The 61,026-nt window shown below is 34.8% G+C and overlaps 5 protein-coding genes across 8 annotated transcripts in view; 3 read left to right on the top strand and 2 right to left on the bottom strand.

The window, feature by feature from the left end:
* The first annotated feature begins 537 nt into the window (after positions 1-537).
* mdh1aa (malate dehydrogenase 1Aa, NAD (soluble)) lies at positions 538-12,642 on the top strand. Its single transcript, XM_073843096.1, has 9 exons — positions 538-831; positions 5,440-5,538; positions 6,976-7,072; positions 8,129-8,304; positions 9,373-9,495; positions 9,751-9,927; positions 10,079-10,192; positions 10,919-11,008; positions 12,258-12,642. The coding sequence occupies exons 1-9, from the start codon at positions 778-780 to the stop codon at positions 12,378-12,380; spliced, it is 1,053 nt and encodes a 350-aa protein (XP_073699197.1). The 5' UTR covers positions 538-777; the 3' UTR covers positions 12,381-12,642.
* A 628-nt stretch (positions 12,643-13,270) lies between these two features.
* ugp2a (UDP-glucose pyrophosphorylase 2a) lies at positions 13,271-34,681 on the top strand. Of its 2 annotated transcripts, none has more exons than XM_073843095.1 (10): positions 13,271-13,299; positions 17,668-17,795; positions 20,131-20,238; positions 24,171-24,356; positions 26,776-26,909; positions 27,050-27,347; positions 31,785-31,982; positions 32,066-32,308; positions 34,058-34,162; positions 34,239-34,681. In XM_073843095.1, the coding sequence occupies exons 2-10, from the start codon at positions 17,697-17,699 to the stop codon at positions 34,344-34,346; spliced, it is 1,479 nt and encodes a 492-aa protein (XP_073699196.1). In that variant the 5' UTR covers positions 13,271-13,299; positions 17,668-17,696; the 3' UTR covers positions 34,347-34,681. The 2 variants fall into 2 exon arrangements, with proteins under 2 accessions (XP_073699196.1, XP_073699195.1); XM_073843094.1 differs by lacking the exon at positions 13,271-13,299 and adding an exon at positions 16,827-17,244.
* A 4,163-nt stretch (positions 34,682-38,844) lies between these two features.
* Positions 38,845-53,377, bottom strand: spast (spastin). Of its 2 annotated transcripts, XM_073842187.1 has the most exons (17): positions 52,924-53,377; positions 49,390-49,473; positions 49,052-49,135; positions 47,193-47,273; positions 46,935-47,098; positions 46,431-46,576; positions 46,157-46,250; positions 45,662-45,736; positions 45,511-45,582; positions 43,994-44,069; positions 43,822-43,913; positions 43,509-43,588; positions 43,386-43,428; positions 41,837-41,916; positions 41,681-41,751; positions 41,542-41,582; positions 38,845-39,723 (listed from the first exon to the last, which is right to left on the bottom strand). In XM_073842187.1, exons 1-17 carry the CDS (start codon positions 53,249-53,251, stop codon positions 39,598-39,600), a joined length of 1,737 nt encoding a protein of 578 aa, XP_073698288.1. In that variant the 5' UTR covers positions 53,252-53,377; the 3' UTR covers positions 38,845-39,597. The 2 variants fall into 2 exon arrangements, with proteins under 2 accessions (XP_073698288.1, XP_073698289.1); XM_073842188.1 differs by lacking the exon at positions 47,193-47,273.
* A 1,421-nt stretch (positions 53,378-54,798) lies between these two features.
* Positions 54,799-57,666, top strand: dpy30 (dpy-30 histone methyltransferase complex regulatory subunit). Its single transcript, XM_073843091.1, has 5 exons — positions 54,799-54,835; positions 55,230-55,270; positions 55,350-55,397; positions 55,518-55,666; positions 57,461-57,666. The coding sequence occupies exons 1-5, from the start codon at positions 54,826-54,828 to the stop codon at positions 57,531-57,533; spliced, it is 321 nt and encodes a 106-aa protein (XP_073699192.1). The 5' UTR covers positions 54,799-54,825; the 3' UTR covers positions 57,534-57,666.
* Positions 57,667-57,793: 127 nt separating this feature from the next.
* psen2 (presenilin 2) overlaps positions 57,794-61,026 on the bottom strand; it is a 13,520-nt gene continuing 10,287 nt past the window's right edge. For both annotated transcript variants that reach the window (XM_073842828.1, XM_073842829.1), the window contains exon 11: positions 57,794-61,026. This exon is cut by the window's right edge and continues 727 nt beyond it. The gene's annotated coding sequence lies outside the window, so the exon portion shown is untranslated.

The following is a 61,026-nucleotide window of genomic DNA, read 5'->3' as shown; positions in this document are numbered from 1 at the left end:
GCCCAAAAATTTTAATTTTGTCATCTTTACGCATCCTCATGTCGTTCCAACCCTACCTACTATTTTTCTGTAAATTAAAAGTTTTTTTTTTCTTGAGGTCATACAGTGGACCTCAACTAATGATCTGTTTACCAACATTCTTCAGAACATCCTGTGTTCCACAGAAGAAAGTTACACATATTTTGGGTTAACTATTCCTTTAAGACATGATGGGGACATGAACATGTACTACTGCAAAGTAGGAATGGCCTATCTGATGGCAATCTTTCATTCAATCAAATGTAAAAAATTAATAAATAAACCAAAGAAATGCCTAGCATGCCATTGTTAGAATCTATGTTACATGTTCAAAGCACTTGTCCCTGTGAATGTGTGTCCCCTCATCTGGAAATCCGCAGCATGTCCTGCTCGAGATGTTTTTATTCACTCAGCTCCGCGTTGCAGCAGCATCTCAAACCTACACTGACGTCACCCCCGAAATTTCGCAGCTCCGATCGCTACGTCGGTTAATTTAGCCTTGTGATCAGAAATGGCGGAAAGATTACTCGATGTCGAGCTATTTTTGTCTCCCAAAGCTCATTAGGTGCGGAAGGGTGACGGTGAAAACACAGCACGCGCACGAGGGAAGCTGCTCTTGTGTATTTATCCCGCGCCTTTGAGCTCAGGTTACCGCGAACGCCGCTCTGCGTCCGAACGCGTCCCAAAACACCCACTTTTGCGTTCTGGGGGTAAAAATACAGACTCCATCGGACACTTCGAGGGACAAGCTGCTTGAAAATGTTGACCCTGCTGTCGGCTATGTACTTGGTGGTGCGCACGGCTTCGGCGCAGGTAAGACGCCTCTCCTTGACAACGGAGGCGTAAGATGCAGCATGAATGCACCAAACGTACGGTTTTTCTTTAAGAACAATCAGTACTCGTTAAATTTTCGGCGCTATATCCGAGGGTTTATCCCTACCTCGCATGCTAATGCACAATTCGCAATATATCTGATAGTTTACATTTATAAAGCAAGTAATTTCATCCTGGAAAATCCATTTTAAGATGGTTGCTGTGTTTTGGAATGTGGTATGTGTTTCATAGCTGGTCCAAGGTAGCCAAACTAGTATTTTCCTGGTTCAAGATGGTCATTAGGTTTGATCAAGCTGATCTACAAAGCATTTTGGACCAGCAACAACTATCTAGTCCAATTCTAGGCAATTAGGCTAGTTTTAGAAACTGGTAAACCAATAGTCAATAACCACCCTAGATTAGGTAAAAGCCATCTTGGACCTGCTAGAAACCAGGTAGCATATTCACAAACATAGTTACTAAACAGGGATTGGTTGAATGATTAATCTCATTCATTATGCACGCCTTGAAAACCTAGTACGCTGGAGGGCACCTCTTTGATGATTAATTTACTAAGGTTTGGCAAGCAGAGTCCAGCACCATGGATAGCACTCGCTCCAGTCTGGATCTCCACCCTTCCAACGTTGTGTAATGTTGTGTAATGTTGTGTAATGTTAACTTGGCTGAAGTGCCTCTGTCCCAAAACAGAAGCAAATATCTGCATCAGGCTGTGGCTGATCTGTAATGCTTTAGTCTAGAAGGCTTTGTTTTGAACACATACCAATGCAGTGAAATTCAGAGCCAATATGTTCTGGTGCTATATGATAGTAAAATGCATCACTTAACTTGAAGAAGAAGGGGTCGTGGAACAGATCCAAGCCTATTAGATCTTTTTAACACTTGAAAATGTTAACCCAGGGTCATTTTTTAATCCCGAGTTAGTGTAATCATGGGTTATGTGCTAGTAGAACACTTGTGTTTCATTGAATATTTCTCAGATTATGTTTATTTTTAAAGTGTTTTACGTTGACTTTTTTGTGAGAACATACTCTAAAGTTGAGGAATCTTGTCACATTATATAGACATTATCCACTGTTTTCTTTTAATGCAGAAGTAAGCCTATGGGTGAGACTTCCGTTCATAACAATGTGCAGTAAACGGCAAAACTGTTTGCTCTACAAACCACTGTGTTCATAATTAAGATAACACATTAAAATAATATGGTAAGACACTCCAATTTGCAATATCAAGCAGCAAAACAACCTGTTTTGTACAGCTGAAAATTGCTGGACGCAGATGAAACAGCCAGACCCATAAATTTTACAAATGGCCACAGGAAGAAAAAGGTGGAAGAAAATGGGCACCACAACTTGGAGTTAACACTGTATTTGCAAGGTATCATAAACTCAGGATTTAACCCTGTAAAGTCTGATATATGAAATAATAGTTAGAAAAATGTATATGTGTGCTTTTATGGCACTGAGTGTAATATAGAAAAATATGGAGCTGATACTCAAGGAGAAAAATGCAATTTGGTGCAGTTGCTGATATTTATTTGGCCAAAAAGTGAGATGTAAATCAGTGTAGATAAAATGCATTTAACTATTAGTTGTCATTCTGCATCTTCCAATAGACGGTTTGTACCTAAATCACATTTTGGTCAGTTACCCAGATGCACGGCCTTAGTGGAAATACTCTGATTTAAACAACAGCGTGGATTGCACGGTTAATGTACGAACACGAATGTTGTCAAGATTCTTGCCTTGGAAATCCTGGTTTAGTTTGGCCAACCACAAACACCTTTTGTTCCCCAGACAGTTTTTATCTCTTTGATTTGTTATAACTTTTGGCAGTCTATAGTACTCTGAATATTTTTCCTGCTCTGACCGATTAGTACAGCCCAAAACATGACAATAATTGACCGTTTTCAGCAGCAATAATAAGCAAAATATGCAAGTTTCGTTCAGTTCAGTGGCATTGTTTATGTTCTCTGCCACCAATTTGTCCGATTGATGGTGCGTCGTGAAAACACTCTATAGTAAGTTGATATTTTAATGCTTAGTTTATATGATTAAAGCTCTGTCGTTTTTATTGTGGTGCAAAACATATAATGCAATTCAATACTATGATACAATAATTCCTTATGTATAGTTAAAAAGCCTTTTATTGTGAAAAATTAACCATCAATCAGACAGCAGAAGGTATGCAGTAGGTTGTGGCCTTTATAGAAGAAAGTCATGCATCAAATATAATAAAGCAGGTTTTTAAGGGTTAAAAACATGCTGAGACACATCAAATCGCACTACAGAAGTGAAAGCACATGAGCTATTTGACCTCACTGCTCACTTTAGGAAATGCACGTGGTCTTACATGCTTCCTGTTCAGCCAGAAAGGACAATGTCAGTCAAGGACAGTGGAGTGAATAATACTTGACAAATACTTGAAGTGTGCAAATGTTTTAGTCAGAAGTGTGGCTGTGCTGACAGAAGGGGAGCTTATTTTTAGATTCACACAAAAATTCCCAGAGTATGCAGGCATGATTTCATAACTGAGCGAATATGTCAGTAAGCTTAAGTATGAGTTATTTCAATGGGATCCAAAACATGAGTCTAGTAAAAATGCTTTTATTTTGAAATGCGATACAAGAATGCTCCTTACAAGTTACAGTTGAAGTCAAAAGTTTACATACACCTTGCAAAATGTTAATTTTTACTAAAATAAGAGAGATCATACAAAATGCATTTATTTTTTTCTTTTAGTACTGATTTAAATAAGATATTTCACTAAAAGACATTTACATATAGTCCACAAGAGAAAATAATAGTTGAATTTATAAAAATGACCCTGTTCAAATGACTATGACAAAGGCTGTATGATTTTGAGATCCATCTTTTCACACTGAGGACAACTGAGGGACTATTACAGAAGGTTCAAACGCTCACTTTTGCTTCAGAAGGAAATACCATGCATTAGGAGCTGGGGGTGAAAACTTTTTTAATTTGAAGATCAGGGTAAATTTCACTTAATTTGTCTTCTGGAAAATCATGTAAGTATCTTCTGAAGGGCGGTACCAAATGAAAAAAATATGATATTTAGCCAAAATAAGCTAAATTTACACATCATAATTCTGTTCAAAGGTTTTCACCCCTGGCTCTTAATGCATGTTTTTTTCCTTCTGAAGCATCAGTGAGCGTTTGAACCTTCTGTAATAGTTGCATATGAGTCCCTCAGTGTGAAAAGATGGATCTAAAAAATCATACCATTGTTAGAAAATGTACAAATACACAAAAATGCTGAAAAACCAAAGAATTTGTGAGACCTGAAGGACTTTTCTGAAAAATAACAGACAGTTGAACTGTTCAGGACAAACAAGGGACTTATGAACAACTACCACTACAAAAAACAGCTGTGGATCATTCAGGTAACAATACAGTATTAAGAATCAAGGGTATGTACATTTGTAAGAATTCAACTAAATATGTTCTCTTGTGGACAATGTGTAAACGTCTTTATGTGAAATATCCTATTCAGGTGAGAAAAAAAATAACATGTATTTTTTTTATCATCCATCTTATTTTGCTTAAATAAACAATTTGCAGATAATGCAAGGTGTACGTAAACTTTTGACAAACTGTAGGCTAAATATTATAAAAGATGCTTATTCTGTTTGTCACTTTATTCAAATGGCATAACGTTTCCTAATTTGTTTCAGCTGGCTATTTATGTTCATAAACCCATCTTTCACCTCAATTGAATAGATGGTTCAAAACGCGATTTATGTTCCATATATGGAAGTTGAGGAGGTGTTTAGAAGAGAGAGCGTCAGCGCGGACGCTCATGGGAAATTGAGTTCTTTCAGTGAGCTGATTGGTGCAGAGCGCGGCGATATAAACTACATATCCCAGTGTACCGCATTTCAGTGCATGTGAAAGCATATGACATTTCCATACAAGAATAGAGGTGACCCCACCGTTCAGTCTGAGTGGCCGAGCAGCACATCTTTGGCGCACATCTCAACCTGCACAATCAAATCTGAAACATGGTGAGCTTCTCATCCCTCCATTTTAGCCCTGCACAGTATTTTACCATGAGTCAATTGCGCAACGTTTGTGCGGGTTAATTTAATCTGAATGCTTTTAGATAAAATGTATAACGTTACCTAAAAATATGTTTTATAGTAAAATCGGTGAGTACAAGCCACGTAGCGATTCATATGGAATATTTGAAGCAGTTTATAAATGTTTAACCGCCATTTCCGCTTTTGTGGAGTGGGTGTAACGTTAACTCGAAGAGGCATCTTTTGTACGCAGTCAAATTATAAAAAAACGTTACTTAAGGCAAATGATTATTGTAGAAGTTACAGTTTCGCGCTCATAGTGACGTTACCATCGTAACGTCGCGTCGCGTTGAGCATCAATTGCATCACCGTCTGATTCATACATTCGTTATTATTTGAGGATATACACAGAAAAGAATTCGCATTCACGCAAACAATTATGTGCAAGTTGAGTAAATCTTCTGATATAATTTGTGGCATAGACACAAACGCTAGGCCTTTGGTTCGCATAAATAGGTCATTGACGCCAATGACTTTGTGTTTCATTTCAGGCCGAACCGATCCGTGTGCTGGTGACTGGCGCAGCCGGACAGATCGCTTATTCCCTGCTCTACTCCATTGCTAAAGGAGATGTTTTCGGCAAGGACCAGGTGAGATTGACCCTGGCTGTGTTATTGCGTAATAGGACGCTGAGAGGACCGCAAGCGGAGCAAACTGGATTTTAAATCATTTTCTTGTGTTATGTAAGACAGTGTGATTAAAGTATGCGACTCTCTTTGTCACTGACTGTTTCTGCAGGGTATAATGTATGTGTATGCCGATATTTAATTATTTTTAGATTATTGTTTAAAACAGATCTTTAGAAACCGAACGATTCTGATTGTTTACTTTTTCGATAACCGTTAATACAGTACAATTGAAGCAGTGATAAACAGCCTACTACCAGATAACTGGACACGTTCTTAGAACGTTGGCTAATGTTATGTTCTAAAAAGTTACCAACAAACGTTCCAGTAATGTTAATAGAACGTTTTCTGTTCTTTAATAACATTCTTAAAACATTAACGTAGATACGTCATTCATGGAACGTTGTGTCTTCTAAAAAGTTTTGGTTGAATTTTACCAGTCAGAAGTTTTTGAACAGCAAGATTTTGAATGTTTTTTAAAGAAGTCTCTTCTGCTCACCAAGCCTGCGTTTATTTGATCTAAAGGTACAGCAAAAGCAGTGAAATTTTAAAATATTTGTAGTATTTAAAATAACTGCTTTCTATTTGAATATATTTTAACACGTAATTTATTTCTGTGATCAAAGCTACATTTTCAGCATCATTACTCTAGTCTTTAATGTCACATGGTCGTACAGAAATCATTCTAATATGCTGATTTGCTGTTTGAGAAACATTTTATTATTATTATCAATATTTAAAACAGTTAAGTAGTTTATTTCAGGATTCTTTGATGAATAGAAAGAGGGGGGAGATAAAATTAATACTTTTATTTGGCAAGGATGCTTTAACTTGCTCAAAAGTGATGATAAAGACATTTATATTGTTACTAAAGATGAGATGCATACTTTCTATTCATCAGAGAAACCTAAAAAAATTCTACTTAGCTGTTTTCAACATAACAGTATTGATAATAATAAAAAATTGAGCATCAAATTAGTATATTATAATGATTTCTGAAGGATCACGTGACTGGGGTAATGATGCTTAATTCAGGAATAAGTTACATTTTAAAATATTCAAATAGAAAACAGTTATTTTAAATAGTAGAAAAAAATTGAAAATGTTGCTGTTTTTGCTGTACTTTGAGTCAAATAATTTTCTTAATTAAATCAGCATATTAAAATTATTTCTGAAGGATGGAGTAATAAAATTCAGCTTTGCAATCACAGGAATAATATATATTCAGATAGAAAACAGTTATTTTAAATGGTAAAATATTTCTAAATTTTACTGGTTTTGTTGTTTTTTGGATCAAATAAATGCAGGCTTGGTGAGCAGAAGGGACTTCAAAAACTTTTGATTGTTATTATGGCTGTCTTGCTTCGCTAACTTGATTGGCTTGTTTGTCTTGTCTGTCAGCCTATCATCTTGGTGCTTTTGGATATCACTCCCATGCTGCCTGTGCTGGATGGAGTCGTCATGGAGCTCCAGGATTGTGCTCTTCCACTTCTGAGGGGTTAGAAGGGTTCTTTCTCTTGACCTTTATCACAGTGAATGATTATAATGGGTATTATAATCAGATAGAAGAAGATTTGAAACAGTTTTCTTTGGACTCTCAGCTGACAGCTTGGCAGCCACTGTTTCTTTGTGCTGCAACTTATAGCCAACATCTGGAATGTATTAAAATGCAGAAGAGCAAGCATGACTTTGCAGAAGAGATCTGCAGCAGAAAATAGCATGTGCTACACTGTATTTGATGAGTGGGGAGGTGTAACCGGCACGGCTGATCTTATTGGCTCATGCTGTAGGATAGTCACGGACCAATGAGAAACGTAATGGTGCCAAAACAATGGGAGGCAGAGGGGAGGAGACCAAAGAACAAGTTGTGTCATAGACACTGAGCTTCGGTTGAAGTTCATTCTGATAAATAGATCTATACTAAATCTCATTCTAAAGATTATCAAAGAAATGAGGCAATTTAGGAAACACAGACAGCCTGATAAATCATTTATGGTGATGGGAGATGAAAGTGTCAAGAGATAATGTCAGCATGTACTCATGAGAAATAATAGTCTAGGTACAAACATAAAAAGGCTGTATTTCCCAATACTGATGCTAAAATGTTTGCATGTGCCATTTACGTGAGGTTATCATTCAGTCACATGCGTTTGCTCAACTGAAATGGTCTTAAGACTTCCTTGAACACTAGAAAAAGTTGCAGTTTAAAGAACTTGTTTCAATAAGGATTTATTTTAATTCTGCAAGATATAATTTTATTTAATACTTCTAAAAAATATTAAATTAAAAAATTATAAAAATTAAATCTAAAATATAGCTGATACACAGATGAATTATAATATACAAAATTAAAATATATAATAAAAAATAAAAGACATTTTTTTTTTAAATTAGATTTTCTGTTTTAAAAAAAATAATTAGCAAAAATAGCTGGATTTTTGAGTAACAGTTCTTGCAGTGATTTAAAAAAAATAATCATGAATAATGAACTTGCTATGGAGATTTGTTGGCCTAAAAATAAGCCTTTTGTATCTTTTGTTTTACTCCTTCACAGAGGTGATTCCCACTGATAAGGTTGAGGTGGGCTTCAAGGATCTTGATGCTGCCATCTTGGTGGGCTCTATGCCCAGAAAGGAGGGCATGGAGAGGAAGGACCTACTGAAGGCTAACGTGGCCATTTTCAAAACCCAGGGTGAAGCACTGGAGAAGTATGCCAAGAAGACCGTTAAGGTACAAGATTGCAACAAATAATGCAGCTTGAATTATTTTATGTGCAATTTATTAAATGTTGAACAAGGTTTATTTGAAATCATGAACTTTCCACAGATTAGCAGCAATTTTATTGAAAGTTTAACAAAAATGTAATTTAAGGCCCTATGAAATCCATTTTTTAGACTCTGTTTTAATTGTTAAATAAAAAAAAATTAATAAAAAAACATGTCTAATTATTTGAAATCAAGAAATTTCCACAGTTTAGTAGCAACATAAAATAAATTAAGGCCCTATGATTTGTTTGTTTGTTTGTTTTATTTGAACCACATTCTGTTTTCTATTAATTTTCAGCATTCCATTTTAATGGTTTCATTAAATTTTGATAATCAGAAACATCTATAATTTTATATTTATTGTTTTATTTTAGCTTTTTTCCCCAGAAATACTGTGTATTTACATTTTTCTGGTAAATAATTTTTCTTGTAAATGTTCCTTAAAGAATAATGTTTTAATACAAATTTTAGTAGTATCATTACATTAAGTAATATATTTCTGTTACTTTTGTCAAGTTAAACCAAAGTTTTATTTAGACAGGTTGCTGTGATGAACTTAATGTTTCTGTTTGTATATGATATGACTATAGTTTTCTCACTAGAAATGGTAAAATGCTCATGAAATGACTCTCAGAGCAGTTCTAGAGATTTTATGTATTAGTGTGTTTATATTAAGGCAGCAGAGGCTAAAAACACTGCAAGCGTCAAACGTGCTTCAGTATGTGTGTAGTAAAGAGAACTGCACGTTTGCGCAGGATTCGTTTTTAAATAGTATATATTATTCACAGACAATAGTCCATGTCACGTTTTGATTTACGTGTACTGACCTACTTTTGATTTATTTATCCAAAATTTGGCAAATTCTGTGATGTTTTTTATGACTGGATTCTATAATATAATTCCATCGATGATTTTTTTTTTTTTTTTTTTTTTCTACATCACGGAAATCATTAGGGCCCTAATTTAGACATAGGTCACTGGTTAGTTTTTGGTGTTTGTCTTTCTGCCACTCACTTTTCCTTTTCTTTCATAGGTGCTAGTTGTTGGAAACCCAGCCAACACCAACTGTTTGATTGCCTCCAAATCCGCTCCGTCCATTCCTAAGGAGAACTTCTCCTGCCTGACCCGTCTGGACCACAACAGGGCTCGCTCTCAGGTCCGAACCTCACCGCCTCACTCACCTTCACTTCTTATTCCTCTTTATTGAAGTCTAACTCAATCTTTGTGCTTTCCAGAGCTGCAGGTAACCAGGCTTTTCTATTGTCCATCATCCACATAGAGCTTAGTTCTAGAGCAGCCATATATATATACTCTGGAGTAGTTCATAGACAGCACAGTGACCTAATTTTAGCTGGCACTTATTAGACATGCATGCCCTCTGCTCACCTGCAGTTTTCTTTCATGCCTATAGGTGGCGATACGTGTTGGCGTGCCCTCTGACAGTGTGAAGAATGTGATTATCTGGGGAAATCACTCCTCAACTCAGTACCCAGATGTGCACCATGCCATCGTGAACAATCATGGGAAGGAGATGGCAGCTTTTGACGCAGTGAATGACGAAAGCTGGCTGAAGGGAGACTTCATCACCGTAAGTCCCACATGAGATACTGTAGAGTTACTATATCTTTCAACCCACAGAATGTTGCTGATACTGCAATAATGTGACTGCAGCATTACACATGACCTTTTGTAGGTTAATGCTTTAATTTACCAATTCTTTTGATTTCTTTGTACACCAGACAGTGCAGCAGAGAGGTGCAGCTGTCATCAAGGCCAGGAAGCTCTCCAGTGCGATGTCTGCTGCCAAAGCCATCTGTGACCACATGAGGGACATCTGGTTTGGCACTCCAGATGTGAGTTTGCACCATGTGAACCCTTTAGAGATTCATTGAGTGTCTGGACTGTTACCTTTTGGTTTAAAGGATTAATTCGCTTCCAGAATAAAAATATCCTGATCATTTACTCAACTTCATTTCATCAAAGACGTTTGTGTCTTTTTATCTTCAGTCAAGAAATTAAGGTTTTTGAGGAAAACATTCCAGGATTTTTCTCCATGTAGTGGACTTTAATGGGAGCCAACAGGTTGAAGGTCCAAATTGCAGTTTCAGTGCAGCTTCAAAGGGCTCTACACGATCCCAGCCAAGGAATAAGGGTCTTATCTCGCAAAACAATTAGTCATTTTCTAAAAAAAAAAAAAAAATTTATTTATCTTGCACCAACTCAACTTTGAACATTAACATTACACGCAGAGCTAGAGCAAGATGAGCATTTGTGGTTATGAAGTATGTACATTTTTATTTTTTTATAAAATGACCAAGCTTTAGATAAGACCCTTATTCCTCATCTGGGATCATGTAGAGCTCTTTGAAGCTGCATTGAATCTGCAATTTGGACCCCATTGAAGTCGACTATATGGAGAAAAATCCTGGAATGTTTTCTTAAAAAACCTTAATTTCTTTTCGACTGAAGAAAGAAAGACATAAACATCTTAGATGACATGGGGTGAATTATCATGCAATTTTAATTCTGGAGTAAACTAATCCTTTAATGGTAAATAATTCTCTTTCTGTCTCTAACAGGGTGAGTGGGTGTCTATGGGCATCTACTCCACTGGCAATTCCTATGGAGTTCCTGATGACCTCATGTACTCCTTCCCTGTTATGATCAAGGTTTGTCTTCATCGCTGAAAGTTACAGTTGAGGTCAAAACTTTACACCCCCCTTTCAGAATCTGCAAAATGTTGATTATTTTAGCAAATAAAATAATAATAATAATAAAATAAGGAACATACAAAATTCATGTTCTTGTTTATTTAGAACTGACTTGAATAAGATATTTCACATAAAGACATTTTACATATAGTAAATAAAATTGTTGAATTTATAAAAAATAACCCTGTTCAACAGTTTAGTTTTTGTTTTTTAGTTGTTCATGAATCCCTTGTTTGTCCTGAACAGTTAAACTGCCCGCTGTTCTTCAGAAAAGTCCTTCAGGTTCCACAAATTCTTTGTGTTTCCAGCATTTTGTGTATTTTAACCCTTTCCAAAAATTACTATGATTTTGAGATCCATCTTTTCAGACTGAGGACAACTGAGGGACTCATATGCAACTATTACAGAAGGTTTAAACGCTCACTGATGCTTCAGAAGGAAAAACCATGCATTAAGAGCTGGGGGTGAAAAATTGAACAGAATGGAGATGTGCACATTTTTCTTATTTTCCCTAAGTATCAATTTTTTTTTTTTTTCATTTAGTACTGCTCTTCAGAAGCTACAGAAGATTAGTTTCCCAGAAGACTAAATAAGTTAAATTTACTGTGACCTCCAAATTCTGAATGCATAGTTTATCTTTCTGGAGCACCAGTGAGTATTTGAACCTTCTGTAATAGTTGCATAGAGGTCCCTCAGTTGTCCTCAGTCTGAAAAGATAGATCCCAAAATCATACAGTCAGTGTTGAAAAGGGTTCAAATACACACAAACGCTGGAAAACCAAAGAATTTGTGGGACCTGATTCAAAGATTTTTCTGAGGAACAGCAGGCAGTTTAACTGTTTAGGACGGGACTCACGGAACTATCACTAAACAAAAAAACACAGCTGTAGATCATTCAGGTAACAACAGTATTAAGAATCAAGTGGATGTAAACTTTTGAACTGCGCAATTTGTATAAATTCAACTCTTTTCTCTTGTGGACTATATGTAAACATATTTTATATGACATTCAGGTCAGTTCTAAACAAACAACATGCATTTTGTATGATCCCTCTTATTTTGGTAAAATAATTAACATTTTCCAGATTCAAAAAAAAGGGATGTAAACTTTTGACCTCAACTCTATAAGTTCCTAAAAATCACTGAAATTAAATCATGAACAAAAGAAAGATTTTGGAATTAGTACTAATAATTTCCACCCAAACAGAACAAGACCTGGAAGGTAATGGACGGACTCCCCATCAACGATTTCTCCCGCGGTAAGATGGATGCCACCGCCGCCGAGCTGGTAGAGGAAAGAGACACGGCACTCACCTTCCTTGGAGCGTGACTTGATCTCTCCACAACAACGCGACAGCCGTTAGACTCTTCAAAGCCCCCAGATTCCCGACTGTAGATTTCACGTCTCTTAAATTTTGGGTGTGTGTGTGTGTAACCTCACAAGAAACGTTTGCAATGTAACTTCCTCTGCTTGAAGTGTTCGGGACAACACCTGAAGAAGAACATTTCCAATTAAAACTGTTGCGCACATAGTTGTCCTGACCAAAATAACGATCTGTCATACAACAATAAAAGGCCATGTGAAAAATTAATGTGTTGTGTATTTGGATTTTGTTGTCATGTCCATCTCATCTCTAGTTCTGAATACACATTTTCTGTTGGTGGGAATTTATGTACCTAAAGTATTAAGATTACTTTGTAGGCCTGTTTACATGGAAGAAAAACATCAAATATCAGGGAATTTTATACTTTTTTCAAAGCTTAGAAGCCTGAATATTATAAAATATTCATTATAGCCAGTAAATATTTTAGTAATACTTACCTAATAATAAAGAAGGACTGGTAAATTAGATATTAAGTCTCTGAGATGTAAAGCCTAATTTTAAGTGTAACAAAATGCTAGAATTATGCCATTAACAAAGAAATTATTACAAGTTGTTTTGTTAATTTCGACTGTTTGTGCATTTTGACTAATTCCATCTTAAATATAACTTGATAAGTCATACTTATGAATTTTGTATGGGATATAAAAATCAAAGTATATTTGTTTACAACCACAACCAAGAGATGACGCTGTTCCACATAATTACGCAGTCGAACGCCATCGGCAAATAGAACGCAATTGGCTGGCATTTGATTGGTTGAGTCAGACTGCCTCCTGCTCTGATTGGTCCTTGAACAAACATCATACCCACACACCGATTTCATGCGACACTTCCGGCCGTGAAACGGTGTGTGCTGCAGTGGACGTAAGTATCCTCGCATGGCTTGTCAAAAATGAGCAAGCAAGCCTGTCTGCTGTCTAGATGTGCTTGAGTGTTATAGTTCCCCAACCCATCAAAACCCCTGAACTTTGGGCAGTGCGCTTGTGTTTGCTTGTAAGGAGTCAGTGACCTTGGAGTTCTTGTATGGCAAAGTTCATGACATAATCCTGGATTTCTGTGGCTTTGGGCAGACAGAATCAGTTAGTAAGATCTGTATTCAAGCAGAAATAGCTAATTCCCCCTCATTAAATATTTCTGTGCTATTTCAGTCAGACATAAGGTCATACTTGAGATATAAACAGGCGTTATTGAGTTCAAAACAGCTGGAAAAATTGCAGAGGCTAAAATGACCTTTACTGGTCAGTGGCTAACACTTGGAGGTCAACTGGTTTGCTGCTTTTCTAAAACAATGGCAGAAGTTATGCAATAAAATGCAGTAATATTTAATAAATGCTTAAACATTGGGCTGAAGACCAGGGGGTTTCATACAATAAGTTAACCAAATAAGACTTAATTTCAGTTAGTCTGATTTATTGTCACTTGATTTGGCTCAAAATAAGTCAGACTAACTAAAATAAGCCTGGCTTATTTGGTTAACTTGTGAAATACCCCCAGTTCAAACCAAGGACAAGAACAATGAAGAGTTAAGTAAAAGATACAAGAAATTTGTTCTAAATGAACAACGCCGGAATTAGATTTTAAAAAATCTAGCTAGTTAATGATTAAAATAGCATTATATTGCATTGGTGCTTTGCATCTGAATGCAACTTGGCATTGAAGAAGAGAAGAGTTTGGACATAAGTCATGATTTGGTCAGTTACCCGGATGCATTTTTGCATTCTTCTTGTTATAACTTTTGGTAGTTTGTAGTACTCCAAATGTTTTTCCAGTTCTGACCGATTAGTACAATCCAAATCATGACAATAATTGACCATTTTCAGCAGCAGTAATCAGCAAAATATGTGAGTTTTCATTTGGGTCAGTGGCATTGTTTACATATAGTGCTGACAATATGGCCAATTAATGACAAGTTTAGAAAATGTCCTAGTTGTCTGTTCTGCATTTGATTTATTGATGTTTACAAGAAGAAACGATAGCATAAAACTGAAAGACAGACAACAAAAAAATGACACAAATCTAATAATTATGAGACGTTCGGTAAAAATTTGTGTTCATTTAACCCACACAAATGGTCGTCAAACAATGCTTTTGTGAAATGATGATTTAACACACCGAAAGTTTCAGTAAACCAATCTTTTGAATGACCAAGTTTAAAAGATTCGAGTCATTAGAATAAAATTCCCACAGTTACAGCAGATGGACCCAAGAACACATACTACTATATGTGAAGCCCCCCCCCTTAAAAATTTAAGTATGTAAACTGTGTTTTTATTTAATCAGATTCACATAGCAACAATTTAATCCACAGAAAGGTACAGCAAACAAATCTTTGGAGTGAAAAAGTTTAAAATTTATGTCAATAAATCAAAATCCACATATTTACAGCATATGGACACAATAACGCATTCTACTGTATGTGAACGCCTCCTTAAAAACCTAGTATGTAAACTGTTTTTAATTAATTGGATTTACATAGCAACAATTTAACCTAATAATTATGAGACTTTCGGTGAAAAAATAGCAACAATTTAATCCACAAAAACAAAAAGGTTCAGTAAACAAATCTGTTGTCCGACAAAGTTTAAAAGATTTGAGTCATTAAATCAAAATCCCCACAGTTACAGCATATGGACCCAATAATGTGTCCTACTGTATGTGAACACCCCCTTAAAAAAGCCCAAGTATGTAAACTCTGTGTTTTTATTTAAAGGGATTCTTATTGTAACAATTTAACCCACATAAAGTTTCAGTAAACAAATATGTAAGTGACCAGATTTAAAAGATTTGAGTCAATAAATCAAAATCCCCACAATTAGCTACAGCAGATGGACCCAAAACGCGTACTGTATGTGAACACCCCCTTAAAACCGAAGTGTGTTTTTAATTAGTCGTAGTCGGATTCACATAGTGACGATTTAACCCACAGAAAGGTTCAGTAAACGAATCATTTGAGTGACAAAATTTAAAACATTTGAGTCATTAAATCAAAATCCCCAGTCACAGCAAATGGACCCAATAATGCTTTCTACACGTATGTGAACGCCCCCTTAAAAACCTGTTTTTACTTAATGGGATTCACATAGTAACATTTCAACCCACATAAAGTTTCAGTAAACAAATATGTGAGTTAGCAAACTTAAAAGATTTGAGTCAATGAATAAAAATCTCCACAATAAGCTACAGCAGATGGACCCAAAATGGGTGTGAACGCCCCCTTAAAACCGTCAGATTCACAGTAACAATTTAACCCACAAAAAGGTTCAGTGAATTAATCTTTTTAGTAACCAAGTTTAAAAGATTCTAGCAAAGACTATAGAATACCCAAGAGTCAAGACTTGTCACTCATATAGTTTCGAATGGGGAAAAATGCAACGCTCATTAGAAACAATCGGCGCTCTGAGACGTGCGCTCAGTACTGCGCATGCGCACTGGCTCATCTAGCCTGAACAAATACGCGTTTTTTAACGCTATTGGAGCACAAGGAACCATATTTATGAGGCAGTTCTTGTCAAATTTCTTTGGTGATTTAAAATATGATATTTAATCATCAGCTTGGTGAACAGTTTTGGAGAATTTGATGTTCCCCATTCAAAAAGAAAGGAGTTGCACTTGCCTGCCCGAGAGGCGTTTCAAAGATGACCGCCGCGCCGAGTGACATGACTTGCCTTAACGGGACTTTTTTTTTTTATTCTAGTAGTCATTAGATCAAATTACCCATAGTTACAGCAGATGGACCTAATAACACGTTTTACTGTATGTGAACGCCCACTTAAAACTGAACTAGGTTTTTAATTAGTCGGATTCATATAGTAACGATTTAACCCACAAAAAGGTTCAGTAAATTAATCTTTTGTGTGACCAAATTTAAAGGATTCGAGTTACTAAATCAGATCACCACAGTTACAGCATATGGACCCAATAACGTTTTACTGTATGTGAACGCCCCCTTAAAACTGAAGCAGAAACGCCTCCTTAAAACTGAAGCAGAAACGCCTCCTTAAAACTGAAGTATGTTTTTAATTAGTCGGATTCACATAGTAACGATTTAACCCACAGAAAGGTCCAGTAAATTAATCTTTTAAGTGAACAAAAACGTTCGAGTCGCTAGAGCAAATTACCCATAGTTACAGCATATATGGACCTAATGACGTAAACAGTAGGGTCCAGAAACGGACTCTAAACGCGTTCTATGCGAGCGTCGAACGCTTAGGACCACACGCATCTTGTGTCAGCAGCGTCCAGTTGGTGCTGTACGTGACAAATCGATGTGAAGTGATTAATAATTCACCTGGCACATTACAAACCCTGTCTACAGGAGTTGTTCACTGTTTCTGGACATATTTACTTTTTGCCCGAGTCCGTGACGTGTCGTGTGGGCAGTGCTGGACCTCATTAAAAGAATCGCGCGTTGTTCTGTCGCTCTCTGCGCATCTCCTTCAGCGGTGCGTCTGCGTTACAAAGCCCTGATCGGGTGTCCTGTCCAGTCCATGACATGACAGTCTAGTCTGTGAATCTGTCTGTAATCTCATCTCATTTAAAAGATCCGGGGCTGTTCAGAGGGTTCGGTTCGAGTTCAGATGCTGCGAGCTGGTTTTGAACACTAAAGTCTTAGTAGCTTTTCTTTTTTGCTATATATGAGGTTCTCAAAGCATCTTTTTGACTGATCCTTTACATTGAGGCAGTTGTAGTTTCATCTAGTTCTTGGTCGTTTGGCCCTTTCTGGTCTGGTGAAATCATTTTTGGATTGATATATACTGGTTTTTAAATCTGAGAGCTGTCAGAAGTTTGTGATCATGTCTATTGTTGCTGGTAAGTGGCTTTTATTCATAGCCTTACAGAAAAGTACTGTGGTGAAACACAGTAACCTATACCAGTCAAGATTTTGTAATTTTAAGACTTTATTGTGTTAAACTGAATTGTTATTGAATTATTGTATTTAATTGTATTTATGTAATATTTATTTAAATTATTAAATTACATTCTATTTAAATATATTTTAGATTTATTTATTTCTGTGATGCAAATCTGTATTTTCAGCATCATTACTCTAGTTTTCAGTGTCACATGATTCTTTAGAAATCATTCAAACATGCTGATCTGTTCATATTAATTACTTCACAGAACCAAAAACTGCGAAAATAGTCCTAAAAATAGCAATAATCACTAGTTGCAATGTCATCACAGTATTTAAGTTTGTTAACGTTTTCTTTTCCTGTGTTTGTATGTGTGTAGATCTGTATAGAAACAGCCCTAATGCAGGGATGGCAGAGTTTCAGGAGAAGCTGAGATTGCAGCATGAGAACTCCATGCACACAGAGCTGGAGAAGCTCCTGACCACCGCCAGACCACCAGAGTCCGAGGTAAGACCCTTGTCCTGCAAACTATGTGCTCGGCTGAGGTGACAAACACATTCCAACAGTGTTTCTGTCCTTGACTCTATGTATATGTCTAACCCCCTACTCACGTATGTACCCAAATATATCACTACACACACACACACACACACACACACACACACACACACACACGTTTACCTAGCAGAATGGGAACAAGCTATAGACTTACAGTACTTTAAGGTAACATTAATTCAATAATTATTAATTAATAAATTAATGCTCACAGACGTAGTAGGTGGACTTTTATGTGCTTTTCCCAAACCAGGGAAGTGACGTCGACGTGTCGCCATTTAGGATTTTTGAGACTAGTAGGGATCGGGTAACAGTTGTTTTTAATACACTCATGGTGGACTTACAAATTTTCCAATGCAGCGTTTTGTGAGTACATACCCTATTTACACTACTGTAGAAGTTTGGTAAGATTACTTGCACATTTAGTGGTGCAATTTACGAGATACATCACATGTACCATGTGCGGCTGTAGCAAGCCATTCGACAAGCTCGGCTATCTCCATCAATGTTCTACTAAGGTAAACAAAACTTTGGATGGGGTATTTAGATGGGCTTCAGAGTGCATAGCAATGTAGTCAAATCTACTCTGAACCATCGCTTTAAAGGAGACCCATTATGCCCCTTTTTGCAGTATATAAGTCTCAGGTGTCCCCAGAATGTGTCTGTGAAGTTTAAGTTCAAAATACCCCACAGATCATTGATCATATCATTTTGAAAATGCCTATTTTTAGTAGAAGCATAAACACTGTTTTCTTGCATGGCTCTTTAAATGCAAATGAGCTGCTGCTCCCTGGCTTCTTTCCCAGAATAGAGCTGTGCTTTTACAGCCCTTATCTTAGATACTCTGACAAAAAAAAAAACATCTGTTTGGTTTTGATTATCATGCTGTAATCATGTGTTTTAAACCATATTATTTAAAACTTCTGATATACGGTTTTCTGAGTGCACACATCCGAAGCATACACAAAGAAAACAAAGTTCTCTTTCATGTCTTTTTGCACTTAAACTGTCAAATCCACACAAGTTCATGTTAAAAACACACAGGTGTTACAAAAACAGTTGGTTATGTCTATGAAGGTAAACAGCTGGGAAAGAAATCACATGTTTATATTAAATCTGTGTGGCAGCAGCGTAATATACAGTACAGTAAATTATCAATAAATCTAAGTCTCTCTTGTCTCCTCTGAGGCTGGGACTAGTGGGAATAGTGTCCTGTGCTTGTCCGAAAACAAAATAATGGCTCTGTGGGTAGAAATGCTCAGACTAAGGGGCGGTAATATTATAATAAGGATGTTTTTGGGTGAGCAAATTCTGATGTGCTCATTTTGCATGCAGAAAAAGTTATTGGGTTGTCCTTTTTCACGTTTTCTGGGTTGGCAGACACACAGGGACACGATTATAGCACTTAAACAAGGAAAAAGTCCGATTTTAATGATATGTCACTTTTAAAAACTAAATTAATTATTAAAATTAATAAATTGTATATTTTGCATTTTATATATAGCATGTATGATTTGAAAATTCATGAAAATTTGTGCAACATTTTTACCTTCATTTTTTTATGTTATGTTAAATGTTATGGGTGCACTCACATGTGTTTATGCAACCATTACATATTTAGAGGAATTAAAAAACACATTAATCTATTCTGTATATTAGTACATGCATTTTAAAATAGATACTATCAAAACATACTAACATTTTTTTAGTCAGTTGTGCATTAATATTTGGTTATAAAATGAAAAAAAAAAAGTTTGTAAATGAGCTGAGTCTTATGCACAGATTGAAAACTGTGAGCCAAGATTGAGATGTTTATTCATTATGAGACTGCTTTTAATGTGAGCGGTTATGGCACACACAGCATGCAGTTAGTATCATGAATTAGTTTTTATGCAGCAGCCTGTGAAACAGTGACCTAATGAAGGAGGTGTGTGTTAATTACACCCCATCATCCCATGATGCAGCGTCAGGTTAAAGAAAACTCTTCAGAGTATTAATTATGCTTATATGCTGCACAGTGGTATACAGGGTAGTTAGGGATTTGATTAATCACTGCATTATTAATTTAATAAATCATTAAATAAATGTAAAAAATATATTCCAGGTTCAATACAAGTTAGCTGCAAGCTTCCTAAAATCCTCACAAACGTTTGTCTTTGTGGATGTCAAATAGAAAGACTCTTCTTCACTATTGGCTCTGAAATAAATTATATTGAACTTCAGGATATAGAGCTTGACATCCAACCAAGCTATAAATGGATTAAATGCTTGTTTGTGCCTCTTGCAGATCTCCAGGAAGGATTTTGAGGGATTCAAGAAGCTCTTTCACCGTTTCCTTCAGGAGAAGGGGCCGTCTGTTGACTGGGCCAAGATCCAGAGACCACCCGAAGAATCGGTGAGGCAAAAGAGTCCATGATACTTGTGTGACTTCTAAGGATGAGTAAAAAATGTGTAAATTTAAAATGTAGCTATGAAAATGGATATTATTATAATTAGCATAATATTTACAGCAGTATTGAATCAAATTATATATATGTATATATACAGTACACACACTGCTGATTTTTAATATTTTTAATATAAGAAGCCTTTTCTGCTCACCAAGGCTGCATTTATTTGGTTAAAAATACAGAAAAAACTGTTGTGGAAAAGTATTGTAATTTAAAATAGTGGTTTTCTATTTTAATATACTTCAAAATAGAATTTATTCCTCTGATGCAAAGCTGAATTTTCAGCATCATTACTCCAGTCTTTAGTGACACATGATCCTTCAAAAATCGTTTTATAATGCGTGTTATTATTATTTATTAACATTTTTTGGAACCTGTGATACTTGTTTTAGTGTTCTTTGATGAATAAAACATTAAAAAGAACAGCATTTATTGAAAATAGAAATCTTTTGAAATAATATACACCACCGTTACAAAGTTTGGGGTAAGTCAATTTTTTCTTTCTTTCTTTCTTCGAAAGAAATGAGTACTATTATTCAGCTTGGACGTGTTAAATGAATGAAAAGTGATAGTAAAGACTTCAGCTTTAATGGAGACATCTCATCAACAAAGGCTAAAATTCAATGCTTTAAATTAAAAACATGATTCCCAATGCACGCAAACTTCCCAGAATACTGGTTACAGTTTTTACTTCCTTTTTAATTATATTTAATTAATGCTTTGTAATCTAAAGTATAAGCATGTTTATTTTACATATTTTTTAATCCAGTTTCAAATTATTTACATTTTTTAAATATTAATTAAAATATAATTATATCAGGCCATTCTGCTTCATAAGATATTGGTATCAGCATCGGCGGTCAAAAAAACAATATCCGTCGACCATATTTGGACTAAAGTAATGTGTCCTATCACCACAAATCCGCTGAATAGCGAGAAAGGGTGAGCAGCAGCAGAACGTGCTTGTGTATGGATGGTTTATCAAGTCCATGACATTTCCCTGATGATCCCCTCCTTTAAATAACCCACGGACCCTCTGCAAATACCCCCACGCTGAAGGTTAGACTATGAATAGCACAGCACTTCCAGCATCCCACAACCTTGGCTGACATTTCTTCTCAACTAGCGGTTGAGAAACTCATGTTACAGCACACAGTAAAGCAGGACGAATGATCTGGAATCAGCTCCAGCAGATCGAGACTCATCAAACCCATTGCGAAATAAACGTCACGACTGCTTTTAGATCAGAACTGAAGCTTAAAGTGTAATTCTCAATGGTTCTATTTCAGTCCCCGTCTCATCGGTTGGATGCTTGAGCGGTCAGCTGAGTATTTGTGTGTCGTTTTTTTACTCGACATGTCAGATGTTTTGTTTGGTCGCTCTGCTGGATGTGCAGTCAGGAGAGAGGCGCTTGGAAACCTTATATTTGGCCTGTGTTTTAACTTTACCATTAGTCATCTTGAATACACTTTTTTTTAAGAGGATTTAAAATTGAAGTCTAACATATTTATAATGATTTTGACGCTAAATGATTGACCAATATTTTAATTAGACCTAAATCAAATGTACAATCCAACACGTACACTACCAGTCAAAAGTTTTTGAACAGTAAGATATTTTAATGTTTTTTATAGAAGTCTCTTCTGCTCACCAAATCCGTGTTTATTTAATCCAAAGTACAGCAAAAATAGTACTATTTTGAAATATGTTTACTATTAAATAATATTTTTATTTGGATATAATTAAAAAGAAATTTATTCCTGTGATCAAAGCAACATTTCAGCATCATTACTCCAGTCTTCAGCTTCGTCTACTATGCTGATTTGCTGTTAAAGAAACATTATTATTATTATTATTATTATTATTATTACTATTTAAAACAATTTAGTAATTTTTTCAGGATTCTTTAGTGAATAGAAACATCAAAAGATGCTGATCTTTCATCAGAAAGAAATTATAAAAAATCTTTCTGCAAAGAAATGATAGAAATGAATACCTTTACTTACCAAGGATGCTTTAAATTGGTAAAAAGTGATGATAAAGACATTTATAATATTACAAAAGATTCCAATTTCAGATAAATGTTGCTGAACTTTCTATTCATCCAAGAAACCTGAAAAAATCTAGCAGCAAATCAGAATATTAAAATGATTTATGAAGGATCATGTGAGTAATGAGCAGAAGAGACTTCTTTAAAAACCATTAAAAATCTTACTTTTTAAAAACTTTTGACTGGTAGTGTAGTTTAGTTCTAGTTTTCTGAGTCATTGGACATTGACCTTTTTTGCCTTCAGCGGTGAGATAAATGCAACAGTTGCTGCTGTGATGAAACTAGGAAGACCGCTTCATGCAATTTTAGTTCATGAGGTCAGTGTGTGTGCAAGGTCTGCATCAGCAGGCAGGAAGCTCTTATTAAAAGCAACACACCCAAATCCAAGAGATCATATTAGGGCTGTCCCCGAATAGTCGAAGATTCGATGCATCGATATGCGGAGCCTGATTCGACCACCGATCTCACAGTCGAATCTTCGCGGGTGAAACGAGCATCATACCATTTTGCCAATATGGGGGTGCTCAATGTCTAATTGCACACAGAACTACTGGTTTTGTACGGTTATATTAAGTTATATACAGCCTTTGATTATGATAATGCAGTAAAAACAAAAGTGAAAAGAAAGAAGCGTTCAGTAAATATTTTTAACGTGTTTGTGAATAATTCCAACCTTTATGCGCCCCCGGCTGCTGCGCCTCGCGTTTTGCAGGAGCGCTCTGAGCGCCTGAAGTTGAAAAAAAAAAAAAATCAACTCTGAGCGGAAAAACACCCAACGTCATTCGCGTTCTTTTCCATTGTCCAATCGAATGAATGGAGATGCGGGTCTTCTGTTGTGATGGCGAAAGTTTACCGTTGCTTAAAAAGTCCGGAGACTGCAAGAAATGGAGGAGAAACCTTTGGTGTCTATCGTGGGTAACCCGGAGCTGTATTATTTAGGGTTTCTGCTAATATGACAGTTTACTTAACAGCAAAAAACTAAGTTAGAGCGCTCGCGCTATAATCCTTTGAATTGACTGACAGGACAGCTGTTTTGGTCGTTGCTTAGCAACATAAAAAAACCGCAGCACACTGCTCTTTCATTAAAAGTCACCAAAAAAGGCAGTGCTGTGCGCCTCGCGTTTTTAGAACTAAAAGACGCGTTCTGTGTTTTTATTTAAACCTAAATAAGTTTGTCTGTCAGTTGGCAGGCAGTTTTGGTCGCTTATAAAATAAAATAAAAATAGTTTTACCCTCCTGCTGACTATAGTGTCGTGCCCCTCCCAACCCATTCACACACGCACATAAGATGATTCGACTATCGGTCGACTATAGAAAGATTCGAAAATTCTGATTCGACTATGAAAATTCATAGTCGGGGACAGCCCTAGATCATATCATCACCTCATATTTCATACAAAATAATAATGTATGCAAGTCTCCGTTTCAGTAGCTCAGAGTTTTCTGCTCTTCATGTCATGATCTCAAGGTTAATGCCATTGCAAGATAGGAGATTATTTGAGGTTGGTTTGAAAGTCCATCAGCTCTGTTCTGTTTGACTGGAGTAAATAAACCTTGCACTGAATAATGAAACAACTGTCTTTTCTCACTTAATTACATGTCCCAAAACCGTAGCTCTGATTAAAATGGGTGTCCTCTAATAAAACCAGACTGTAGGCATGCATACATTTTCTAATCAAATGAAAAGAATGAACAAGCACACTTTAGATCATTTATTTCCTTCTCTACAAGGTTATTGTATCCTGAGAGAGTGGTCGATAATGCATATGATATTTCCTATATGGTGTACTGATATATAAATATCGCTTTACACTTTTGGCTCAACAGATCCAGCCGTATGAGAAGATCAAGTTGAAGGGTCTTCCTGCTGATGTGGCATCCAGCCTTAATAAACTGGCTGTGGTGAAGCTCAATGGAGGTTTGGGGACCAGCATGGGCTGCAAAGGACCCAAAAGTCTCATCAGCGTCCGTAACGAAAACACTTTCCTGGACCTGACTGTACAGCAGATTGAGGTATTGCACTGAATATGTTTTCAGTGAAAACTGATGAAGAGATATAGTACTGTTCAAACATTTGGGGTTTGTATGATTTTTTTAATGTTAAGTCTCTTATCCCCACTAAGTTATTGCAATTTCAAGTAACGGTTTTCTATTGAAACATTGATTATTATCAGTGTTGAACACAGTTGTGTTGCGTAATGGTTTTGTGGAAACCATGATACATTTTCTTCAGAGTTCTTTGAATAGAAAAATCTTTTGTAACATTATACTGTTGAGGTCAAAAGTTTACATACACCTTTGCATCTGCAAAATGTTAATTATTTTACCAAAAAAAGAGGGATCATACAAAATGCATGTTATTTTTTTAGCACTGACCTGAAGAAGATATTTCACATAAAACAATATTTACATATAGTCCACAATAGAAAATAATAGTTGAATTTATAAAAATGACCCTGTTCAAAAGTTTACATACATTTGTTTCTTAATACTGTTTTGTTGCCTGAATGATCCACAGCTGTTTTTTGTTTAGTGATAGTTGTTCATGAGTCCCTTGTTTGTCCTGAACAACTGCCTGCTGTTCTACAGAAAAGTTCTGTGGTTTTTCAGCATTTTTGTGTGTATTTGAACCCCTTCAAACAATGACTGTATGATTTTAAGACCTCTCTTTTCACTCTGAGGACAACGGAGGGACTCCTATGCAACTGTTAGAGAAGGTTCAAACACTCACTGATGCTCCAGAAGGAAACACGATGCAGTAAGAGCCGGGGGTAAAAACTTTTTGAATTTGAAGATCACTGTAAATTTAATTTATTTTGTCCTTCTGTAACAGTTGCATATGAGTCCCTCAGTTGTCCTGCATTTTGTATGATCCCTCTTATTTTGGTAAAATAATTAAAATTTTGTAGATTCTGCAAGGTGAATGTAAACTTTTGACCACAACTGCAAATGTCTTTACTGTCACTTTTGATCGTTCAATGCTTCCCTGCTGAATGAAATCATTAAGTCCTCTAAAAAATCTTACTGAAATTACTGAAACGTTTGTTGAATGGAGAGTCGAGCATAAGTAAATTATTTTTTTCTGGCTTATATGATCTGTATTAGATGACGTAAGGCTGTGTTTGCAGTTTGCAGACCTTGGTGAAGGTTTCCCGCTGTGTCAATGACTGTTTACCGTAAAGTTGCATAATATCAGGTTTTTTCCACATGACAAAATCAAAGGCATTTAGAGAATTTTTAAAGACATGTTTTAACATCCATAATAATTTAAAGGGACAGTTCAACAAAAAATAAAAAATCTGTCATTAACACCCTCATTAATTCCAAATCCGTAAAACCTTTGTTCATCTACACAACACAAATTAAGATATTTTTGATGAAATCCAAGAGCTTTCTAACCCTGCATTAGGGATGGTTCGATACGTGTATCGGTACCGTTCGGTTCTCGGACGAATTCCAAATGGAAGTGATCATCCCTATCACCTTTGTAGGGGGACTAAGCGAATCTGCTTAGTGTTGACAGACGCGGGTGTGTTCGACTTGAAGTGGCGCTTCAAGTCGAACACACCCGCGTCTGTCAGCACTAAGCAGATTCGCTTAGTTATGCTAACAATAAAAAGACAGCGACATCTGCTGATAGAGACCATGCTGTGTTGTCACGTAAACATCCCAGCTGAAGATAATGAGGAAATAACATCGCTCCCTTCGCCAAGTGCATTGCAAACGACTACATTATGACCTGCACGTGCCCTAAGTCCTCCCACAAAGGTGATAGGGATGATCACTTCCATTTGGAATTTGTCCGAGAACCGAACGGTACCGATACACGTATCGAACCATCCCTACCCTGCATAGACAGCAACACAACTGACATGATCAAGGCCCAAAAAGGTAATAAGGACATTGTTAAAATAGTCCATGTGACATCAGTGCTTCAACCAAAATGCTATGAAGCTACGAAAATACTTTTTGTGCTCAAAGAAAACAAAAATAACAACTTTATTTAATTTTTTTTTCTCTTCTGAGTTATTCTTAAACGTGTTCCTTAAAATACCATGATGCAGTCGCGTGGCGCTGCTGACGCATTTGTCAAACGGACTGTTTTATTGAGGTCCTTGCTACCTTTCTGAACATTGCACTTGGTAGTTGCGTTGCTGTCTATGCAGGGTCAGAAACTCTTGGATTTCACCAAAAATATCTTCATTTGTTCTCCAAAGATGAACAAAGGTCTTACTAGTTTTTAATGACACAAGGGTGAGTAATTAATGACAGAAGTGTTATTTCTGCATAAACTAACCTTTTATGCAGTCACATGCTTTAGTGCAAGTTAATGAAGATGCATGAAACAAATTACATGCAAATCAATTTACGAACATGATATTTATGAAAATAGTTTGTATCAAATTAAAGATCTCAGGTAAATCTCTTTCAGCATCTGAACAAGTCATATAATGCAGACGTTCCCCTGGTGCTGATGAATTCCTTCAACACAGATGAAGACACCAAGAAGATCTTGCAGAAGTACACACATCACCGTGTCAAGATACACACCTTCAACCAGAGCAGGTACAAAAACACACACGCTTCTCATCAACCTTATCCGGGACATATATCCAGCGAGAAATAAGAACATATTAATATTACAAGATTGATTCACCCATTTCTTGATTTTATTGTCAACTTGTCTGTTTTTTTGTCCTGCACAGGTATCCCAGGATCAATAAGGAGTCTTTGTTACCAGTAGCCACTAACATGAGCCTGACTGGTGAGAATGAAGAGGCCTGGTACCCGCCTGGGCACGGAGACATCTACGCCAGCTTCTACAACTCTGGCCTGCTGGACAAGCTCATCGCGGAAGGGAAAGAGTACATCTTTGTGTCCAACATTGATAACCTGGGCGCCACGGTGGACCTGCACATCTTGAACCACCTGATGAGCCAGCCCAGTGACAAACGCTGCGAATTTGTCATGGAGGTCACCGATAAAACAAGAGCTGACGTGAAGGTGAGTGGGGTTCACAAGCTGATGTGTAAAGTAGAGTAGCATGAATGTTCTTCAAAATCAGTGTTGTTTTCGTCAACGATGACGATGACGAAATCATTTCGTTGACGCCACTTTTTTCCATGACGATAACGAGACGTTGACGAGATAAAATTGGCTCGTTGAAGACTAAAACATGACGAGACGTGAGTGAGTTTTCGTTGACGAGACGAGAATAGACGAAAATGTTAGTGGGTGGTCCGTCAGGCGTTTAAAATGCATGACATTTCTGCTTATTGTGCATGCCAATCAAAACCGAAAAATATCTGCCGCTATGGCAAGCCGTTTTAGCATTAAATACTCTTTGCCATACTACTATGGCAAGCCGTTTTAGCATTCCATCCTTGTTTGTCTTTTATGTTTTAAAACATTCCTTCATTATTGTAATTATTGGTAAAAATAGTCGATCCGGAAGCTCACATTGTGTTGAACTATAGATCTGCTATTTTCAGAACTTATAAGTGACACTACCCAACAGCAAAATACTTACTGACCTACATTAATTTCTTAAAAGACTACTTTTTCCCCTTTTTTTGACTAAAACTAGACTAAAACCTTTTTGACTTTTCGTCGACTAAAACTAGACTAAAACTTTCTTGACTTTTCGTCGACTAAAATTGGACTAAAACTATCACATATAGAAGTGACAAAAATTTGACTAAAACTAATAACCATTTTAGTCCAAAAGACTAAGACTAAGACTAAATCTAAGATGGTTGTCAAAAACAACACTGTTCAAAATTTCTCATTTTTGATAAGTTCAGATCAAATGAGGGTTAATAAATGACCATTTTTAGTTGAAATGGTGCACTAAAAGCCTGACAAACGTCTTGCCAATTTGAAGAAGGCACTGGTGTGACGACATTTAGAACAAAATCAGGCCAAAACAAAGTTTATATGGGAGTTTGAAACTTCTTGCCAAGTCAAACTTTTCAGAAAAATACTCTGGCTGGGAAACACCTTCAAACTTATTGGTTCATGGCAGTTATGTAACAGAAACCAGGGGCCGGATTCACGAACATCTTCTTAAGAAATAAATGAAGAAATTCTAACAAGTTTGTAAGTGCAATTCTTGAGAAATTCTTAAGAAGTTCTGAAATATGTTCTTAAGAACATCTTAATTTTATTTCTTAAGAAGAAAATGATACATCTGAGTGAATAAATGGCTGAAGATGCATTTATGAACATCTATGAACTCGTGCTCATCTCTATTAATAGTCCTAATATGTATTATATGTAGCTAGTAGTGTTGCAATGCTTAAATGTAACAATTAAATTGAAATAAACCAATAAATTGCATTAAATAATTCTTAATATTTGGGATTTAAGACAAGTCTCGGGCTATCCTAACTTTAAGAAGTTATTTATGATGGTTTTTAAGAAGATTGTTTTCAAGAATTTTTGTCTTGGGTAAAAAGATAAAAATATTCTTAAGATGAATTTTTGGAATACAATATATTCTTAACTGTTTTCTTATTTTAGAAAATAAGAAGAAAATGGCAGTTAGAAGAATGTTTAAAAATGTTTTGTGAATCTGGCCCCAGGGCCTTCAGAAAACAATTTCAACCAAACAGTTGTCATTTATTAACCCTCCTGTTATTCAAAACCCATCTAAACCATCTAAGCTGATCTCCTTTTTAAGCTGATATTTTTAAGTAAACTGGTAACCCAACAGTTCGATGTACACTACCAGTCAAAAGTTTGGACACACTTCCCTATTCTCTTTGATGGGGAAGTGTGTCCAAACTTTTAACTGGTAGTGTACTTCAGGCAAAATTGAAGAACAGACTGGTGTGACGTCATTTGCAACAAAATCAGGTCAAAAGTTTGTATAGGAGTTCGAAACATCTTTCCAAGTCATACTTTTCAGAAAAGTACACTCTGGCTAGGAAACATCTTCAAACTTATTGGTTCATGGCAGTTATGTAACAGAAAACTAGAACTGTTGGGTTACCAGCGCATTTAAAAATATTAGCTTGAAAAGGAGGTTCAGATTGGTTTCAAATAACAGGAGGGTTAATAAATGACAGTTTTTGCTTGAAATTTTCTTCTGAAGGCCCTGATGTACTTTAGGTTCAACAACAACAAAAAATGTTTGGATAGGGAAACTACTTGTTCACAAGTGAAAACCTGAACACACAGGAAAACTGATTTTTTTTAAGAAACTGAAGATGTAAGTCTACCATACCAGTCAAAGTTTTAACAATAAGATTTTTAATGTTTTTTAAAGAAGTCTCTCTGCTTACTAAGCCTGCATTTATTTGATCCAATTCCAAAGAATTATTACTCCAGTCTTCAGTGCCACATGATGCTTTTAGAAATTATTCTAATATGCCGATTTAATGCTCAAGAAACATTTTATTATTATTATCAATATTTAAAACAGTTGAGTCATTTTTTTCAGGATTCTTTGATGAATAGAAAGATCATTTATAATGGTACAAATGATTTCATTTTCAAAAAAAATCTACTCAGCTGTGTTCAACATAATATTAATAATAATAATAATATTTATTGAGCAGCTTACTGTGTTTTTTTTTTTTTTTACAATTAAATGCAAAAACAGAACAAAAAGTGTGTAGTAGTAGAGAGGGTCAAAATGACTAATTTCACCTGAGATTTGGAGTCAATTTACAGGAAAGTAAAATGACTTTAGAAAGCTCATAGCATCGTAATTTTATTTTTACACAGAGATTGGTAGTTTTATTAGTAAAATCAGTTAACACTAGAAATTTTTGTTGCATTATATGCCAATGGTGACCATTCAAAAATGGTGAAACAGCACTTTTCAAATTTGTTCTTCAAAGTTGGCTTGCATGTAACTCAAGAAGTATTAAAGATATCCTAATGCCCTTTGAGATATTGGGTCTTAACCAAATTTTTTTTTGGCATCTTGATTTTTAAGGCCTTGTATGGTTGCGTTCCAGAGATATTGTGATCTAAATACGGCCTCAGGAATAAATCATTAAATTGTACACATTCGCACACATTTTCAGTGGTCAAAAACCAAATGTGGGTCACTTTGCATTCAGCTGATACATATTTTCTTTTAAAGAGAAATGTCTGAAGAACAAATAATGTTGAAACTAGAAGTGTATCTTGTGTCCCTCGATCAAAACAATTGTGAAGAACAAACCCATCCGAGTGCTATATTTAAAACATTTTCATAAGTTTGCCTTGGTATAACTCAAGAAGTATTAAAGATGTCATAATATGATTTTAGATTCTGGTTCCTAAGATTTTTTTTTTTTTTTTGTAATTTTAATTTAAAGGCACTAAGTGGTTCTATCCCAGTGATATTAGGATCTCAATGCAGCTCAGTCTCTAAATTTTTAATCCTACCCATTTTCATTAGTTGAAAACCAAATATTGTTTACTTTGTATTAGGGGTGGGCATAGATTATTTTTTTTAATCTAGATTAATCTAGATTAAAATGGCTAATTTGAATTCTGATGAAGGCATTCAGAATATGTGTGCTACCCAAATAATGACTAAAAGTAAGTCTTCTAGAACGGGCCAGGTTGCGCATTAGACCAGGCGCTCATCTACTGTTTCCAAAATGCATCACAAACTGCTTGACAATTGCATTTACAACATAATTACCTATACAAACTTGTGTAACCAAGTACTTCTGCGCAAAAGGCTGCACGACATGCGGGTTGCCGTTAAATACACAGACACGCATGGGCATGGATTTCTGCGTGCATAGTCTTCCATTAAACTGTGTTGCTTTTAGAAGCGTCAATTCAGTTGTTGCATATAGTTTAATGTCTTTATTTCGGGATTATCAATGTAAATTATAACTCAAACTTGAGATTTTACTGGGGCACAGCAGATTTTCACTGGGGCACGTGGCCCAGTAAAGAGGGTCTAGCAACGCACCTGCCCTGAAGCGGCTTCATAGCTGCATCCATGTTTGCATGTCTCATTTGATGTGGTCATTTCACAGAAGTTGAAGACTCGTTCTCGCCCCCTACAGTGCAATTCGACTAGGTATACGTCATCCGCGCTAAAATATCAAGGTGAAAGTCATCATATCTTGCGTAGTTTAGACCCAGCTCCCAACCCAACTTTGAGAATAGATTAACGGCGATATTATTTTTATCGCCCGATAAGAGTCTCACGTTAACGCAGCACCTTAACGCCGATAACGGCCCACCACTACTTTGTATACAGCTGATATTTATTTTATTTATTATATTTAAAGAACTATGTCTGAAGTGCATATAATGTTAAAACTAGAAATGTATAGCTTGTTTCTCTCTATCAAAACAATTGCAATGAACATACCTGTCCAAGTGCTTTCAACCCTCTTTTTACCCCAAAGTGAAGAATGAAATGAATGATTTAATCGCCGTCTTCATTGGCTAATGCCAGTCTTATGGTGTTGTTTGTTTCAGGGAGGCACGCTGACTCAGTACGATGGTAAACTCAGGCTTCTGGAGATCGCGCAGGTGCCCAAAGCTCACGTAGACGAGTTTAAATCAGTCACCAAGTTCAAGATCTTCAACACCAACAACTTGTGGATCAGCCTGCCGGCCGTTAAAAGGCTGCACGAGAAGAACGCCATGGGCATGGAGATCATTGTCAACCCTAAGGTGACCATCATGCCATCTCCATTACAGAGAACGACACTAGGGTAGACGTTTGTGTGTGAAATAGCCTTCTGTTTTGTTTTCAGACTCTGGACGGCGGTCTGAATGTCATTCAGCTGGAGACGGCTGTGGGCGCTGCCATGAAGAGCTTCGACAACGTGCTCGGCATCAACGTGCCCCGCAGCCGCTTCTTACCTGTGAAAACCACCTCTGACCTCCTGCTGGTCATGTCCAACCTGTACAGCATTAACGCCGGCTCTCTGACCATGAGCCCCAAGAGAGAGTTTCCCACAACACCTCATGTCAAACTGGGCAGCTCCTTCACGAAGGTAAGGGTGCTGCTTGTTCTGGACAAGAGCCGCCTGCTTAGACAGGAAGAGAGCAGTTGACTTTAATGTAAAGCAACCAATACCTCAATAATAGTCTGAGATAGACAATTTATGCATGATATTTTAGATGTATAAATTATATGTACAGCATATTAGCATTTTTTATATTTATAATTTATTTATATTTAGCTTTCTATTTGAAAATGTTTTAAATTAATTTTTTTTTCCTGGGATCAAAGCTAAATTTTCAGCATCAATACTTCAGTCTTCAGTGTCACATGATTCTTTAGAAGTCATTCTAATATTCTGATTTGCTGATTAAGACATATTTATTATTATTATAAATATTTTATCAATATTGTCAACAATTGAGTAGATTTTTTCAGGATTCTTTAATGAACAGAAAGATCAGCATTTATCTGAAATAAAAAGCTTTTGTAACATTATACACTACTATGCCATTTAAAACCTTGGAGTCAGTGTAATTTTTTCCTTTTTTGTGAATGAAATGATAGAAATTAACACTTTTATTTAGCAAGGATGGTTTATATTGATCGAAAGACATGATAAAGACATTTATAATGTTACAAAAGTTTATTATTTCAGATAAATGCTGTTCTTCGAAACTTTCTATTCATCAAAGAAACCTCAAAAATCTACTCAACTGTTGATAAAAATGTTTTTTTGAGCAGCAGATCAGAATATTAGAATGATTTCTAAAGAGAGTCATGTGACTGGAGTAATGATGCAAAAAACTCAGCTTTGAAATCACAGGAACAAATTACATTATATATAATATATTCAGAAAACAGTTCTTTTAAATAGTACAAATATTTCACAGTTTTACTGTTTTTGCTGTATTTTGGATCAAACAAATGCAGGCTTGATGAGCAGAAGAGACTTCTTTAAAAAAGAAAAAAATCTTACTGTTCACAAACTTTTGACTGGTAGTGTATATTTAAATGGATTTTTATTTAATTAGAGTTTAATTTTTACATCTTAATTTTGCTTTCATTAATAAAAATAATTTATTTTTTAGATTTAATTTAGTTCAATTTTATTAGGTATTTTATATATTTAAAATGTTTATATTATTATAAGGGAAATTAGTAGAAAATGTTCAAATTATTTTAGAAAATTACAGACAGTTTTGAAGTATCTTTAAGGGGAGACATTGCATGCAAAATGCAGTTTTTTCATGCATCTGTGAAGTGTTTCTTCCATTGTGTTAATAGATTTCAATTACAATACATATTTTTAAAGGCTGTTTTCTCAGAATCACTTTTTTCTCCTACTGAGCCATAAATCTCCACTTCAGTAACACTTACACACACTTTTACACACATTTTTATTCCTGTCTATATCCTGAAGGTTTTTACAAAGGGATTTGGTCATATATATAATTAGCTTGATTTTATACAACATTTGACTCTTAATATGTCAAAAAAAAAAAAGAATTTTGAAACAGACTTCATCCAGTGTTTAAATTTTTGTGCTAGAAATATGCAAACTAAATAATGCCTCATTTGCATACCTAAACCTAACGTTTTAGAAGACTTGTAATACAACAAATGTTTGCAATTATCAATGTAATCAAGTAAGGTGATAACTATTAGTTATTTTTTTTTACTCTTTTCACCTGCAGTGTCTCACTTTAAAACTGTCTTCAAGGCCTGAAACATTGAATTATTATTCAGTAATTTGATCATTTAATTTGAAATAATTTTCGTATAATTATTTTTCTTCAAGGTTCGAGACTTCCTGAAGAGGTTTGAGAGCATCCCAGATATGCTGGAGCTGGATCACCTGACCGTATCAGGAGACGTTACCTTCGGAAAACAAGTCGCACTCAAGGTACAAACATCTGACATCTGTGAGCGTTTACACACATTGCGTGTACATTGTGTAACTTGTTGTTTCTGTACGACAGGGAACTGTTATCATTATCGCTAATCATGGAGACAGAATCGACATCCCGGCTGGAGCCATGCTGGAGAACAAGATCGTTTCAGGAAACCTGCGCATCCTGGACCATTGAGGCCTTTACCACCAAACTACAACCACATCCAGCATTTCACCTGGACATTTACATTTGTGTGTGTGTTGAGAAACGTGTGAGTGTGAACATTGAAATCCGTCCATCTGATGATTAGCATTAAATGCCTGTATGAACACAATCGGAATTTACTGTAAATGCTTTTGACGGTGAATTTTCCTAAGAGCTGTATATAACGGGTTTTAACAAAGACTGGTTTTGCTGCTATGTAGCTCACTCAATGCAACACTGAAGACGAGGATCACAAATGGCAGACAATGGAAACAAAAATGACCTGTTCTCTTGAAGTCAGAAAATAAAGTGTTTTTGATCTTCAACGTGTTGCTTTTTTTGGAATGTAGCAAGTAACTCCAGTGGAAAAGCACTATTATAATTCTATTAATGATTTATGACATTTATATTATAAATATTAGGTGACACTTTACGGTGTCCTTGTTACAGGTGCTTATTACATAAATTATGCATATTTATATCCGACTAACTCTAACCATATATTAAGTACATGTAGTTAATTAATATTAGTTGGTACTTGTATAGTTACACTGTAACAAGGACATGGTGAAATTAAGTGTAGGCAAATTATATTTTATTTTTATTATACAATCATTTTTAAAAATTTTAAAGTGTTTTTTAAACCATGCACTTTACAAATGAATCAAATTGTTGCCAAATTATGTTATAAAAATGTATTTTTATTATAAATACAATTTTAATTTTTTTTTAAATATGTACTTTACAAATGAATCAAATTGTTGTCAAATCATGTTACACAAACTATATTTTTGATTATAAATATTTTAATACGTAAAAATAAAAATAAAAATGCGTACTTTAAAAATTGTTGCAAAATTATGTCATAAAATAATTTTTAGATACTATTAATATAATTGTAATTTTCTTTTAAATATGTGCTTTACAAATCAAACTGTTGCCAAATTATATTGATGAAAAATACATATTTAATTTTTTTTTATAAATATAATTTACTTTTTTTAAATATGTACTTTAAAAACAAAAATTATATTTTTATAAAAATATATTTAATTTTGATATATTATAAATATAATTGAAAACTAGGGCTGTCCCCGAATAGTCGAAGATTCGATGCATCGATATGCGGAGCCTGATTCGACCACCGATCTCACAGTCGAATCTTCGCGGGTGAAACGAGCATCATACCATTTTGCCAATATGGGGGTGCTCAATGTCTAATTGCACACAGAACTACTGGTTTTGTACGGTTATATTAAGTTATATACAGCCTTTGATTATGATAATGCAGTAAAAACAAAAGTGAAAAGAAAGAAGCGTTCAGTAAATATTTTTAACGTGTTTGTGAATAATTCCAACCTTTATGCGCCCCCGGCTGCTGCGCCTCGCGTTTTGCAGGAGCGCTCTGAGCGCCTGAAGTTGAAAAAAAAAAAAAATCAACTCTGAGCGGAAAAACACCCAACGTCATTCGCGTTCTTTTCCATTGTCCAATCGAATGAATGGAGATGCGGGTCTTCTGTTGTGATGGCGAAAGTTTACCGTTGCTTAAAAAGTCCGGAGACTGCAAGAAATGGAGGAGAAACCTTTGGTGTCTATCGTGGGTAACCCGGAGCTGTATTATTTAGGGTTTCTGCTAATATGACAGTTTACTTAACAGCAAAAAACTAAGTTAGAGCGCTCGCGCTATAATCCTTTGAATTGACTGACAGGACAGCTGTTTTGGTCGTTGCTTAGCAACATAAAAAAACCGCAGCACACTGCTCTTTCATTAAAAGTCACCAAAAAAGGCAGTGCTGTGCGCCTCGCGTTTTTAGAACTAAAAGACGCGTTCTGTGTTTTTATTTAAACCTAAATAAGTTTGTCTGTCAGTTGGCAGGCAGTTTTGGTCGCTTATAAAATAAAATAAAAATAGTTTTACCCTCCTGCTGACTATAGTGTCGTGCCCCTCCCAACCCATTCACACACGCACATAAGATGATTCGACTATCGGTCGACTATAGAAAGATTCGAAAATTCTGATTCGACTATGAAAATTCATAGTCGGGGACAGCCCTATTGAAAACATTACAAAAAATTAAATATGTACTTTACAAATGAATCAAATGGTTGCAAATTATATTTATGAAATATATATTTTATTTTAATGTATTCAGAAATATTATTTAATTTTTTTTTAATATGTACTTTACAAATGAATCAAACTGTTGCCAAATTATGTTATAAAAATGTGTTTTTATTATAAATACAATTTTAATTTTTTTTTAAATATGTACTTTACAAATGAATCAAATTGTTGTCAAATCATGTTACACAAACTATATTTTTGATTATAAATATAATTTTAAAAATGTGTAATTTTTTTTTTATTTTTAAAAATACGTACTTTAAAAATTGTTGCAAAATTGTTATAAAATAATTTTTATATACTATAAATATAATTGTAATTTTTTTTAAATATGTGGTTTACAAATAAAACTGTTGCCAAATTACATTGATGAAAAATACATATTTTATTTTTTTATTATAAATATAATTTTTTTTTTTTAAATATGTACTTTAAAAACAAAAATTATATTTTTATAAAAATATATTTTATTTTGATATATTATAAATATAATTGAAAACATTAAAAAAATTTAAATATGTACTTTACAAATGAATCAAATGGTTGCAAATTAGATTTGTTATAAAATATATATTTTATTTTTATGTATTCAGAAATATTATTTAAAAAATTTTTTAAATATGTACTTTACAAATGAATCAAACTGTTGCCAAATTATGTTTGTTATTATATATATATATATATATAACTCATTTTTTGTAATATGTACTTTACAAATAAATCAAATTGTTGCCCAGTGGCACGCTGCAAAATTAGACATTAAATATTGAATTCTTAAACATGCACCTGCCAAATTTATATTTTTTTTAAATATGTACTTTACAAATCAATCAAATTGTAGCCAAATTATATTTGTTATAAAAATTTATATTTTTATATATTATAAATATAATTTAAAACATTTATATATATATATATATATATATATTAGGGGTGGGCATAGATTAATTTTTTTAATCTAGATTAATCTAGATTAAATCTTGGAATTAATCTAGATTAATCTAGATTAAAATGGCTAATTTGAATTCTGCTGAAGGCATTCAGAATATGTGTGCTACCCAAATAATGACTAAAAGTAAGTCTTTGAGAATGGATCATAAAGCTCATAAAGCTGTTCTATGATAATTTGTTGATGAAAATAAATTATGTTCAATAAGATGTACTAACTAACTAACAATGAAATTATTTTTTCTACCTATTAGATTGTTTTTTTAACGTCAACACCTACCCAACCCTAAATTTAGCTCTTACTGTAATAAAAAAAAAACAGTATTATTGTTGTACAGTGTGATAAAAATATACATCTACGTATGTATATCTATGGTAGCCAGTGTTTCCCCTACATTTCCAGGGGGGGTTACATGTTACACCGTACTTTTATTTTGACAGGTCGCCGTGAAGTTTCTGTGTATACAGTATGATATGATGCTAGTTTTCTCAAATGAAACGGTAAAAGTGACACTCACAGCAGTTTTGGAGATTGAGTTTATCTGTTCATGTGAGATGCAAATGCCAAAAATTACCGGGAGCGTCACGTGTGTTTCAGTATGCGTGTAGTAAATGCTCGTCTCCGCAATGCATACATACAGCTAGGCAAACGGAACATATCGGATTCATATTAAAACGGTCTTTTTGCATTTCAGTTTTCACATACACTAGTCCATATCGCGATTTGAATTAAGTGACAGACCAACATTTGATTTATGAATCCAAAAAACTACGAATTTACGTGGCATTTCGCTATAGTAGATTCGGTTTTTATGAATGGAGGACGACGCGACCCCGTCTGTGTTTTGGCGGAGGAGACGTAAACGCGCGACCGTATTCTATAGTCTTCGGTATACATCCGCGTTAAACTATCAAGGTGAAAGTCATCATAGCTTGCGTAGTTTAGACCCAGCTCCCAACCCAAATTTGAGAATAGATTAACGGCGATATTTTTTTTATCGCACGATAAGAGTCTCACGTTAACGCAGCACGTTAACGCCGATAACGGCCCACCACTAATATATATATATATATATATATATATATATATATATATATATATATATATATATATATATTTTTTTTTTTAAATATGTACTTAATGAATCAAATGGTTGCAAATTATATTTGTTATAAAATATATATTTTATTTTTATGTATTCAGAAATATTATTAAATTTTTTTTTTAAATATGTACTTTACAAATGAATCAAACTGTTGCCAAATTATATTTGTTATAAAATATATATATATATTCTAAATATAATTGAATTCTTAAACATGCACTTGCCAAATGAATTAATCTTTGCACAAACATTTGAAAATTTGCCATTAATGATGACATATTGCATTCTTAGTCAGACATTAACATCTAAATTATATTCAGATTATAAAAGTATTTTTATTTTTGTATTTTATAAATATGATGCAGAATTTCAAAAAACTTAACTGTTTTCAATTTAAAATCAACAACACAGTTAGTACAATCTTTTTTTCTGTTAAGCACTTTACAAATGAATCAAAGCATTTTCCAGTTGTTCACCGCAAACATTTTCAAACTCAACATTATTAAAGACACAGCAGACTTTAAGAAAAACATCTGTACATGGAGTAATAGCATGACTTGAGTTCTAGCAGAAGACATTCACATAAAGTCTCAACTGACGCCCTCTAGTGACTTCAAATGGAAAAACAGAAGAAGTCCTGGTCCTACAAATACAAATTGAGTCTGAATAGTTTCTATACATTCTCCAACCCTTCATTTATAATCTGTAGCACACATTGTTTCTCATCACACCACCATTTGAGGATTTGCTGTATATGGATACATGAAGCAAAAACACATCGAGCAACAAAATAAAAGAGGAACAATTTGATCTAAGAACACACAAACCCCACAGACGTCAAGTGCTTTATCATTCACACCAATCAAGGGGAAGAATGAAAGGAATATGTTTCTTGGTTTTGTAGAAAAATCTTTTGTCATGCTTTGCTGTCCACTTTGCAAATTCAGTCCAACTCCGGCAACCGTAGAAAAGACAAAATAATAGAAATTCCCTCCCAAGATTTTTTTTTATTCCAGGTCTTTAGTAAAAACATCTGACTTCCTCCTTCCAGTGTGTGTGGATGTCATACAGCCGTTGTGTCTCCGTAATCTCTGTTCCAGCGCACATACTGATCCAGCGTTTGAGGACTGACGCTCCGCTTTATCCTCTTGAGTGAGTCGACAAAATCAGAGAAACGGATGTCCCTCATCTAATCAAGAGAAAAAGACAGAAACATGAGGGAGAAGCACAGCACGCTACAGTCAAACCAAAATTTATTCAGACACCGTTTCTTACACTAGCACAGTTTATTCGCTATAGCTTAGAAAATGGTAATGAAATATGACAAGAACTGTGTCAGAACAAATTGATAAGGGTCAAAGTGTCTGAATAATGTTTGGTCCCAAATTTGAATCAGTTTTACTGGTAGCCTACTGAAGAAGTTGTGTGTATAATATGTCACAGTTTACTTTATTTTGCTGGTATGTTTAAAAATAGTATGTGCATATGAACACTTTGTATAAATGAGTGTTCCATCAGCAAGTGACAATTGGTTAGGATTTCAGAAGTTTTTCACATTTTAAGACAATTTTTTTAAAGATATTTTTGTTGTTATATGGACAGATTAGCATAAAGACTAAGATAGTTTGTGTTTTACCGGGGAAATAGAACTCAAATGCAGTTAAAGTGACAGCATAGATTCCTTTAAGAATGAATTTAATATCATTATAGTTTATTATATTCTAAAAATGAAAGTAAAACCATAAAAAAATGTGTTACAGTCAAACGTTTACATACACCTTGCAGAATCTGCAAAATGTTAATTATTTTACCAAAATAAGAGGGATTATACAAAATGCATGTTGTTTTTTTATTTAGTACTGACCTGAATAAGATATTTCACATAAAAGATGTTTACATATAGCTTTTTTGTGTATTTGAACCATTTCCAGCAATGACTATATGATTTTGAGATCCATCTTTTCACACTGAGGACAACTGAGGGACTCAAATGCAACTATTACAGAAGGTTGTAACGCTCACTGATGCTCCAGAAGGAAACACAATGCATTAAGAGCCAGGGGTGAAAACTTTCGAATTTGAAGATTAGGGTAAATGTAACTTATTTTGTCTTATGGGAAACATGTACATATCTTCTGTAGCTTCTAAGGAGAAGTACTAAATGAAAAAAAAAATGGTATTCAGGCAAAATAAGAAAAATGTACACATCTTCATTCTGTTCAAAAGTTTTCACCCCCAGCTCTTAATGCATCGTGTTTCCTTCTGGAGCATCAGTGAGCATTTGTACCTTCTGTAATAGTTGCTTATGAGTCCCTCAGTTGTCCTCAGTGTGAAAAGATGGATCTCAAAATTATACAGTTATTGTTGGAAAGGGTTCAAATACACAAAAATGCTGAAAAACCGAAGGACTTTTCTCAAGAACAGCAGGCAGTTTAACTGTTCAGGACAAACAAGGGACTCATGAAAAACTATCACTCAACAGCAACAAAAAACAGCTGTGGATCATTCAGGTAACAACACAGTTACCTGTGTTCAAGTGAATGTAAACTTTTGAACAGGGTCATTTTTATCAGTTCAACTATTATTTTCTCTTGTGGACTATATGTTAGCATATCTTATGTGAAATATTTTTGCCAGGTCAGACCTAAGTAATAAAATAACATGCATTTTGTATGATCGCTCTTATTCTGGTAAAATAATTCACATTTTACAGATTCTGCAACGTTTGACCTCATCTGTATTTGACATAAAAATGGAGCGAAATAAAACTTGTACAAAATATACACAAAATCTAATTGACAAAGCAACATTTCTCATTTTCATTTAACTTACTACTACTAAAAACGCACTAAAATAAATAAATCTACAAAATCATGGAAAAAAAACTATACACATATGTAAAAAAACAACAACACAACTATAAAGTGAGGGGGGGAAAAAAATACTAAAACTAAAAATAAATAATAGTATCTTAATGATTTATATAACACTGCTTAATTTTCTCTACCTCACTTGCTGGCATGCTCTTCACTTGTTCAGGCCTCAGTTCTGTGTTGAGAAAGAACAGGACACAATTATCTTGCAAAAAGTCAACCTCTAGACCAAACATCATGGTATATTTTATTAAAATATTTAATAAAATGTACCTCGTATAGGACCAAGAGCAGCATCTTTAGCCAGTGAGGTCAGATCACTGCCTGAGTAACCGTCTGTCATCCTGAAAACACAGCATACATTATATAATTACCCAGAATGAATGGCCACATTTGCATAGGCTATATGTTTATGAAGATGTATTTTACCTGGCTAACTGACTCAGCTCTTTCTGAGATAAAGTGTTTTTGTGTTTGCTGAGGAGGTTCTTGAGCAGCTTCAGGCGAGTCTGAAACACACAAACACAAAATGTATTAGTGTCTGTATTCATTGCTAATTAACTGGAAAACCAAAACAAGTGTAGCAAACAGGATGCAGATGAATTTAACAAGGCAGAGATAAAAGGAAAGTCAAATGACTGTGGTAAAAAAAAAAATCAGTGAATTAGTTATAAATTTACAGAAACACAACGAGTTAATTATTAATATTAATGTAAAATATTATTAACCAACAAGTAAAACAATTGAATTAGTTGAACTAATTAAAAAACAACAACTGAATTTCCATCACAGGAATAAAATACATTTTTAAATATATTCAAATATAAAAGTTATTTTCAACTGTAATAATATTTCACAATATTAGTTTTTACTTTATTTTTGTGAACATATAAAGTCAAAAGTTTACATACAGCTTGCCGAATCTGCAAAATGTTAACTATTTTAGCGAAATAAGAGGGATCATAATAAATGCATGTTGTTTTTTTATTTAGTACTGACCTCAATAAGATATTTTACTTAAAAGACGTTCACAAGAGAAAACAGTTGAATTTATAAAAATGAGCCTGTTCAAAAGTTTACATACACTTGATTCTTAATTCTGTTGCCACGGGGGTGAAAACTTTTGAACAGAATGAAGATGTGTCAATTTTTCCTATTTTGCCTAAACTAATTTTTTTTTTTTTTTTTTTTTTTAGTACTGCCTTTTAGAAGCTACAACAGAGAATTACATGTTTCCCAGAAGACAAAATAAGTTACATTTACCCTAATCTTCAAATTGAGTTGAAAGTTGAAAAAGGCTCTTAATGCACATTTTTCCTTCTGGAGCATCAGTGAGCGTTTAAACCTTCTGTAATAGTTGCATATGAGTCCCTCAGTTGTCCTCAGTGTGAAAAGATGCATCTCAAAATCATACAGTCATTGTTGGAAAGGGTTCAAATACACAAAGATGCTGAAAAATCGAAGAATTTGTGGGACCTGAAGGATTTTTCTGAAGAACAGCAGGCAAACAAGGGACTCATGAACAACTATCACTAAAACACAGCTGTAGATCATTCAGGTAACAACACAGTATTAAGAATCAACTGATGTAAACTTTTGAACATAGTCATTTTTTTTTAATTCAACTATTATTATCTCTTGTGGACTTATGCAAACATATTTCATGTGAAATATCTGATTCAGGTCAGTACTAAATAAATGATCTCTCTTATTTTGGTAAAATAATTCGCATTTTCAGATTCTGCAAGGTGTATGTAAACTTTTGACTTCAACTCTACATGTGTTTTGAACAGTAGTGTATGTGTGTACATATTTAATTGTGTTTAATAAACTGCCTTCCATATTATTAACTATACATTTTAATGTCTAGACAAATATTTCTTGACTTTGTTTGGAGAAATACTTGAATTTAATCAAAATTCAGTCAGCATTTAAAAGAATATCAATCACTGTTGCCCAACCCTAATGTGAACAGTACCTCCTCTGTAGGTAAAGCCACATAGATGCGTTTAGCGAATCGCCTGTGAGGGGAAAAAACATATTAGACAATGTAAATATGAAGTTTTTTTAAGGTAAGTGTCTGACTGCAGGTCAGCGGTACCTAAGAACAGCCTCATCCAGCTCCTGAGGCCTGTTAGTGGCTCCCATCACTAACACACGCTCATCTCCTCCTGACTGCACCTACAAAACACACACACACACACACACACACACACACACACACACACACACACACACACACACACACACACACACACACACACACACACACACACACACACACACACACACACACACACACACACACACACACACACACACACACACACACACACACACACACACACACGGCAGGAGCGTCAGTCACCTGTGATCGTAAATTGTACATTTTCAGCTAAAGTACACACACTTACTCCATCAAACTCGATGAGGAACTCTGTTTTGAGTCTTCTGCTGGCGTCATGCTCACCTTCTCTCCTCTCGCACAGCAGACTGTCAATCTCATCTGCATCAAAATCACCATTAATGACGCATTCACAGAAACAGAGTCCTGAAACATGAATGAGTCTGACTGACAGTTCTCACCTATGAAGATGATTGACGGCTGCAGTTCCCTAGCAACAGCAAACAAAGCTCGAACCAGTTTCTCACCCTCTCCCACCTAAACACACACATCAACATGAATAAACATTTCTTATGACAAAATAAAAGCGAGTGTAAGATGACTTTGAGTGGCTTACTGCCTTTATAAAACAGCAGAAACTATAATATGGTTAACAACATCTATGAATAATATTTAAACACCAACAAATAGCATTTATTTATTATTAACAATAATGTTCAGCAAACATCAAAACATAGGAAACAGAAGAAGAAAAGCAATGTAGAGCCAAAAGAACAAGCGCCTGCTGCTTAACATGCTCGTTCTGATGCAGGGGAGAGATTTACCATGCTAAAAGTGCAATGCTGAGCTGAAAAAAACATGAGAAAGAGATACGGGCGTTTACACAAAACCTTCCATTGGGGCTGCCACTCGCTTATCACACAAATGCCCTGATGCCAAGGACAGCTTCCAGTGTGAGAAGGGACACACAATAGCATTAGTTACCAAACTAAGCTAACTTAGCTGTTAATGTGACCGAAGTGTGCCTTATTTCAGATTAGCACTCTGAAATAAGATAGTACACGACAACAATCACTGATTGATTTTGAAAAGGTGTTTCTCAATAACAATGAGGAATATCAAAATCCTTTTGGTCATTTCGGTATGGCTTGGTCCAATGATTATCTGAGCCAAATCTAACCCAATTTGTACAATATTTATAGGAGGAGTAGCAAAAAAGTGCTTTCCATATACTTCAAAATGCTGGAAAACAGGACAAATAGGATATTGTTTGAATCCACTTAAACTGAGGAATGTAATGACAAGAAAACAAATTATGGACAATATTTTCAATGTGCAATTGTATCATGGCGTTTAACCAAAAAGTTACAACCAAAAGAAATTTTTAAAACACATATCTGGACGATTTTGGAAATGTGTTTTTTGGTGTCAGTAGTGAATATCAAAAATCTGTTTGGTCATTTATATGTGGCTCAGTTTAAAGATAGTCTGAGCCAATTTTGGAAAAAATTGGACAAGATTTGTAGAAGTAACAGTGAAAAAACTTTCAAATGCTTCATAAGAAAAGCTATGGAAAATGAGAAATGATCTGAATTGTCACGAATAAGACATGTAATGACAAAAAGTTATTTATAGCCAACAAAGTCTTTAAACTTCTCAAGTACTTTACCTGAGCAATGTGGACACGCTGTTAATGATTGCTACCAAATTTTGTGCAAAAAAGTGTCAAAAGTGTTCAGTGTCAAAAGTACCATACCAAAATTAAAGTGAATAAAATGTGCTTTTGGTTGCACTACAGATCTTAAAGTTGGTCAGATTACTATTCAGGACCACTCCAGTAAATGTGCCCAATTTTGGCATTTTCATATAAACGGTTCTAAGGCCTGCCATAGATTTCCATGGCTGAGGAGGAAGAGGAAGACGTAGTTCATTAGTGCAACTATAGATGGTCTCTAGGCAACATCTCATGAATACTCACATATTTGGAGGTGAGACTGGCAGCGCTGATGTTGAAAAATGTAGCATTAGATTCCATTGCAACCGCTTTTGCCTGTAAGGAAATGGAAAATATACAGTTCTGCTCTTATTGTATATAAAGATACCTAAAAAGAGCCTTTTTTGAGTTTTACCAGCATGGTCTTCCCATTTCCAGGAGGGCCGAAGAGCAGCAGGCCTCTAGCAGGAGTTCTGAGACCAGTAAACAGCTGAGAAGACCAACATAAATAATCTTTATAAACATACGAGTAAATTATAAACTTATAAAATATAATCTGCTCTATATTATCAACAGTACAGAGTACCAACATTGTTGAAACAACAAATCATGTCTGCAGATTTCTAGGGGTACATTAACCACCATGGGATTACTAAAGATAAAACTGTGATTTACAATACAGTAATCTGGAGCTAAGTGATGAGCCACGAATCATCATGAACCTAAAAATAACTATTGGTTACCAGCCCAACAGCCGGCTTCATCAAACCTCCTTAGGTTAAGAAATATATAATTATAATTATAAGATTTTCTTATGTTAAGGATGGGGTTTGTTGGAACTAGCCTCAGGTCTTCAACCACTAGGCTACACCGCCTGAGACGAAACATGTTTACAGACGCTGAGACAAACCTCTGGACGTAGAGCAGGCAGGATTACAATTTCCTGAAGGGCCTGTTTTGCCAATTCCTGCCCTGCTATGTCATCAAACTGCACCGTAGCTCCACTGAAACAAACATGACGCTAAAAAAAATCAGCTTTGATCACAGGACTATAAATATTAAAATAAAAACAGTTATTTTAAATTGTAATAATAATAATAATAAATTCAGAATATTACTGTTTTACTGTATTTTTGATCAAATAGAAGCAGTCTTGGTGAGCATAAGAGTCATAGAAATGATACCTGTCGATGATTTCATTGAGGATGAGATTGGCCAGTTTGCTGTCCACATTTTTAAAGTTCTTCATGTCTCTCTTCTTCTGAGGTGACGCAGCGGCAGTGTTGCTGGCTTTAGCGTTATGTTTGTTACCGCCTCTTGCCGAGGGCCCCTACAAAATCAAAAACACCACAACAAAGTTCAGCCATATCCATAGTCAGCTGCCTTCATTGACAGCATTTTAAAAGGATCTATCATTAATTAGTCACCCTCATGTCATTCCAAAACCATAATACCTTCGTTCATCTTCAGAACACAAATTAAAAACTGTCTATGCAGGGACAGAAAGCTCTCGGATTTCATTAAATATGTTAATTTGTGTTCCAAATATGAACAAAGGTCTTACAGGTTTGGAACGACTTGAGGATGAGTAATTAATGACAGAATTTTCATTTTTGAGTGAACTATCCCTTTAAGATGGCACATGATTAGATAAAGCTTGACAGTCTGAAGTCTCTTGTGAGACAAACCTTCTGGTTGTTCTGAGGGCCAGTCCTGCCGCTGTGTCCGGTTGAAGCTGTGCGGTGCAGGGACGTCGCAGGAGCAGATTTGGGTGGGTTTTTGGGTCGCTGATGGGATTGATTTGTGATTGTGAGAGTGTCCTTCTTTTTGGAAACGGCTCCACTGCCTGCAACTACAAACATATCCTCATACATACACTGTAGAGTCTCTCTGATCAGATTCTGACACAGCACACAGATCTCCCAGAATTCAAGGCAAACACCCACCTGGACGCAGGTTCCCATTGGAGAAAGACAGGCCAGTGTGATCAGAGCAGCCCTCTGCTGGGGACTTTGAAAGCAGTTGGCCTTTGTGATTGCAGAAAAGGAAAAAGAAGAAGAAAGAGAGACATTTCAGGAGAAACTAAAACCTCCAGACAAAAAAAAAAAAAAAAGCAGAATAGAAGTTATAAAAGAGTGCACAAAACATATCCAGGTCACATTTCACCTCAAAATACAAAAAAATGGGATACCCAAACAACTTGAAAACTTTATATTTATCTGCTTTCTCCCAGGGCAATCAAGATGTAGGTGACTTTGTTTCTTCAGTAGAACACAAACAGATTTTTTAACTCAAACCGTTGCAGTCTGTCAGTCATATAATGGCAGTCAATGGGACCCACAGCTTTGAGAGTCAAAAAAACATACACAGACAAAACCAAATTAAACCCTGCGGCTTGTGACGATACATTGAGGTCTTAACACATGAAACAATCAGTCTGTGCAAGACAATGAACAGTATTTATATCATAACTTCAGTCGATCAGGCTCAAAAGTTGGGAGTCACTCCTGGATGAGTGTAATCTTTAAGTTTTTAATTGGTTGCAAAAATCAGTATGAGCACAAGTAATTACCATTTTAAATAGCCATCGTACCCACAATCTCTCCGAACTGTGTACATAATGAGTGACATATACATGCGACAGATCGCTTTCGTGTGTGGATCAGAGGTAAAAAAATTATATAAATACTGTTCAGTTTCTTGCACAGATCAATTGTTTGGTGTGTTAAGACCTCAATGTATCGTCACGAGCCACAGGGTTTAATTTGGTTTCGTCTGTGTATGTTTTTTTGACTCTCAAAGCCATGGGGGGTCCCATTGACTGCCATTATATAACTAACAGACTGCAACGGTTTGAGTTAAAAATCTTCGTTTGTGTTCTACTGAAGAAAAAAAAGTCACCTACATCTTGGGTGAACTACCTCTTTAAGTAAAGAGAAGTCTAGTTAAAAATAACAAAACAAATACTAATAAACAAATTCATGATGTATTTGAATAATAACGTTTTTTCCTTATAGCAAATGACAATAAAAATGTAATAAGCTCACAAAATAATTAAAATAATCTAAAATAATTTAAACTAAACAAAGCATTTCAGTTTTTACATTAGTAAAAACCTTAAGTATTTTTTTTCTTTTGTTTTTGGTGTGACATGGACATGTCCTTGATTGATTTCTTGACAGATTCATGGAAGAACCAAAGTAGAAACACACAGAAAGTGTTGTATGTGGCCCTGGACCACAAAAGGGTAATGTTTTTAATTAAGAACAAATAAGCTTTTCATTGATGTATGGTTTGCTAGGATAGGACAATATTTGGCCGAGTTAAAACTATTTGAAAATCTGGAAAGGGTGCAAAATCAAAATAGAAAATTGTCCAAACTAAGTTCTTAGCAATGCATATTATTAATCAAAAATTAAGTTTTGACACCCGTGCTACTTATGACTGGTTTTGTGGTCCAAGGTCACATACGCTGAGAGAGAAAGAAGAACAGAGTGTGTGCTCATAAAAAATGGTTGAATCAATAACAGGGAAGTGTGTCTTTTTAAAATGCTTACTCATCTTCCACTTCAATGTGCAGTAAGCGCTAATTTCAACATTTTTTCAGCGAATGGTCCGACATGAAACAACACTTCACCTTTATATGATCAAGCATAAAACTGAATCATTCAACAATGAACAGAAGCACAGACACGCTTTCACAAAAGAGTGAGGTGAACACACACAAACCCAACAAATGAGCTCATCTCTCAGAAGAGTTCATGAATCAGCAGCACATCCTCGTGAACTCACTGCATCCGCTTACCCAGAAGCTCCAGCCGGTCTTTGGCCATGGTGAGGTTGTTGGTCATTTTATCCTGAAGCCTTCTGGCTTTGTCTGCCTTCTCACCTAAAAGAGCCAATTGAAAACTTTCTATCAAATGTCTTCAGAAAAAAAAATTTAATGTAAGGTGGGACTTCATTTACTTTAAGTCTAGAATGTACATTTAGAAAGAAAACAGGGTCAAATTGTGATTGTATAATAGTATATAGAAGTATAATACCAGTTTGCATTCGGTGTCGAAATAAAAAGTGAAAGCTAATGTAATTAAAACATAACAGTTTTTTTACACAATGGAAATCATTATGAGTGAATCATCTCACCAGCTCCAGTGACCTGAATACGGATGCCCTTCTCCAGTTCAGCAATGCCTTTTTTGTACCATTGCACTGCCTTCTCCTTATCACCTACAACACATGCAGATTATGATTAGACATGTTACTGTTTGCTATTTTGTAGGAATTATACATACAAAATGAATAATGCTGAAAGCTTAAATTGACACATCTGGGTTAGAAAGTAAACTTTCAGATACATTTCATGTCACAAATTTTACTGTCAGTAATGTGTTGCCAATGCTTTATGTTAGAGCTTTAAGTTGGAAATATGCTCTTAAAATAATCAGTATGTGCTAAATGTCATGCAGGCCCAATCATATGGCCCTGGGCATGATGGGATTGAGAAACAGCCAATGAACCTATTGAACAGAGTGCTTTGTTTTCACTGATGCCGCTGGCATCTCTCCATGAGACTACAGAAAAACAACATAACCACATGATATGATGTGTGGAACAAATCCAGGTCACAATATTTAACACATTCACATTTAAAAATCAACTAATAATAATATTAAAGATAATAATAAATACTATTATTATTATTATAAATAAATAATATAATATATAAAATAAAATAAAGTTTAGAATTAAACATTTTTAATGTTTATGCTTAGCAAAGGTTGCATTTATTTGAATAAAAATACAAAGACAGTAATATTGTGAAATATTATTACAATTTAAATGAACTGTATTCTATTTGAATATAGTTTAAAATGTAATTTATTCCTGTGATGCAAAACTGAATTTTCAGCATCGTTATTCCAGTCTTCAGTGTCACACGATCCTTTAGAAATCATTCTAATAAGCTGATTTGATGCTCAAAATTTTTTTGTCAATTTTTTTCAGGATTATCTGATAAAAATCAAGTTCAAAACAACAGCATTTATTTAAAACATATTGTTTTTTGTAAAAGTCTGTCACGTTTGACGAATTTAATGCATATTTGCTGAATAAAAGCAAAGATTTATTTAAAAAAAATTTGAATGGTAGTCATATATATATGATATGATATGTATATATCAAAAAAAAAATACTAGCTTATCTGTTCTTGTTGTATTCTATCTCTATTAATTTACTTACTGCTTGTTTTCTTTACAAAAAAAAACGAACTAACACTAGCTTCTCTGTTCTTGTTGTATTCTATCTATTTTTAGGCCTTTAACACTAGGTTGCTTTTTCTTTTTTTATTCGATCTATTTTTTTTTTTATTTATTATATAATTTTTAAAAAAAAATTGCATGTTATTGCTCTTTTGTTGTTTTTGATTGCATCCATTGTCCTCTTTTGTAAGTCGCTTTGGATAAAAACGTCTGCTAAATGTCTGAATGTAAATATATTATTTTTTTTTTAAAGAAATTGAACTGTTTATAAGACCACTAAATTTTTTTCTCAAGAATATTTAATAAGTTACTCAGTAAAGTGGTTTATAATTGGTTATCTTTTGCTGTACATCTCGCTTTACATGCTAACTTTACATGGAGTTTAAAAACGACACTATTTAGCTATTATATAGTTAGATGCGACTTTAAACCAGGGTTTTAGGAGATGTTAACTCAGAGCTAAGTGAACTAGATAAAGCCTTAAAATAAGCATAACTGAGTCACTGATTCAGTTCTTAAAGAGGTGATGACATGAATATACTAATTTGCCTTGATCTTTTGGCATATAAGAGGTCTTTGCACCATTAAAACATCCTTCAGGTTAAATAACTTAAAACCTCCTCCTCATTTGAAAACAAAGCATTTTTTTAATCAAGCGCCAAAAACGTCTCGTTTCGATCTGAGGTGCAAGATGACGTCACTTGCGCAAAAACACTTGCATAAACACTGCCTCCAGAGGAGCACATTGATGAACAGTCATCTTATTCTTATGTTTTGTAATCTAGAGTTCATAAAATCACAAAAAAAAAAAAAAAAAAACATTTGCTGAAAGATGAAGTGGTACTAGATCTGCATCACAAATGGTAAGTAAATGATTTTATAATGCCTTGTCTGGAAATTACCTTTTTATTTTGGTTATGTTGTCAAACACTCACATGCAATAAACAGGGGCGTTGATACTGTTTCCTATGCGATGACGTTAGTCAATCATAACAGCGGCCAATTACTGACCAGCTTTAAAGGACAAGCCCCTTAAAACAGGTCGTTTTAGACAGAAGGTCAGAATGAAGGTTGAAAATAAGTATTTTTCCACATATAATTTTTTTGTGTGCAAAAAACTATTAATATTATAAGTAAACCTCATAGAACATATTTAGATAATAAAAAAAAATCCATGTCATGACCCCTTTAACTGAGTGCCAACACATGGGGCCTCATTTTCCATTCGACTGCTGATGAGCACAATCCCTGTCAACCTGAATCAGGCCTCTCAACTCTACTGACCTCAGGGATCAAACTGTTCTACTGACCGCAAAGACAGCTCTGGGACTGGGTTAATCATGGCTGACATCCAAGGTCTGATCCCAGAGCAGCCATCATTTCAGAAATCTATTCTTAGTCAAAAGTATAAGCACTTTAAACAGAAACAATAGAAATTATTCTGAAAAAAAAAAAGGTTCTTGTGGCTTCAAATCGATTCTACCTTACCAAACAGATTGTTTAGGTAATCAGATGGATGGGACTAGGTCAACCTACTTAGGTGTTGCTATAATTATAAATTACTAGCATACCTCACAAATAAATCAGCAATTAATGATTATTATCCAACCCATTCTCTAGTTTTTAATATCTGCATTGGACATGCATTTCTTCTGAGTACTCAACTGTCAACAAGAGGGACTGACAAAGTATGTGATCCTCCTTGACAGATAAAGTGAAAGTAAAACCAAACACAAAACCAGGTAAGACAATGTGCATTGCTGAAATGCTTCAGTGAAAGATTTCCTGTTTTTCAAATAGGCTATATTTATCACAAGAGAGTCTTACAAAAAGTTGGTTTGCATTAATAATATTAAAATGATTTAAAGATAAAAACCTTGCAAACTACTACATCTACTACTGACAATAATAATAGTGAAGTATTCATAATTCAATATAACATATGTGAACCATTTACCAAGTTTGATGCTTAAACATTGAAAATTGAGGTTTCTATGGACATCTGAAAACCCTTATAGTTTCGAAGTAATAGTTTCGAAGAAATGTACAGGGCCAGCATTCAGGTGTAAATTCAGTAACAATGCTGTGAGTTGTAATTCATGCAGTTCTGGAGATATTTCAGTCTGAACATGGACACTCAGACAATGATGCCAAAACGGGGTAAAAAACTTTTTTTTGTAAAAAAAAAAAATGCACAGTAGAGATCTGAAATGTTGTATATGATCTATTGGGCATATTACCCATCACATAGATTTTTTTTTCAGACAATTCTGAGGGGGTCAGGTGGGGACCATTTGATGATTCAAGCTGGAATGACCCATATATAGATTACATCTACAAAACAAACAACTAATTTGGTATAACGTTACGTTTTCACAAACATTTACATACATAACAGTAATAAAGACTGATAGGCTACCTTTGTCATCCTCATCGATCTGCAGAGCCAAGGAAATGAACTCGAACGCTTGTTTATGGTAGTTTCGGATCAGCTCTGCAATTTCTTCACAGCCCTCGGAACCGCGATCTTTAGCCCTGGCCGCCATGGTTCGGCGGCGCGGCCGGAGCAGCCACAAGAAGAGCAGGAACAGAGCCCGCAATAGGGTCACTGGAAGCTGAAAGAGGGTTCGGATAAAAGAGCGCAGCCGGTCCAGCGGACTCCGTCCGGTTCTGTCAAACACCTGTCCGCAGGTGTTTCTTCCTGCACACGCTGGTCCTTTTTGTCTCGCTTTGTCCCCAGAATTCATTCACCCTGTTCGGGCTCTCCATACCATAACTGGCCGAGAGTTTGACGAAGAAGCGTTATATTTCTCAGCTATGTCGGTTCTCCGGTTTGTTTTCGCCAGCTTCGATCGCGGAAGTCACTGACTGTGTGTGTTGTGTGTTTGGTGAATGCGGTCTCACGCTAATGACGTACATCATTTTGCGTCGCGGACATTGAGCGGAAAAAAAAAAGAAAAAAAGTATTTTCTTACAGTACATACAAGTAAATGCTGTGGCTCCAAACCAATATATTTTTTTCATTTATACATAAAAGTAGTCAGAAATCAGAAAATACTGTTTTATTATCAAATGTAATGTTGATACAATTAAGCATAATTTTTTTTCTTGTATGTATTATTTTATATATTTATAATAATAATATAAATATGTTTACTACTTAAAATAACTGCTTTCTATTTGTATATATTTTAAAGTGTAATTTATTCCTGTGATCAAAGCTAAATTTTCATCATTACTCCAGTCTTCAGTGTCACATGATCCTTCAGAAATCATACTAATATGCTGATTTGCTGTTCAAGAACCATTTTAATTATTATTGTTATTATTATTATTATTATTATTATTATTATTATTATTATTATTATTATCAGTATTTAAAACAGTTGAGTACAGTTTTTCAGGATTTTTTTATCAACAGAAAGACACAAAGATCAGCATTTATCTGAAATAAAAAGCTTTTGTAACATTATACACTATACTATTCAAAAGTTTAGAGTCTGTATAATTTTTTGGGAGGAGAAAACTATAGAAATTAATACTTTTATTTAGCAAGGATGCTTTATATTGATTAGAAGTGATGATGAAGACATTTATAATAAAAAGATTTCAATTTCAGATTTCCGTTCTTCTGAACTTTCTGTTGATCAAAAAACCTGAAAAAATTCCACTCAGCTGTTCTAAAAAAAGGAAGAAAGGAAAGGAAGGATGTTTTCAACATAATAACAATAATAAATGTTTTTTGAGCAGCAAATCAGAATATAAGAATGATTTCTGAAGGATCATGTGACTGGAGTAATGTTGCTAAAAATTTAGATTTGATCACAGGAATAAATTATATTTGTAAAATATATTCAAATAGAAAACTGCTATTTTAAATAAAAAAAATACTATTATGTAAATATTAATTAAAAATATTAATTATAATATTAATGACAAATTCTGCTTATATGTATATAATCAATAACGTTTATTTTTAAATCAATTTTACGTTTATATTTTTACGTGTACAAAAATGAATAATCACAAACGACTGTGATTGGTCTAGCCTTGTCAATCGCGTTGGAAAGTAACACTTTTCTTGTGACCACACAGTTAACGTTTTAGCAGCGGTTTGGATAATGCTTCACACCTGAATAAATACTACTGAGAAATACAACATAAATACACTGTAAACAGGTAAAAGACTTATTATTTAGATTAATACTATCTGGACAATCACATAAATGGCTGAGCCACCAGGCCCCGCCCATTTCTGCGTCAGTCAAGCGTGTGTTTTGCGCATGCGCGACGTCAACTGTGTAGAAACCAACAACAAACTATGGCGGACGGTAAGTGCTGTTTCTCAGCTTTGTGGCTTATTTTGCACTGATTAATTGTCCAGTGGTTATATTTGAGTAGTTTTAGACCTAGTCAGTGTTAGAATACGCTAGCGAAAGTTACAGCCCTGGTTTTGTGCATTATTACGAGCGTTGAGCTTTTCTACAGTGGCCCATTGAATCCCGCCATTCAATACAGTATGTGACTTTACATGCACATATGCGCAACTTCTATGTAAAATACAACACTGCATGAGTTGTTGCACCAATTGCCAAACGATGCCAGAGAGTTTTATTTTGCTGCCTATACAAAAACGTCTGTTGTAGTTCTGAATGCATATATACGAAGCAAACTATTAATTTATGGCGTTAATGTGGTGTAATAATTAAAATCTGATACTTACAGAACACCCTGATGCTGAGCAGAGCATGGAGGGACACACTCCAGTGAGTAACATCACAATATTTCATTGAAGGAAGATTCTGTGTTTGATACAAGTCAACACGAGTTTCTTGTTTATTTTAGGTCCCTGAAAATCCTCATGCAGAATATGGCCTCACTGAAAACATCCAGGTACAACATCAACACGTATTTCTTTTTCAATTCCGGAATAGATTGGAGTTGAAAAACAGTTCAAAATTTGTTGCAATTTTGATTGTATTGAAGCGTATACACGTCTGTATGTTTCTGTAGAGAATAGTGGAGAATGAAAAAACTGCTGAAAAAGTTGTCAAACAGAAGGTGGACCCTCAAACCTTGCAGACCCTTCCCACACGAGCGTATCTGGATCAGACCGTGGTTCCGATTCTCCTGCAGGGCTTGTCGGTTCTGGCCAAGGAAAGGTTTGCATCTGCTTCTTGTGCTTTCTTTCTCAAACACAAAACTACATGAACATGAATTGTTTTGGATTATGATCACCTCAAAGGAATAGTTCACCCTAGAGTTCAAATATATTCGCCTTTTAAGATGTAGACGAGTTAGTTTTTTCATCTGAACGGATTTGGAGAAATGTAGCATCACTTGTTCACCAGTGGATCCTCTGTAGAGAATGGGTGCCGTCAGAATGAGAGTCCAAACAGCTGATTTAAAAACAATTTACAACACAAATCCATGCCATCAATTAACAAAATTGTGAAGTGTAAAGGAATTTTAAGGTAGTTTCTGGACAAAATATGAGTCCATAATCCAGAAGAACATTTCCTTCAGTGAAAAAGTCCATCTCCTGTTGTCCATTCACATCAAATTTAATCAACACATTTGTTTAAAGCTGTTTTAGCTTCTAAATGGTGCTTGATCTGTAACTTTTCTGCTGAAAAAAGCAATATTATAGATAGAGGAAGCAGTTTTGAAGTGAAAAACATCTAATGATGGATTTGTTTCTTACAAATATGCAGCTTTTCACTTCACAGGATATTAGGTAAAGGACTGGAGTGGATTATTTGTGCTTTCTTTCTCAAACACAAAACTACATGAATTGTTTTGGATTATGATCGCCTCAAAGGAATAGTTCACCCTAGAATTAAAATAGATTCACCCTTCAAGATCTAGAACATCTGAACAGAATTGGAGAAATGTAGCATCACTTGCTCACCAGTGGATCCTCTGTAGTGAATGGGTGCCGTCAGAATGAGAGTCCAAACAGCTGATTTAAAAACTCAATAATTTATAACATCAATTAACAAATTTGTGAAGTGTAAAGCTGCATGTTTGCAAGAAACACATCTATCATTAAGGGATTATAACTCTAGTCTCTGGACAAAATATGAGTCCATAATCCATTAGAACGCTTCCTCCAGTGAAAAAGTCCATCTCCTGTTGTCCATTCACATCAAATTTAATCAACACATTTGTTTAAAGCGGTTTTAGGCTGTTTTGGCTTCTAAACGGTGTTTGATCTGTAACTTTTCAGCTGAAAAAAGCTATATTATGGACAGAGGAAGCAGTTGAAAAACATCTTATGATGGATTTGTTTCTTACAAATATGCAGCTTTTCACTTCACAGGATATTAGGTAAAGGACTGGAGTGGTGTGGATTATTGTGATGTTTTTAATCAGCTGTTTGGACTCCCATTCTGACGGCACCCATTTACTGCACATGATCCATAGGTGAGCAAATCATGCAAAATTTCTCCAAACCTGTTTCCATGAAGTAACAAACTCATCTACATCTTTGATGACCTGAGGCTGAGTAAATGTTTAGCAAATTATTTTTTTGAGGGTTAATTATTGCTTTAAACCTTTTCAAATGTTAAAAATAGCATAGAAAATAAAACATTTACCCCTCTGATACTCAACTACACATGAGCCTGCTTTCACTGACAGAGATTAGGTTAAACCAGGATTAAGCTATAGTTCAACTAGGACATTTAAGTAGTTTTTATAAAAATGCCTTAGATAAAAACATTACTGCTGTGCCTTTTGAGGCAAAACAATGAATCTGAAATATTTTAAGATCAGTCAGTGCAAGTTCCTTTGAGTTAAAACAGTTCAGACTTAGTCTAGCATTGTAGTCTGGGACTGGTTTTAAGACTAGTTATGTTTAGGAGTTCTGTGACTGAATATATAATGAAACTATTTAGTCTGATCCTCCTTGTATCAGTTAAGTTGATCTAATTCCATTATCCATCTTCTTCCAGGCCTCCAAATCCTATAGAGTTTTTAGCGGCATTCTTACTGAAGAACAAGTCCCAGTTTGAGGAACGAAATTAAAGACACAGCGTGTGCGGAAGATTTAGGATTACTGTTTTTTTTTTTTTTTTTTTTTTTTTGTGAATTTAAATGTAAAGGTGTCACCGTCTTCAAATTGTTTGTCTGCCAAGGTTAATGTAGTTTTTTAAGCTCTAATAAAATGTTCAAGCAGCCTGGTGTGGTTTTTCTTTCTTTGGTCATTGACAAGGCAGCTAAAGCTTAAACTAAAATGGCTTGGCACTTAGAAAACTCCAGCTCAGAAAGAATCCTTCACTCCCATGTATTTGCTTGATATTTTATTATTACACGACACCAAGCGTTGTGCACGACAAAAACAAAAATCAAGAGAGGGAAACAATTCTTTTAAACTGTGAACATATAAAAACAATTCAAATTTGAATCTGTAGTAAATATAATTTCTTTCTTCGGTATAAAGATTAAACGCTCTCGGCATATGCAAAATATTCCTAAACCGCTCAAAGCACTTCTGTTTCTGTTTCAAAGCAGCTGTAAATCACCATGTACAGGAAAGCAGTATAAAAACGTGTGATAGCAATGGTTTGTTTCCATTCAGGTAACAGCGGATAAAAAAGGAACACATTTAGCTGAGAGGTTCTTACAGCGAATGACTCTCAGCACTAGATACGACCAACACGTTTTCATTTAGTTTGAGAAAATTCATACTAAGATTATAGATACCTTTTTACACTGAGTATGACGTTAAAGGGATACTTCACACCAGAATGAAAACTACCAAATGATGTATTCACCCTCAAGCAGTTCTAGATGTATATGACTTTTCTTTGTTTAGACAAATAGATTCGGAGGTATATAAAAAAAAGAGCTTTATATCGCAGTGAATGGGTGTTTTAAAGTCCAATAAACTGCATCCATCCATCCATCCATCATATAAAGTACTCCACGCAGCTCTGGAGAGTTAATAAAGGGCTTCTAAAGTGAATTGATGTGTTTGTCTAAGAAAAATATCTACATATAAAACTTTATAAACCATAATCTCTAATTTCGGTAACTGTTGTACACGAGAGTGTCAATCTTTCTTACACAAATGCATCAGATTACTTCAGAAGGCCTGTATTCATCCCCTGGATCCATGTGGAGTACTATTTATGATGGATAGATGCACTTTATTGGACTTCAAAATCTCAACACCCATTCACTGCCATTATAAAGCTCAGAAGAGCCAGAATATATATGTGACCCTGGACCACAAAACCAGTCATAAGGTTAAATTTGACAAAACTGAGATTTATACATCATATGAAAGCTCAATAAATAAGCTTTCTATTGATGTATGGTTTGTTAGGATAGGACAATATTTGGCCGAGATACATCTATTTGAAATCAGGAATCTGAGGATGCAAAAAAATCAAAATACTGAGAAAATCACCTTTAAAGTTGTCCAAATTAGGTTCTTAACAATGCATATTACAAATCAAAAATTACATTTTGATATGTTTACAGTAGGAATTTTACAAAAAATCTTCATGGAACATGAACTTTACTTAATTTCTTAATGATTTTTGGCATAAAAGAAAAATCAAAAATTTTGACCCATGCAATGTATTTTTGGCTATTGCTACAAATATACCCCAGCGACTTAAGACTGGTTTTGTGGTCCAGGGTCACATATATATATTTTTTTTTTGATATAACTTTGATTGTATTCATCTGAAAGAAGAAAGTCATATACCTAGGATGAGTAAGTTATAGGGTAATTTTCATTTTTGGGTGAACTGTCACTTTAAATCCTTTGAAGATGCTGTGAAAAACAAGATAAATATTGTTATTGACCTGAAACTAGAGTAAAAGAATTCGGTTTTGATCCAGTTTCTGTCTTCTATAACGTATTGCAACTCCAGTGCGCTAGTTCTCGTGTGCAATTTTCGATGGCACAGAAAAACAACAAAGCAAGGCACCAACAACTTCTACGAGCTGGCATACCTGATATGGGTCTAGAAGAAATCCTAGATATATGTTCTCCAGTGTACTGATTTTAAAATTTGACAGTGACGTTGTCAGTAAGAGTTCGTAAACCTAAGACTTGATCAAATTTGTAAACTGATACCTGGAAATGTGCGTTTCAATCAATCAAAAAAAGAAAAGAAAAACACCATCAGTGACAATGCTGGGTGATACTATTTGGGAAATAATATTGTATATACGCATCATCAATTTTATAATATTTTACAGCCATTTGACATTGAATTTATATCTTGATATTTATGTATTTGGGTGACACTTTACAGTACGGTCTGTTAACATTAGTTTACACAAACTAATAATGAAAAAGATGTCTAAAGCATTTATTAACACTATTTAATGTCAATAATTTTGTCTCAGTTTATATTAATTAATGGACCTGAGCTAAAATGAACTAAGAATAAAATAAGACTTCTAAAGCATCTATTAATATTAGTTCATGTTCATTTAAACATTTACAGATACATTATTCTGTTCATATTAATGGAACTGTGATAATATGAACAACTGTAAATGGCAAATACAGTTGAGGTCAAAAGTTTACAAACACCTTGCAAAATTTTGCCAAAATAGGAGGAATCATACAAAATGCATCTTATTGTTCATTTAGCACTGACCCGAATAAGATGTTTCACATACAGTAAAAGACATTTAGAAAAAATAATATTTTAAAAGTTTACATAAACTTGATTCTTAATTCTGTGTTGTTCCCTGAATGATCCACAGCTGTTTTTTTTTGTTTGTTTTGTTTTGTTTAGTGATAGTTGTTCATGAGTCTCTTGTTTGTCCTGAACAGTTAAACTGCCAGCTGTTCCAAAGAACAATTATTTGATTTTTCAGCATTTTTGTGTATTTGAACCCTTTCCAACAATGACTGTATGATTTTGAGATCCATCTTTTCACACTGAGGACAACTAAGGGACTCATATGCAACTATTACTGAAGGTTCAGATGCTCACCGATGCTCCAGAAGGAAACGCGATGCATTAAGAACCAGGGGTGAAAACTTTTGAACAGAAAGATGATGTTGATATTTTTCAGATTTTGCCTAAATATCATATTTTTTAAAATTTTGTTCTGCCCTTCAGAAGCTATGTAAGATACTTACATGTTTCCCAGAAGACAAAATAAGTTACATTTACCCTGATCTTAAAATTCAAAAAGTTTTCAACGTGTTTCCTTCTGAAGCATCAGTGAGCGTAAACCTTCAGTAATAGTTGCATATGAGTCCTTCAGTTGTCCTCAGTGTGAAAAGATGGATCTAAGAACCATACAGTTATTGTTGGAGAGGGTTCAAATATTAGGAAATCAAGTGTATGTGAACTTTTGAACAGGGTCATTTTTATAAATTCAACTATTATTTTCTCTTGTGGGCTATATGTAAATCTTATTCAGGTCAGTACTAAATAAAAAATAACATGCATTTTGTATGATCCCTCTTATTTTGGTAAAATAATGAACATTTTGCAGATTCTGCAAGGTGTATGTAAACTTTTGACCTCAATTGAAAACA

Source organism: Garra rufa, chromosome 6 (genome assembly GCF_049309525.1).
Source record: "Garra rufa chromosome 6, GarRuf1.0, whole genome shotgun sequence".
Lineage (NCBI taxonomy): Eukaryota > Metazoa > Chordata > Actinopteri > Cypriniformes > Cyprinidae > Garra > Garra rufa.
Note: the sequence above shows the minus strand (reverse complement) of the source record. Positions and strands in the feature narration are given on the sequence as shown.

Coding starts and splice junctions, on each gene's coding strand:
- dpy30 (XM_073843091.1), top strand. Junction 55,398..55,517: donor GCCTCACTGAAAACATCCAG/GTACAACATCAA, acceptor ATGTTTCTGTAG/AGAATAGTGGAGAATGAAAA. Junction 55,667..57,460: donor TCGGTTCTGGCCAAGGAAAG/GTTTGCATCTGC, acceptor ATCTTCTTCCAG/GCCTCCAAATCCTATAGAGT.
- ugp2a (XM_073843094.1), top strand. Junction 17,796..20,130: donor CCAGACCACCAGAGTCCGAG/GTAAGACCCTTG, acceptor TGCCTCTTGCAG/ATCTCCAGGAAGGATTTTGA. Junction 20,239..24,170: donor AGAGACCACCCGAAGAATCG/GTGAGGCAAAAG, acceptor TTGGCTCAACAG/ATCCAGCCGTATGAGAAGAT.
- mdh1aa (XM_073843096.1), top strand. CDS start 778: ATGTTGACCCTGCTGTCGGCTATGTACTTGGTGGTGCGCACGGCTTCG. Junction 8,305..9,372: donor ATGCCAAGAAGACCGTTAAG/GTACAAGATTGC, acceptor TTTCTTTCATAG/GTGCTAGTTGTTGGAAACCC. Junction 9,496..9,750: donor ACAACAGGGCTCGCTCTCAG/GTCCGAACCTCA, acceptor TCATGCCTATAG/GTGGCGATACGTGTTGGCGT.
- spast (XM_073842187.1), bottom strand. CDS start 53,251: ATGAATTCTGGGGACAAAGCGAGACAAAAAGGACCAGCGTGTGCAGGA. Junction 49,474..52,923: donor GATCGATGAGGATGACAAAG/GTAGCCTATCAG, acceptor CATGTGTTGTAG/GTGATAAGGAGAAGGCAGTG. Junction 43,914..43,993: donor GCCGTCAATCATCTTCATAG/GTGAGAACTGTC, acceptor ATTTTGATGCAG/ATGAGATTGACAGTCTGCTG.